The 55,194-nt window shown below is 35.4% G+C and overlaps 1 protein-coding gene across 1 annotated transcript; it reads right to left on the bottom strand.

Moving 5' to 3' along the window:
* Positions 1 to 21,221: 21,221 nt before the first annotated feature.
* Positions 21,222 to 48,176, bottom strand: LOC105202175. Its single transcript, XM_039453748.1, has 18 exons — positions 48,082 to 48,176; positions 34,385 to 34,598; positions 32,371 to 32,537; positions 31,841 to 32,104; positions 31,252 to 31,436; positions 28,545 to 30,515; positions 28,204 to 28,482; positions 27,789 to 28,104; positions 27,307 to 27,525; positions 26,737 to 27,002; positions 26,341 to 26,492; positions 24,877 to 25,944; positions 24,650 to 24,793; positions 24,405 to 24,518; positions 24,160 to 24,321; positions 23,841 to 24,053; positions 23,438 to 23,693; positions 21,222 to 22,783 (listed from the first exon to the last, which is right to left on the bottom strand). The coding sequence occupies exons 1-18, from the start codon at positions 48,174 to 48,176 to the stop codon at positions 21,222 to 21,224; spliced, it is 7,647 nt and encodes a 2,548-aa protein (XP_039309682.1).
* Positions 48,177 to 55,194: the final 7,018 nt, after the last annotated feature.

Raw genomic sequence — 55,194 nt, 5'->3', positions numbered from 1 at the left:
TAATATGCAATATGAATTAAAATTTTATTATGTTTATATAATTATTATATAAATTTATATTTATATATTAATTATATAATAAAATTTTTATTATTTAAAACAATATTTATAAAAAATGTATTAAAAATACCTGGAACTCAAAGAAATGTATGTCCATCTAAATTTTCTAATTCTTAGTTAATGAATGTTCAAGGTAAAGGGTAAGCGAGTAATAACGACCAGCTATACTTTTACGACGGTTGCGTTGCCATCGAAGAAGTTAAAAGGTATAATCAGGGAAGTAACAAAATAAATCTCATAAAATTTAGTACGTTCTTATTCTTTCATTTTTTGCGTTTACGACGATCTTATGAAGTACGTTGTTGAAGAGAACGGTAAAAATAAGTACTTTTGGAGGCGCTTCAAGTATTCTTACAAATATAGTTTGTTCAGTCGAGAATTCTTTGAGCCCCTTTATCCGGTGGATCTTTTTTAAGGGACTGTCTTACCGAGTAGTAGTAAGAGATCAGGTTGACGCGACGTTTCGTTGTTTGCAGCTGATAATTAAAAAAAAATTTACACATTATTTTTGTCAAAAGAAAAATTTGATATTAACAAAAAATGGATTTAAATTAAAGATATGGATTTTATTGATCAATATAAATAAAAAAAAATGTATACTTACATAAAATGTTTCCAATGGCTCAATATGGAGTACAAGAGCAATACATTTCTTCTATTTTTTAAAAAAATTTAAAGATTTACATACATATAGAGTGAAAACTATTACAAAATCCTTGAAGATAAAGTTTAATGCATTGTAATGTTACGCACGAATGTATGTAATCAATAAAATTTAACCTGTAGAAACACGATGTAGAATAATACAATATATATATATATATATATATATATATATATATATATATTGTGTCTAGCAGGTAATAGAATGTTACACTCTTGACAAGCTTGTTTTACATAAATATTCGACTTTCGAAACAATAGGATGCCATGGGTAGTATTTACCGAAATAACATAGAAGCGTAAGCGTTATGGATTCATCCATATAAACAGCCATTGAATAGGCGTTTCTCAACTAAACGTACAAGACAATGGAGGTATGATTATATACCGAGCTTGATGTCAGAATTGATTCTATAAGCTTTTTGTGTAGACGTATTTTTGATATGTATATACGGACACTATGTCATTTATGTACGTTGCATTGCATCTTTATATTAAACATATGATTTTGATCATATTAAATCAGTCCATAGTCTCGAGTTAATATTAATTATCAATCACAAAATATTGCATCGCGTGTATATAGTTGTTAATTTTATTTTATATATTAAGTTAGATTTAAAAAATAAAGATTTTAAAAATTGTAACTGTATGTCGTAAAACAATTAAGAATTATACACTATAAAACAGAACAGAAAAGTGTTAGCCACTAAAAGTCAACTAATTTATTTATAAAATATATTATATTTTAAACATATGTTACAGTTGATTTTCCTAGAAACATAAATTAAATTTGACCAAATACGAAACAATTAAGTGAAACTTTTAATATCAATATCAACTCGGACTGCATTTTTCAAATAAAATTTTTAAATAAATTTGTTGTTATGTAATTTATATTTTGATTAAGAAATTTTAATGTGATATAAGAAAAAGTTCGTGCAAAAGGCGCGCGTTATAAATGCAGATTGCAGGACACTTTTTTTTCAGTAGAGCGCATTTGTGTTTCCATTGCATCTGGGAAAAAGAAAGGACTCTACGAGCACAATGGTCTACGTAATTAAGGGTCAAAAGTTTTTAGCTTCGTTAATTACGCGAACACTTTAAATGATGCTATTATCATTCCAGGAATGCTGCTAGCAAAACGCTGTGCGTAATATAATTTCATTTCTTCTTCGTCTTCTTCTTTTCTTCTTCACTTTTTTTCTTTTTTTTCACTGACGTCTAGATCAATGATAAGAACAAAGAAGCATCAATTTAATTGTATTTATAATTATTTTTTTAATAACAGTTATATTTTATTTACAAAAAAATGAAAAGTAGATGAATAATAATTATCTTTTAAAGTAACATTAATCATCGCATGTTTTTACAAAAGTTAACATTCCTCGATAGATAAACCGGCCGTTCGATACTTCAAAGCGTGAATCCGACGCTTCGCTGCAATGGCGACAGATGGCACCGCTTGTATATATAGTTGTTAATTTTGTTTTACAAATAATATTAAAGTAAATTTGAAAAATAAAGACTAAAAAAAATATGTATTGTATTCTCTGAAGCACAATCATAAATTATACATAAAACGGAGCAAAAAAGTGTTAACCATTGAAAGTCAACTAATTTATTTGTACAATATACTACATTTTCAACATGAACTACAATTAATTTTCCTGGAAGCGTAAATAAAATTTAATTGTGAAGATACTTGATGCCTACGATGGAAAAGAGGAAATTGTAATAGAAGATAGTCCAATTTGTGCCGTGACAAATCTATTCGCGAAAGAATCTACGGTTCACAATCCCCCTTAACAATCACAAAAAAAAATTCGACTTTAGACGCAAAATCAGCTCACGCTCAAACGGAAACGGTTTCGCGGTAGAATTGCCATCCCGTGCGAGAGTACCGGCTAGAGATCTCCGGAATGATCCTGCCGTCGAGAGTCCTGTGGCGAAACGGAAATCAACGCGAATGCGGTCGCGTGCGGGGGTATCGAGCACGTTGACCTCCAACGTTGAGCTATGCCGACTAACCGAGCATAAGTTCGGCCGTTTCCTTTCCGATCCTGCCTGCGTTCCTCTGCGGTCCGGCCTTTCCTCCTCCTTCTCCTCCACCGGTTCTTCCTCCTTCGACGGGGGTGAGTTATGAGTTATAGCGGGTTATAGTTTTACGAGACCGGGCCGCGCGAGAGACGACGATTGTCGGGACGGAAGGGGGTTGCTGCCTTCGCATTCGGACCATTAGTCCGGCACGGCAATTCGTCAAATCGGGAGAAATGTAGTATCAATAACGCACCGCAGCTGCTGCCACCGAAGCATGCATTTCCCTGACGCGCAAATTGCCGGCGTCGATGCCTTTTCGAACGGACGCGAGCGACAATCGTTTCCGATTTCGCCCACTCTCGCTGCCGGCACCCCCGTGCCGCTGACCCTCCGTACCAAAACTCTTCGTTTTCTCCCTTTAACCAACGGCACCTGCTGTTTTTACCCGGCGTCGATCGCTTTCCCGAAAGCGCGCCTTTTTTTCGTCAACCAATCCGTCGATTCATTGTCGGCACGGATAGCGCAGCCGTGCTAATGGCTAGATTATCTTCGGCAAGTGAATTTAATCTGCGCTACCTCGGTAACCCGATAAATTCTCTCAGATGGGGAGATGTGAAAATAGAAATTTTTCGACGCGTTTACAATCTGTATTAATCGCGCATTGTCTGGAGTGAAAATTATACGAGAAAGTGAGAGAGAAACATTATTAATTATGACGGCCCGAGAAAAAATTTTTTATTTATAATTATGTATAAAGTATGTAAAATGATATATATTTTAACATACATAAACATATTTTATATATTATTATATATAATTATATATATTTTAATATGTATGGATATGTTTGATATACATAAAAATTTTCTTCTCAGGGGCGATTTGTTTTTCTTCCGCATTAAGTATCTCGGCAATCGCGAATTGCAGATCCCCGTTAATATTTATCTGAGATTTAAAGATTAAGGCTCGAGAGAGTTGCAGCACCGCGTGTCCTGACCCAGGATTCTCCCGGTTCTCTCTCGCAACTGACCCCGTCGTGTCGGCGTTGATTTTCCGCGTTGCGCTTTCATCCTCTAAACCGTATTCGACGGAATTCCGTGCTCCGCGATGTTTGCGGATAAATCGTCGTCTCGACCCCCTGCCTGCCTCCGCCACGTTTTTCCATCCCCTCCTTCTTCTGCCGATTCTTCTCCTTTTCCTCTCGCTTCCTCCGGGCATCCCGCGCTAAATAATAAATAGGAGAGGGTTCTTCGGGAATACCCCGAGGGTGCCATTAGCGGGGTACAGGCCCGCGCCATCGGACTTACCCTCTCGCAGTGCGAAACCCATCCCTGCGTTTCCCTCTTGCCCCCCGTAGTCTTCGGCTTCTTCCATGACTCGAAACGCGAATCTAATACACTTAGAGGCGAGACGCGCGGCGCGCTATGGAAAAAGGGCGAGGGTCCCAGCGATCGCTTTATGGAGACAGCCACCTTTCTTTCTTCTCTATGTTTCTTCTTTTTTCTCCTTTTTTGAACTCGTCGGGTGGGCGTCGAACCAATGACTGGCTTGAAATTTATGAAAAGGATCGGAAGATCATCCCGAGGACAGTAAAGCGGAAAGAGTCGGCAGAGGCGCCTCTAATGTTTGGGATATTAATGGGAGGTACCTCTCATATCTTGCCCGTTGTAAATTTCAAATCACAAAACCAACTTTCACACTTCAACTGAATTTAATTACAGACGTTTATAATTTCTCACCATGAAACATCTATAAACACAAGTTCGTTAAAAATAGCTTTACTAAAATATCTAAAAATGTAGCAAGATACTCTTTAAATCTTATAAAGTAAAATATCACGGTAAAAAAGTGAAAATTAAGCTTATGCAATGTTTGAGTAAATTGACACGCTAATTGGAAAAAATTCCCAAGTTTCTTATTCAGTTAGCACGGAATTGAATTTTGATTTTTATTAAAATAACAAATCAAATATTGATCAAGTTTAATTTTTATTTTTCAAGATAACATTTTTCTTTCTCTCTCTTTCTCTTTATTTAGAGAGATGTAAAAATATTTTTTTGTTAGACTATTAAAATAGTTATGTAGGATGTTCATGATAAAGTGAATATTTTTTGCAGTGTTACTCATCATGCTTAAGCATCCTACATAATTATGTACATGGTCCGAGAAAATCATTTTCAGATTTGCATCCAGCTAAATTTTAGATGCTTCAGCAAATTTTTTCTGTGTATATATAATCAAAATTATTACATATACAATGTAAACAAATAACAGTGCTATATCTGTAGTCGTGTTGAGATAAATGTAATAGTTAAAAGTTAAGTACTTTAAATTATTCGTACTTTAAATTATACAAATAAATTTAATCAGGAACTTAAATAGCAAAGGAATAATTTTGATTTTAAATGGAACATATTATATTGGAAGATAGTCATAATATTTTTTTAAAGCACATTACCTAGAAAAAAAGTTTAATTAAAATTATCCGAAAAATATCGTAAAAAATAAATACTGTATTACCTTAAATACTCCTCCCCTATGTGTTCGAAGACCCAATTTTATATCGCCGAGCTATTTTGTTTACAATATAATCGTTATATAGAGCAATCCCTTCCGCTAGCCGATATTTTTCGCTCGTATGAAAATATCGTTTTGAAAGAACCGTAATCTCGATATTCGTTATATCGTATAGCCGGTTAAATTCCAAAATTCAGAATCTCGATTAAGCCCGCGACCATCGATCTCACGATATCTCGATAAAGAGGAAAAGAACCGTGCTACCGAATAGAAAACTTCCAATCAGAGTGGAGACCTATTTTTTGGATCTTTTTCCTCGACCCAGATCAGTTTCCCGAATTCGATGCAAAGAAACATTGTGGAACTGCTTGCCCGCCTCCGGAAATCTATACAGGACTTCCGGCAGATCTAATAGAGCCCGCTTGGAAAACGTCCACCGTTCGCTCTAGCCGGTGAAACGGTTAATCGAGACCATTGCGGACAACAGAGGTTCTCAAATACTCCTGATACAGTTTGTACCGCGATGCTGGACTCCGGAATGATTAAACTTTCTTGATCTACCAATCATTCCCTATATAAGACATGTTATTGAGTTCGCTTATAACTGCAAACGTTATATTAAAAAAACAAAACGACTCTTACAACAGAAAAAGCAATTACGTGAACCGGTCCTCCAAATATATAACAAATAGAGTTTCCAATTAATATCTATGTTCTATGTCTATACCTATTAGAAAAAAATTGTATTATACGACGCGTAAAATGATTTTTTTTTCTTTTGTGACACAGAATTTAATTGTTTGACAACGTGCACAAATTGTTAGTCGGTATTGCAAAACCGAAAGTAATTGCGTCTCTTTACTGTCCCAAATACATTTAATTACACGTTAAAAAACTTCACGTTAAAAAACTTCGAAAAGTATCTAAACGTTGAATTAATTATTTGTTATTTCGTAGATAAGGAAAGTGTAATAAATTTTACTTTTTAAGATTGTTTCTCGCTTTATCGAGTGTATTTTCTTGACTGTTCCAAAGTCGAAGCTTGCTGCACCAGGAGACGCATCAAGGTGCTCGCAGCAGCCCTGGAAACGCGTGGCGGCGCGAGGGGTAAGTATCAATAATTGAGCACCATGGGGGTGGCTTCGCTTGGCCATTTAGCGGTCGAACGTGGGGGATGGTCCGCGGCGGGTGCCCATGGTACGGGGATATCGGTGGATGTATCGCACGGCGAGGCCTGCTATCGACATGTCGACGATGCCAGACCGGAGCTGTATATTCTACGATATAGGAAACTATCCTAGCCGCGATCATGATACGCGAAAATACCATCTGTCATTCGGGGATGCGTGCCGGGTTCCTCCCCTGCCGCCCTGTCGAGGTTTTCGGTCCTCTCGCCACCCGCCAGATTCGTGGTCCTCGAATTTTTTTCGCATTCATCGGCGATCTCCTCGTGATGAAAACGGGGAAAAACGTGGTCATCGAAAGTTGGATTTGCATTTTTTGCAATTATGACAGTACAATAAACAGTTGGAAAGACTATCAAGAAGTATTGGCTTCTATTATTTGCCTTAAATTGTACACTGACTTCAGTATCTTCTCGTTTAAAAGATTTTAATCATTTAAAATCATCCTGTATCTGTACGTTATATACGTCGCGTATCCAGTTAATGCAGCTTATAGAATTTTTCATTGACTACATTTATTAGTTAAGCCGCGCACATGTATCGCAAATTAGCGATCCACTTCGGCGAGGCGACACGTAATGGATAATTGCGTTTAAAATATGCATCGGCACTTTCGCGGTCGAGCTAAGTGAGCGAAATTACGCCAACGCCACTAAGCTCCAAAAATGTTTTCTTAAATAGCGTGACCGTAAGACCCAGTTAATCCGGATTCCGGAACAATGCGGGATTTGAAACAATTGGCTGCGAACGAACGAGTATCGGGGACCGGGTTGCTGCCCGGCAGCCGTGAATAATCGTGACCCATAGTCGGATTCACTTTCCAATTAAAGGTCCCGATTTGCATTCGACTCCAATGCCGTTGATCGGAACGCGCGACCGAATGGGGGTCGACGACCGAGGCGCGCCATCGAAAGTAGCGAATAACGAGAATGGCGATAAATCGATCGAACGTGTCAAACAATATGTCCTTATCGTAGCTTGAATATCTCGAATATTGCGCGGTATTGCGCGTGCGAATCGCTGTTACATCTCAGTTAACAAAACGGCGGAGTGACGTAGATTACATCACTATTATTAATTCAGTTACCTTTTATTGAAAATGTCAAAAGTGTACAGATGAGAAAAATGCGGGAGAAAATAAAAATTGTTTGTAATAAACAACGTGTAAGCATACACAATTTAAAACAAGAATATTTTTTTTCTTTTTTATTTATACCTTATTTTTTAAGTGCTGGTTAACACGTGTTGCGTGATGAAAAAGACAAAAATAACTTTGTATATTTAAGACTGGTAACCATAAACGTAATCATTATTTAAGGATCAATTATAATTTAGTAAATCCATAATTATTCGATAATTAACTTAAATTTTCAAAAAAATTTTCATGGCTTAAAAAATTTCATATACTTGAAATAACTATACACGAAACATCAATTCAAAAAAGTTATTTAATTATTTAAATTAAAAAATTTTTTAATATAAAATTATTAATTATTCCATATCTAGTTATTTATAATTATTTAATATATCATATATAGTTTTTTATAATAAATCTATATTATTGTATTTAGTAAAAATTTATAGAAAAACAAAATACAAAATGTAATAAAATATTTTAAAGTTTTAAGTTAAATGTCTTAGTGACCGAATGTGACTAGATCCGAATACTTACATACCAAATTAATAAGTTTCCTATATTTGGAAACTTACTAATTTTAAGTATAATATAAAAAAATTTTTTATAACATCAAAATTTAATTATAATTATTAATTATTTTAAAATATTTATAAAGTGTGCAATTTTTAAGTATTATAAATATTAACGTTAAAAAAATTAATTTGTTGTTAGAACAACTATGTTAGAATTTATATTTTTGTGTTTCTTAAAAAAAAACATTGTGTATTTGTCAAGAAAATATTTTTTGTATTTACTTTATAAACAACACATTAACGATTTAAGTACAAGCAAAATGAAAGATGTAGAAAATGAATTTATTGATTTACAATTTGATGGAATAAGGACCATGAAATAATTAAAACAAAGTGGACATTTTGAATTTTACTAGTCTTCTTCAGCATAATTGTAGAAGCCATTAAAATATAATTAACTTGCCAGTCATACACTAACTTTTACTTACGAATCTACTTAACTACGTATTTTTGTCAAGAGAGCAATGGTTTTTTTCTTGCTTATAACTGAAAAAATTAATTCAAATTCTAGATAATAGTAAAGTAAAAACTATAAGTCTATACATTCGTACGTAAATCTATGACATTATAATGCACAGTCGTTATCCAATAATACTTTTTTGTACAGCCTCAATTTTTTTATAAAACTTTAGTCCCATTCTTCTACCATTTTATCCCGAGAATCAATCTTATCTATTCTTATCTCCTTATTTGAGGCACCACAATTAATTAATAATTAATATACTTAAACAATCGATCCTAGTTTTCAATCACTTTCAATCTCGTATTCTCAGATTTTATGTGAAGTAAAAATAATGAAATCCGTGACATCCACTATATTTTAATTATTTAATGGTCATTGTTCATCAAATTGTGAAACCAAATTAATAAATTTATTCCTTTTATCTTTTATTTTTCTCGTACTTGGATCATTTACTTACCATTTACTTTCAAATTTGCAATGCAATGAAGTTCTTTCTTGCTCCGACAGAGAATAATTACGACGAAACGCTCGTTCGGCACAGTAACAAAATTTTTAATTAAATAATCGTGCTCGATAATTGTATTTACAACGAACCTATATCTCCTGTATTACTAATTTGCATTTAGTTACGAATGTATCTAGAAAAAGGACAAATAGTGTATTTAATTTAATCCGATCCATCCCGTTCGATTTTCGCGCGGCGCCGCGTTGTTCGCGGCGTAGCGAGGGGAGAGGGGGACATCTGCCGTCACTTGCGCAAATCATTCCGACTCGGTCAAGCGTGGGGTTTGGACGCTGTTGGATGCCGCTCCGGCCGATGAGGAATGTACGTCGTACTGTCCGGTCAAAGTCGCGCAGATGTCGAAGGCAACGCACATAAATACCGATTGCCGAGCGAACAACAACAAGTATAACAATAATACGAATACAATAACAACCGTATCGCGATGATATTCGACGCACTGATGAGCTGCGCGTCGAGCTGCGTAGAACGATTTTTCGACGCGGGACGCAACATCGCGATTTCATTCAATTTCATTGCGATTATTCTTTCTTACCGAAACATCTGTTTCCAGTACGGAAAACTAGCTTTAAAAATTCTCTCGGAAGCGAGGTTAGTCAAGAATGTTTCCCTCCATTCAGTCTCGATATTACGAAATTTTCATTCTTGTAAGGCTTTCCCTTTTGAGAGAGACAGAGAAAGAGAGAGAGGGAAAGTGAAAGAGGTTAACTTTCGTTCGTCGAGGTAATCGTAAGGAAAGTTGGGATCGTAGGAATCTCCTTATAGCTAAGAAAAATAACGCTAAGGGCTTCTTTCACCAACTCCGATTAATCTAATCGTCTGATTAATTCAGCCATCACGATTGCCAACGTGAGAACACAGTTTGTTACAGAATAAGAAGAGAAAGGAGAAGTTCCGATACATTGAACTGCTGTCGACGCTTTTACGAGTTAATCGTCAATTAATTTAATCAGAGGATGACGAAAGAGGCTTTAAGTGAGAATCTTGAACGCGATAAGTCTTGCTCGCGATCAATTTTACTCCCGCATTCTTGTAATAATTCTATTAAATTATCGTATTACGTTGTAATGTAATACATTATAATCATAATGATCCATTGATATTTCGAAATAGGAGACCTCGATGTATGTAATACTATTACATACATTTTCGATAGGGAACTGGTATTTAATGTGCAGCGATTGAATATGCAGCAAAATGTAAAGAATTAACATTAATATATTATAATTATGATTAATGTTAATAATAATAATTTTGAGTTCAATACGGTGTTTCTTCTAATCCACTTCACAAAAAAAAAATATTTTTATAATTTCTATAAATTCAGTATTCTGCAATTGTGTTTTATTTCTCTGTAATTGTCTATAGTGTAATATTTAGTAATCTTTATAAATGCAGTAAGTCAGAATTTTTTATGTTTATACATTTTTAATAATTTTGCAAACACATTACACAAAATATTAAAATAACAATACATGGTAATTAGTTCTTTTCCCGTTAATATTATTATTGATATTAACAAATTAATTGCAATATATGTATATTAGTATTAATTTTTTATATATTTTGCTGATAATTGGCTGTGATTTTTTGTAAAATAAAAATAAATTACGATTGCCATAAAACTACGTTATGGTTATACAATAATGTTAATTTAAAATTTTTTAATGCAGAAATGTATGTTTATATATTAATTTAATTACATTAAATGTTATGAAATATTACAATTAATTAAATAAAGATATTAATACACAGATATATATTTTTAAATAAAATATTTTTTCTTAATAATTTGAGAATAATTTATAGTTAATATCTCTTTTCTCTCTTTTTCTTCTCTCTCTCTCTTTCTTTCTCTCTTTTCTCATTCTTCTCTTTCTCTCTGTGAAAATATTATTAAAATCTTTCAAACATGCATATGCAATTAAATTGAAATAAGAAATAAATTTATAAATTTTACGTATATGTATGCAACTTGTTCAGTCGGAATTAAGACAAATAGAAGTGATGGTACCGGAGGATTTGGTTCAATTTTTATTAAATGTGTTGAAAAAAAAATTTCCTGCTACATTTTTATTTAATTATTCACAATTATTTTGGCAATGTATTAAAGTTGCATAGCCATAATCAAAAGTTTCTTTTTCAATTGTCTAGCTTTTTTACAAAAAATTATGTTTTAGAATATTCGTACGATATAATGAGCTGTTAAAATAAAGTTTAGAGTTTTATTTTGCAATATAAAAATTTTTCTTATTATTCTAGAATAGAAATATTATTTAACAAGTTTGTCAACTAATTTGTGTTAAGTTATAATACTGAATCAATACTATATTTTATTAGGTTAATAATTTTAATTAATACAATTACTTGTTTTACAGATACGTTTCTTACGAATTTGGCGGCTGCAGCACTAAACTTCAATTCAAGCCAAGTAGAATCACCTTGCAGGTAGATATTTTTATTTTAATATTTCAAACTTGATTTCCCAATTTAATAATACTGAAATGTAGGCCTTTTTTAAAATTATTTTAAATGATTATGTAAATTTAATATTTACAGTATACTAAACATTAAAAGTAAATACACAAAGTCTACATAATATACATGTCTTTCTAATTAATATTTTTCTGTTATACTTATTACCTTATTCTGTTATACTTTACAATTTAACATAGGATTAGATATATAAAACTGCAAATAAAACTAATATTTTTTATAAATTTTTCATTGATAAAAAATTACTAATTTTCTATTTATGACTTATAATTAATTAATTCTTAATATGTTACAATAATTCTAAAACTTTTGTCAATATATTTTAATTATTATAAAAGAAAACGTGTATTAAAATAAACTTTAAATTCTATTCACATGTATTTTTCTGTCTAATTAATAATATGTTTTTGTGTACTTATTTATTTTATTTAAATCTAATTGGCAGCATTATGATTTTATTAAAGATCCTGATGCGAGATGTGACCGAGTTCGAGGAGGCGGTATCGGTGAGTAGAATTTAGGGTAAAGGTGATGGTTTTCTTTTGTAAATGTGTCATTTCTAAAATCAGTGTGATTCATTTCGTGGTAATTTTTTGTTTGCATACTTTAGCATGAGAAAATTCATATGAGGAAGGAATATAAGTAATACAAAAGCTAAAAATTTGTAAAAGGTTTGCAAAAAATATCGCTTAATCATTTTGTTGAATAGATTATACTTATTTTTTAATTTACGTTTTTTTATTTACTTCTTTACAATTAAATTTATCAGATGTGGATTTTTGTCAAATTAACTTTTGAATTTTAAAAATATTGCAGCAATGTTACAAAATTTTGGTTTTTGTTACGATTTATAGATTAGTATTCATAGTCGACTCTTATTTAAGACCGCCTTAAGTACCATCTTAAGATGTCATCAGAAGGCCATATTAGCATCTTAAGACATTACTTAAGACAGTCTTAAAATAAAAATCGACTATGAATACCGTTAGATTTCGATATTTTATATTTTGTGATACTACGGTTTTTGTCAAATAATATTTGCAAAACAATTGCAAAATTGAATCTTACAATACTGTGAACAGTAAAGCGACTTTATCAAAATACTATGAAAAAAAAATCTTCGCAGATATTACGAAGCAATATGATATTCGTAAAAGTATTGTGAAGCGAGAAACGTTACAAGTAAAAAGAGAATTAGGAATTCTTTTTTTCCGTTATTAAATATGCTTTAAGTGCAGTTTATAAATATTTAATGGTAGATAATACATTAGAAACATTTGTTAACTTTATGTCGTCGATAAATTCTCAAGTTAGATTAATTAAATCGCGAATTTTTAAATGTCTATTGTTCATAAAGTTAAATTATATAATATATAATAAAAATACAAAATTCTTTGTTTTTTAAAACTATAATTTATAAATTCAATTTTACTGATAAATACTAGTTAATTAAATTCATAAATTATTGAGTTATTAAATTTGTTAATATTGTAATTCCGTGTTGAATTACGTGTCGCGAATATATTACATGAAGTAAAGTGAAGTAAAGTGCAAGCGACGAGGGATACTCCTGACGCTGAGATACTCCTGACGCAGAGATACTCCTGAACTACTTCCGAAATTCAGTAATTGCCGCGGAAGATACACGATGGACGACGAGGGACGTCATTGATAAGTACTAAGTTTCAATTAATTGTATAATTAATCTGGTTTCTGTTAGCTACACTTTTTTGCAATTTATATATTATTATTTCTAAAAACAAATATTATCACGAAATTAATGTTAATTACTCTGGGACTCGATATGTGCGTATGTATATATACAATATCTAAGTTTTGAAGTAAATTCATAAAACTGCACGCCAAATAAACACGCATGTCTAGCAATGGTTTTTATTATATTATATATACATTATTGCGAAGAATGTCACCATATGTTCAGTGATCGAGTCGGCTAAGATGGCCTATATAAAGTTGGAATGTCTTAGGTTCGATCTCTGGCTGAGCTGTTATTTTTCGCAACAAAATCAATTACAAATATACTTTTAAACCTAAAAATTATCTTTCTGACGTATCGGATTATTTGAAAATATATTACACAAGTACCAAAGGAAGTGTATCGTGCTCATAATGCATATAATTTTATTATAATAATCTATATTTTAATAATATTAAAAATATATTTTAATAACGTTAATTATTAATACATTGTTTTAAAAAGTGAAGGTTAGAATCATACCAACCTATACAGTACTGAAAGATTGCAGAAATATATTGCATAAACTTTATATTAAAATACTGTAAGATTACATGGAAGCTGCAAAAGATTTCTATAATGTTACAAATTTGTGGCAACATTGAAATGTCCGCAATTTTTAACCTGAAAATAATTTTTCTGATGTTTTGGACCATTTAAGATCATATCGATCATCTATTTTACTGTTGGAAGAAATGAAACACCAATAATTTTTACTTCTGCCAATTGCATTACTTTTACTGGCAGCAGTAATCAAATTTATTTTCGAACAGAGGGACAATCGAATAATAGCAAAATGCTCTATTTAAACAAATTGCTCAATTAATTCACTTAGTCAGTTGTTACTTAGTCAGTTGTTACTGTTGTTGCTACTGTTGCTGCTGCTACTGTATTTCCTTTCCTGTTTGATTCTAAAAATATAATAAAAATGAATTATTCATAAATATAAAGAATTTTTGTAATAATTATTTATAAAATAACACATATAAATATTGCATATTATATTTTATAAATTTTACAAAATATAGATATAGAAATGCTTTTTATTATTTCTACTCAACTGTGAAAATACGGAAGCATAAAGAGATATGTTAATAAAATAATACACTCATGCCCTCAAATTGCTCCACGCTTGTCGTCTTTTCGCTGAAAATCTGTTGACGTTTTGTTTTGCTGCTGTCCTCGAACCGCTCATTAATCAGACCGTCCGATACTATTGAATCTTTTTTAATATTAATTTAGAATCCTGAGGATCATCCTAGGAACGCCCAGGGGACATCCCGAGATTTTTTGGTTTTCTAAGCTAAGGTCAAAGTGTAGCCGTAATGTCCATAATAGCTATAATATCCTCTTCTCCTACATTATAAATTACTTTTGAACATAAATTATTTATAGAATTAACAATTCAGAAACAGAGAGACTGTAAAAGAGAGATTAAAAAACTTTTTTAATTCCAGAGAACTCTTAACTTTTGCAAAAATAATAGTAAGCTTGTTTCCTGTTGAGACAAATAAAGATATAACATTTGAGGAACAATTATATGAATAAAGTTTAGGGCAAAAAAAAGAAAATGTTTTATTAAGTAAATCAAATACTATTTCGGAATTTTAAAAAATGAATATTTATTATATAATGTTTAATTAAATAAAACTTTATTTTGATGTCAGAATATCGCAATATCACGAAATATCCAATAATTATTACAAAATTCTTTCAACCTGCTGCTCATGCTCGTACTATTCTTTGTCTTTTCCATTTTTTATTTTGAACTATTCTCCCTCCTTTTCCTTTCTTTTCTTTTTCTTCATCTTTTCTCCGTATTTTAAAACTCCTTTCTTCTTCTCCTTTTTTTTCATTATTTTAATTCTTTTTTTATATCCTACGTTGTATATCTATTCGTTTATTATATATGATTTTTACTAAAAGACAGAAAAAAAATGTTTTATTAAATAAATTTTTATTTCTCTATTAAAATTTCAAAATATTACAACAGTTATTAAAAATTTATATCATTCTTTGTATGTATTCGCTCTCCGTTTTTTTTCATTCTTTAAACTCGTTCTTTCTTCTTCTTTCTTTCCAAATTCTTTCTTTTATAATTTTGTTTATATAAACCAATTTTTATATAACACTTAGGTACAAAGTTAATAAATTATAGTTCATGTGTTTCGAAAATAACTAGCTAGAGTTAAAAATTAAATCATTTAAAATTAACTAAGTTAAGTTTAAAGTTATTAACTTTACTATGTCATTTTTAATTTTTTAATTACTCAATCCTGCAAACGAGTTACGGGTGTTCGTATTGGGGCGTGATGCAAGTAGGTTTCCCTATAAGCGATCAAGAGACGCAGTAGTCCCGCGTCAACTAACGCGCAGCTACAGTGCTCCGCACCAGACGCACGTTCAACGCCGTCGCGTCGCCGCGTCGGGTCGGTTAATGCCCTTAGGTTATTGACCACGCAAGGTCGACGTAGGTAGACGCCGCGTCGTCTGGGCCGCTTCCCCACTCTCCTCGTGAAACAGGTGTCGCGTCTGCCAAGACGACCGGCCGCTCGACTGTCTCCGTCACCGCTCGGCAACGGTCGCCAAGCGCAGGCGCAGCCGCTACCGCTACACTGCTGGTGCTGCGGCTGCCATGTTTACTTCGCCGGTAGTCGAACCTGTCGAACATACGACGTATCGGTTCCGTGCTTCTCGTATGTTACAAGTTTTGATTGTGCGCGAATAGTGCCGATGACGGACGGTTACTCTGATACACAGGGTCGTGCGTAGAAGCGATCGTATTTGTTTGCGAAGCGCAGGCATCGTGTGATTGTCGCGTGGCTTCGTCAAGATTTCGCGCGCGCGCGCGTGCGTGTCGCCCGGATACGTGCAGTGGAATTTCGCGAATGTCGCGTGAAACGTGTCTAGTCGTCGTGTTGGATGATCGGGAGTAAGTATGTTTCGTTTCTACGCATCATATCTACGTGTGCATTCGAACGACTCTCGTCGCTGTATCGGTTGATGTGACGCCTCGACCTCTCATTTCTCCTCCTTGTCCCGCTATATTTGTTACTGTTTCGTCGGGCGTGACGTAATTTCTGCGTTTTTCAAGCGCATGTATACGATGTCGAAAGTGATCACTTGCGAATGTAGCAGCGGACGATTGTGATAACACACGAGACGTGATGCGTAGAAACAATCGCGTTCTAAGTTTTGTTAGCACCTATTGCATCGCGGCAAGCCAAATTCTGGCTAATTCTCGCGTGTGTTTTGTATCTTATGTATGTTATGTGTGATGTTTTAGGCCGGTATTACATTTATCGTACGGTTCAAGGAGAGCTGCAAAACGAGACGTCAACAGAATTTCAGTGAAAAATGATATCCGTGGAGCGATTCGAAGGAGTGAGTGTATTATATTATTAATGTATCTCTTTATATGTTTCCTGCAATCGTATTTTGACAATTCAGTAAAAATAATAAAAAGCACATTTGTATACATTTGGTAAAATTTATATAATATAACATACAATATTTATATGTGAAAAGAGTTATGAGATTATAGTATTGTTTGTTTTGTCTCTGTTGGGTCTACTAGGCTCACCTACTTTTCTTCCTGTTCTACGATTTACTTTCAGAGTTCCTGTATCTTAACTTAAAGATAACCAGGTGCTTGAGTCTGCTCCGAGTAGACCCAGAACAGACAAAACGAACAATACTATAACATCACAAATTGAAATAATTGTTAATTGAATAACGATGCTACAAACACCTTAAAAAATTGCAAATAATTATTACGAAAATTCTATTAAACTGTAAATAATTTTTACAGAAATTTTTTATATTTATGTAATAATTTATTTTTATTATATTTTTAGAATCAACGGGAAAGGACGTTCAGTAGTAGCAGCAACAGCTGCAGCAACAGTAACAATTGAGTGAGTAAATTAAATGAGCAATTTAAATACAGCAGTTTGATATAATTATTCAATTATCCCTCTATTTGATATTAAATTTGGTTATTGCCATTAAAAGTAGTGCAGTTGGCAAAAATGAAAATTGCTAGAGTTTTGGGTTTAATTTCTTCTATCAGTAAAATTGATAAAATCTCAAATAGTCTAAAATTATTTTTAGGTTAAAAATTGTGAACGTTTCAATGTTACCACAAGCTTGTAACATTGCTGAAATCTTTTGCAGCTTCTATGCAATCTTACAATAATGTTTTACTATAAAGTTTATGCAATGTGTTTCTGCAATGTTTCACTACTGTATGGGTTGTTATGATTCTAACCTCCGCTCTTTAAAACAAATATATTGATGATTAATATAATAAAGATTATATTAATCAAAGAATCATAATTTATAACTCACTACTGAAAGATTGAAGAAGCATTGCATAAATCTTACATTAAAACATTATAATATTATATAGAAGTACAACAGATTTTTGCAATATTACTACAAGCTTGCGATAATTTTGAAATGTTTGTAATTTGAAACTTGAAAATCTTTATGACGTTTTGGACCATTTGAGATCGTCTACTGGTGGAAGAAACGAAACGCAACGCCAGTAATTTTCACTTCTGCCAACTGCATTATTCTTACTAGTAATAACCAAACTCATTTTTGAACAGAGTATACGTAAACTTCTACTCCGTAGAAAACTGTAAAGAGTTGTTTGCGAAAGGTAACACCTGAGCCAGAGATCGAATCTGGGATATCCTGACTTTATAGGGCATCGTAGCTACTTGATCGTAGCTCACTGAGGTTATCCAGTGATATTCTTGGCAATAATAATAAGAACGCTTGCTAAACGTGCGTGTTTATTTAGCGCGTAATTTCAAAGCTTACTCCAAAATGAAGTAAGCCTTAGAACACATAATTATGACTATAAAATATAGTATAAAATCTATAATTTTACAAAGATATGATTAAAATTTTATTTCTGTAATAATATTCATATATGTATATTAATTTATACATATATAAAATTGATGGAAACTAATGTAGCTAAAAGGAACAGGTTATTCTACATGTGTAATCGTAACGTTCGAAGTAATCACACTGATTTTTAACAGAAATAGTAAAGATATGCATAATCTCTGTAGATCTTTATGATCTTCATGAATAGACGAATTATTTAATATATTATATAGAATTTTAACTTAGCGACGTTTCGCATTTTGCGTTTTAACCCCCATTAGTGACCCAAACTGCAGTACGAAGCTTTCGGGCGCACGAACAACCTAATGTTATGTAAAAATGTCGGTGTCGGCCCTCCGGTGTGTATATTAATGTACGCCGAAGAAGAGCGAAACGGGTGAGCGTAGGCGCGGGAGAGGAGACATCGAACCACGAGCAGATGCTCCTGCCGGAATATCTAAATAAATCCAGCCCGCCCTTAAAATCCCAGAGTCGAATAAGTAATAACATCCACCGACTACACGGCTGTGTCCCATCCTTCCTCTGTCTCTCTCTCTCTCTCTCTCTCTCCCTTCTCTTGGTTTCTATTTCCTCGTTCTCTTTTTCTCTCATCTCTGCCTTGCCTGTTTTGCCTGCATAAGCGAGCACGTCCGATTTCGAGACTTTAATTGGCCGGAGGGAATTCCGCCGCGTGGCCTTACTTTACGAGGAAACTTTCGAGATATTTTGAGCCGAGCCGGGTCGGGGCAAAAGGGAACGCGCTGCATACACTCTTTTTCCGGTTAGATGGGAGAGTAAGTCGGTGAGATTGAGTCGGCGTGGCGGCCGCGGGTTTGAAAGATTTGGCTTTTATCGCGTGGATACATATGAAACGTTTTATGAAAATCTTTGAGACAACATATACACCTGGCGTACTATTCCTTTCCTTTTTTTTTTATTTTTCTGTACTTTGAAATTGCGTTATAAATATATATGTCCAATGCAAGAACTATGAAAAATTATATTATTTTATTGCACTTCCATTGATTTTGTAAAGTAGATGCAAATAAATTGAATGTTACCTTGTATGTAAGTAGACAGAAACGAAGAACTGTCGAATAGAATTCGCCAAACATGGTTTCTTTGTTTATTTTTTCAACAATCTTATTTTAATGATGTATAGGACATTTCTAAAAACATAAAGAAAATTATAAAAAAAACTAGATTGTATTATATTGCATTTGAAAATTGTAGAAAAAATTTGGTGGCGATTTTCTAGTTGGATAAAAAATTATTTTAATAAAAAGTAAACATGTGCTCTAATGAAAATATAATAATGAAATAAGAAATAATGAAAAAAATTTGAATTTATTATTTAAATACTTTAAATATTTAAAATTATTATGTAAAGTTTCATTACGTTGGAGAAGTCAGTTCTGTAAAATAAACAAAATTTATTTATTTACAAAATAACTAAACAGACAATCACAATACAATTTTATATAAATCTCTGAATATACTTAAAGTACTTATTAAAAAAAAAATAGAGATTTTTTCTATAATGTAAAAAATAATTTTTGTAACAAATAGAATAAATTAACTATAAGAATAAGTTATTAAATCAAAATATGATCTTACTCACAGAACTTTCATGTGTATATAGTTTATTTGAAGTGTTAATATTATACATTTTTAAATTTTACATATTTATTTTACAGGGACTGTCTAATACATCCTTGAGAAATTGTTTGACAAATTTATATTATGTTATATGTAATATTTAATGGCTATAATTTAATACTGGATTAAGATGCAACATTCGCACGTCAAAATCTCTTAACTTTTGACGCGCGATCTGCTAATCTAATTATTGAAAGGCAACGCACAGCACCATTAACTGCACTGCAGCCATGGTGTTCGTGCAGATGGATTAGCGCGGACGATAGTACGTGTGCGCAAACACGCGACGACGCTGGGTTCATCCCGACGAGCTAGGACGATTTACGAGGTTTCATAGGCTTGTCTGGCGCGTAGATAGGGCGAATGTGTCAATTACGATAATTGCGCATCGATGATTTATCCGATTTATCTGATGAAATTATTTAGAGACCCGTTGACAATTATCGCGTCGCGATTTGATCCGAAAATGCATCGCGGTGCACAATACAACATACTTTCTTCGCGTGTTACATCAATTCACGGTATTTCTTGAGCTTTTCAATCTATTTTTAATATCTCGCCATATGTTACATTTTAAGCTGTAAAAATAATAATAATTATTATTATTACTTACGCTGAAGCAATTAAATTCTTTTTGCCCAGAAATCTCGTTTATTCTGACATTGTTTTCGTTTTATTAATTTCTTTCTTGTTCTTTCGTGTGTATTTCGGCTCACCGGACGCGAGATAATCTTTGCCACTCGCGAGAACCGACTTGTCCGCTTCTACGCGCGACTCTCCCCGCGCAAATCTAGATTTCGCGCTCTTGTTTGCTAAATTATCCTTCGGAAAATCGACGGCATCTTCTCCTTCCGAGGTTCTCAAACGGAATCTATTTCGTCTCGCCAATCGCCGGTTTGCATCGTGATTGCGGTGCTTTTTAAAGGGGCCATACTCGAGATACGTTTCCGCGGGGTATCGATATACGTCGTCGCTTTTACCGTGAAACCCCGAGGCAAAATGAAAGGTCGATGAGTCCGCAAAATCATCGTAGTACTGATACGGCCAAACCGGCAATTGCAGACCAACTCTATCATAGATTACTCGGTTGCCGAGCTCTGGATGATTGCGAGATCGAAGTATCTCGCGAAACTTGCGATTGGAATTTTTTAATATGAAAGGCATTTCGAATTCCGCGACGCCGTTCGAGCTCTTGTTGTTCCTTGGACGAGATTTTCGAACTTTAAGAATAATTTTGGAATCTACCTGTCAACCCTTGAACGTCTCAGATGCTCGTTTCGCTTTTCGATGAATTCTGTGCGGAAAATTATCATTGTTGGCTATTCTTACGGGCGAGATATTAAAAACGTTGCTTCTTCTGCGATGCTTTAGTCGCCAAAATTTTGGATTGCTTAAATAAGCGTCGGATTGAGGTTCCATGTATTTAATGTTACTTAAGATAGGTGTTTCTTTTTCTATTAAATGAATTCTTGATAAAGCAAGGTCGTCATAATACGGCGATCGTTTTATTATCGGGAGCAGCTTCCATTCGACGACGTCATTCGACCATTTATTATTTCTTAATCTCAGAAGCACGAAATTATTCTCGGGATCCGTATCCAGGTCACCCAGTTCGTCTAACTTAGCCACATATTTTTCCTTTAACGTATTTCTAGAAAGATTATCATTATCGTAAAGATAGTCGGTCATCTTCCAGTTTGCGACGCCATAAATTTGGCTTTTCTCTCGCCCCTGTCTTAGATTTTTCAACTCGATTTCAGGATCTATTTTCTCGCGTCGATAGTTTGTCACTCGATTTAATTTTACAGTGTTACCATCCGTTTCTTTTTCCGTTACCGAAACTTTCTGTCGCTCCTCCGAGACCTGAGGCTTCGCGTCGCTCGTTAAGTTTACAAAGCTCATACTTCCGTCCGCTGTGTCAATTTTTGTCTCACGATTTATAGTGCGAAGTTTTTCCTTAACCTGGTTATTGGCTCCCGCATTTGTCGCTAACTTTTCTTCCGTGCTGACTTCCGCAGCCGCGGAATCAATTGCCGCACCGGGTTTGTTATCCGCGAAAACATTGATTCTCCGCTCGGCCAATTCTAGTTTATTCTCGCTCTTTACGCCGTCACTTATTTTCGAATTATTCAATGATTCATCACGACGAATTTCGAGCGCTGCTTGAGATTTATTAGAATAATTTGTACTCTTGCCGATTGATGTCTCGCGAATTATGTTCTCTCGCTTCATTCGGGAACTTGTCTCGCTGATCGGTTTGCGTTTATCCCCTTTCGTCAATTTCTCGAATCGTTCTTTCTCTCTCTTTGTGCTATTCCTCATGTCTTTGCCAAAGGCGACCTCCTCCAGCTGTTCCTCGTTCTCTCTTTTCCAGGCTTCCCTCTTGTTGAGCAGTATCACTTCATCCTCCACGCGATTTTTCCCCTTTATGGGTAACAAATCGAGCAGCCTGTCATTCTCGGTTATCGCGTTTTTCTTATCGATTAATTCCCGCTTCCTCTTCCCACTCAACTTCGCATCGAGAATATCGAGCGAATCGTAAATTCTTGGCTTCTCAAAGCCTAAATAATAAAGCGAAGACTGATCGCTTTCTTCGGAATTTGCGCGCTTTTGTCGCGACTTTCTATACTTCGGCGATAATCTTGTTCGATGTGAGTAATCTTGTCCGTGATGTTTATTTTGTCGTCGCTTGGTCTTTCTATGATTTTCGTTCTTCTGATTGTGGAACTTCCGACGTTTCGTTTTACGCCGTCGTTTCGATGGGATTTTATCGAGGCTGCGCGGTTTTCTATGACCAAACGCGGCGTGACCTAGAAATTTTACAGTATAGTAGAGTAAAAATTTGTTACGCCATCTCATATAAACTTCTGAGAATATTTAAGTAGAAATATCATAAATATAACAAATTGCTCGCGCGTATCACAAAATATGCGAAATGATGATCGTGCGGGTATTTTGTCGTGCAATTTTCGGACCTGATATTACGCGAACGTAATTACTCGAAGTTTGAAAGTTCGGCCAAAACGTAGTTTTTTTTTTATCGATTCGATGCGGAAATAGTTTATCATGTCGCGGTATTTAAACCGAAAACATTTCCGATAACCAATTTTCCGATATCGGTAGTTTAAGGAACATCGTCCATAACATTTGTTTACCGCATTTTTCTCCGGAAAATTTGGCTATCCTTTAATTGTGAATTAAGAACAAAGCAAGTATAGATTATTATATTATATAGGATATATTATTTATAAAGTCTGTCCTCGCTACCCCTTTAAGATTATTAAATTCTTTCAAGAAGATTTTATAGTCTTGCTTATATGGGAATACCATTGTTAATATTATATTGATTTTTTCTGTATATTTTACAAGACGTGAGGAAAAATTTTATAGATACCTGTATATATGTATATTTTAAAAAGACATTGTAAAAGTTTTAAATACTAATCACCGGAAATATTACGTACTATTATGAAGCTGTTTATCTGCCGTTTCAAATGAGACGTTGTTGAACCGATAAAGATTATAAGTATTGATTGGCAAAGAGTATGCTTCTTTTGTCATCGAATAACTTGCGTTAGTGACATTAGGCACTGCGCTTTGATACTGTAAGATATTTCCGGTTCTAGCTCTAGTCGCTCCGAACATCGACGTAGGCTTTCTTTGTGTCTCTGCAGTTTCTCGCGCTTCGATGTATTGCAAAAGTAGGTTTAACTGTCGAATCTAAATAATCATAAAAGTCTTTTTTTGATATAAATTTACAATTATTTTTCTAATATTTATCTATTATTTGACATAAATTTGTGTCATTTTTAAGATATAAAATATTAATTAACAAAAAAATCATATAACTTATAAATGAAATCTTACTAAATAATCGTGAACTGTTTGGACTCTCGTTTTTTCTTTAGCAGTCAGAGCGTTATATTCCTTCACAAGAGTTTCTAATATTCTCACTTTTTTCTGTACATCACGAATATTTTCTCTTTCTTCCTGCTCTGAAATGCTGTTAAACAAGAATTTGCCTCCCGAGTATTGTTCTGGAGTAATAATTTTCTCACGAACCAATGGCAGCGGTGGTGTCTGAGGTTAAAAATCAATATTTATTCATTAATTTAAAAGCATGAATATTATATAACGCTTGAATATTATCTAATTAATATGTAATCGAAGATTATATGGAATATACTTCTTCGAATGATTCCACTTCTTGATCCACCTCCAGCATCCATCCTAAAAATTCTCGCATATCCGGTGATAAAGAAACGCAAGTTTTTCTTTGCACTTCGTTCAAAATTAGCGTGTCAAGGAGCCCCATGATTTTTTTTATCATCGCTTCCGTGTGATTTGTCTAAATCAAGAAAAAAATTCCAAATTGTTAAAATTTATTTTATGTATAAATAATTCTCTCGAATAAAATAATATCATGATTACTCCATCTTCGTCGAGCCCTTGTCGATAAATATTACCCGTTATCACGTCTTCCGTTTTGTGATCGCGGTGAAGTCCAGGACCAAAGACACTCTTCAGTCGATCATTTTTTTGGATCTATGATACCGGAACACTAATTATCATCAATCATCCTCGTATCAGAAAAACTCGTACACTCTATGCGTTAAATAATTTTTCATTTTCGATAAAAGGGACGTCAAAAATAGCTTTGATATCCCTTTACTTGCCTGTTCGAATATTTGCTCGACGATTTTTCCAGCCAGTTCGCCGTGAAGAGCCACGTCCATCTGCGACTCGTCGTCGACGTTGTCGGCTGCGAGGAGCAGCGTAATTTCCTTTCTCCGTGCATCGTCCTCCTCCGGCTTCACTGTCTGAAAAATCGTTCTTAATTCTTTTCTCTTTTTAATCCAGTCGCGCGATCTACGATGCGATCGGCGATCGCTCTTTCACTCACACTCTGATCCTCCACGTTCTCCACGTAAAGCACTTTTTCGCCCGGTGCCTCGTCCATCCCTGCACGAAGCAGCCCTTGCACGGCCGTTTTACTTTTCTGAATTCTGGTGCGTCCAATCAAAGGAGATGCTTTGTTCTTCTGCTTCGGGTTTAAATCCCGGTTAACGTTCTTCGACATGTCAGACCGATGTGCGTGATGTCTTCTGTTTCTACTTGAAGAGGAATCTGATTTACTTTTCTTAGCAGGTTTCTTCGAAGTATGCTTATTCTTCTTACTCCCTTTTCCGGATTTCGTCTTCTTTCTCTTATTGGTTGGAGGAATTTTCGAGTATCGATCAACATTTGGAATGTCGCTGTCCCAATTTCCAGTCTCATATCGGTGGTGCACTTCATTGGATCTATCTTCGAGGATATTCGAAGAATGAAACTGGTTATCCAGACTTCTGTCAATTTCATCGGAATCGCGTTGACTCATGTCGTCATAAAACGAAATAGCGGCTCTTCTGATTCTCGGTGTTTGATTATGTACGTATTTTTGTTCGGCAGCTTCGAGGTCACCATTTATATTAACCGTATTCATTAAAATTGATTCTTGAACATTTTTAGCCTTTCGATCAGATACACCATGATGATTGTTAAAAATAGGGTTTAATTCCCCTATTGTATTGTTGTACCAATTTTGTGAGTTCGACGAATTATCGTGAAAAGTTTGCGAGGAGACTCGAGATTTGAAACTTGTGTTAGCTGCACTTTCTACGTCTAATTTATTGTCTTGATCATAAGTTTTATTCAAGCCAAAAATTACTTTATCGTTTATAGCCTTCAGTCCTCTGCCCAATCTAATTTTCTCGTTATCATCGAAATCATCATGCCACTCTGGAGATTCCACGAAAGACTCGTCTTGCAAGTCTTGCGAACTAATCACCGCTTGTTTCTCCAAATTTAAATTTCGCTTTAATACTTCATGTGCCTTGGACTCAATGTATTTGCTATTTTCGTATGGAGAGCCGGAATCTATATCGATTATTGATTGTTCTTCGGCAAACCGGATATTTTTATCTCCTGAAATCTATACTAATTAATTACTTTATTTTGTTGTGTTGTTACTTTGTTAACTACTTCATACTGTTATGAAAAAAGGATTAAAACAATTACAGAAGCAAAGCAATAGGCTCCTTTTTGATACTATCAATAATTAAGATTTAGACAATCTCTGCACATGTTCTTCAGGTTTACTCTTAAAAAGAGTTTTTTTTCTACATAGTTCTATAGACTATGTATAATAGACTCAGGCGGAAAGAAATTGTAGACTTTTTACTGTTTTTGCGTTGTAAATATTACACTTGTTTATTAAATTATTTTTTTCTGGCATTACCAACCGGCCTGGCTCACTTAGCCCTGCTAAATGTTAATTATTAATAGTAAAAAAGACAAACATTGCAATAAATAATAATCATAAGCATACTGTAGATAATTTTGACTCGGTGGTTGTTCCAGCGGAAAATATATTTGGTGAATTTTTTTCCGTCAAACTCTGATCGAAACTGCCTTTAAACATGTCATCCATGACTTTAAGCGCAAAATAATTGCTCGCCAAAGTCCTATTCGAGTCCGCGTCTATTGATCAAATATTTCGAAACGTTATTGCCATTACATGTTATAAAAATAACAGCGGAATAAAACTACAGCAAAGAAATAAAAAAGGAAGAGTTAAAAAAGAAATGGGAATAAATTCGCGATTAAAATCAGAATTAATATAAAATGCTTGAAGATTATATGGATTATATGGGTAGATTTTATTAAAATGAAAAAAAAAAGTAAAATCTCTCTTTCATTCTTGATGATTGCACTGAATATTTACTCCTCCAAGATCCATCAATAGACTGGAATCTTCTTTGTGCGTTGTCGTTTTGACCCGAGCCGAGGAATCTATCGTTCAATGGCTGTAATTGAGAGGGATTTGTATCAAGCGTATCATCTGATTCATAGCGTAGTCTTTGATCGCCTCTGAACCGGGGTCTACTCTTTAATTCGCCATCAGGCCAATCGTATACGTTTTTCAATTCCTCGTACAGTGGCTTGATATTGTTTGAATCGTTCTCTTGATAATAATAATAATCTTCTAATCTGAAAAATAAGCTATATAAATTTGAACAATTCTTTGAATCACAAGTATATATAGCTATTACACGAATAATTTTGACAGTATCTATTTAGGAATTTTCTTTGATTAATATTTAAAGTTGATTTTTTATAAAAAAATAATATGAAATATTGTAATGATTATATAATTATGAGAGATTTAAATAAACTGTTTCTACAATTTAGCGTTAAATTAATTAATTACAATTGAGCAAAACTCAATGTATGAATATTTGAACTTTTTCGCGAATTTTTGAATAATACGTTATGTAATTTAAAGTATTTGTACTGGTCGTCTCCAAAATCTTCATGAAAATCTTTTGATCCCAACGGTCTGCTTTGCTCCATAATCTCGACAGGCTGAATATTCAACAAAATATTTTTTATTGCATCGGGATATTCTATGTTGGACATGTATTCTAAAGGTTCATTTGAGATAGTTTTCCTCTTATAGCTGTCTTCTGAATTTTTCGATGATGCTGTTCTGTCTTCAAACGGTTGGTTTAACCTATCAGACATCTATTTTTTGGTCATTTGCATCCACAATGAGCAGACAATATTTTTTAAATAAAATTTAATTAAAAAGCATTAAAAAATAACATTAAAAAAATATTGTCTGCTCATTGAGTCAATTTCATTAAATTGCATGTACTCATGTGCATAAAAAAAAATAGAAGATATTTTAAAATGTACATATTTATGGTGATTATTGGCAACAATTAATAATAAGATACATAGACTGTCATTAACTTTCAAAATAATTCAATTTACCGTTTTGACTTTATGGCAGCTAATTCTTCGTGATGAACATTCTCAAAATCTTTGTTTTGGTCAATCTCTTCCGAGTTTTCTTTACTTGATACTTGTCTTTCCTCATTGAATATATTTTCGAAGCTAGATCCTAACGAACTTGGCTTTTTATCATTTCGATCGCTAGTTTTATTCTTACGTTTGCCAAGATCGACTATGATTTCTTCTTTCGGCTCCTTGTTTTTTGCTTGTGTTTTTCTGAACCGTTCCTTCATCATCGCCTCAGCGTTTTCGTTCTTCTTTTTCCCTAAGCCTGACTTGTTAGATGGTTTGTCATCTATGGTCAATTAAAATATCAATGCTCAATTAATTATAAATTTATAATATTTTCGGATACATGATTTTAATGTAAATTTTATTGTGCTTACGTTCTTACCCCGCTTTATTTTTGCATTAATTAAAAGTTTATTATCATTGTTTTGAGGTTCTTGCTCGCTTATTGGCGCATCGCGCTCTTGCTCTTCATCATCATCATAATCATAATACTGGACCATGTCTAACATACTATGTCTCTTTCCTCTGTAAATATTACTATTTTTGTGCTTCTTGTCAATCTTTTGCTTAATCAACATATCAACTTTAGCTCTTACAGGATCAATTTGCTGTCTAAGATAAGATTGTCCCTGTCTTCTGCTTTCCATTGCCTTATCATTATCTGTAAATGTAATATACGTTATTTTTGTTATGAACGGCAAAATTGTCAAATTAGCTTTATACCTTTGAATACGTCTTCTTCTCTGTCATTATAAATCCCCTTAAGGTCTTCGACATTTTGATTCTGATATTCTTCATTATCTTCTTGTTTCTCATCGTAATTTATCGGCGCTTCTTTCTCGACCGCTATATTCCCTGCTTCATTATTGTATTCAAAGTTTTCATAAGGATACACAGATCGCTTATAACGAAGGTCATAATTGATTTCGGAAATCGGAGAATTTAAAGTATCTTGTAACAGGTGACTTTCTTCAGCTTTATCTTCGCGTTTCATTCTAGTCAATACTTTTTTTAAATTTGCAGAATCATTTATTTTACTTTGCTGTTGATTCTCATTAATGACACTTTCAGTCGTGGCATTAAAACCCGATCTCATGCTTTCTACCGATGAATCTATAGTTTCGCCATCGACTGAAATCGTGGAAATCCATAATAATTTCCTCTGTAAATTATTATCGGATTTATGGTACTCGTGAGCTTCCATTACAGCTCGAGTATCTTCCTTTACATTCATAGTCTCATTTCCGTTTGACCCGAGAACACGAATATCGATTCTATCGGTGTCCAAATTTCCATTCGATTTATTTGCGTTCCTATTCTCCTCGCTTAAAGGTGAAACCATCTGTTGCTGCTTTTGCAAATCGTTGACTGTCACCGAAGTGAGATCCCTCGGTATTACCAATTCACCAATTTCAGATGTGTTTATATATGAGATTTTCGGTTTCTTTGTCGCATCGGCGGCAGACTCAATCGGCGAAGTTGAATAGTCTTCCCTTGCATTTGTACTTCTTGACTCGTCGGCATCATCTTTGTTCATCTTCATCTTCGCCACGGACGTTCCGTCTTTTCCCATTCGCCGAGACAATCTTGTCGTCGTCTCTGCCTCCTGCTTTTGATACGGATGCCCTCGAGGCTCAAAGACCTTGATCACACTGGGTATCGGTTCGCGGTTTTGCTTTCGCATTCCGTCTACCTCGATTTCTCTTCCTCCTGCGGCTACCGTTGTTTCAACAACATAGCTACATGATTCATTTGTCGCCATGCCGAAGCCACGCGACATATTTCCCCGGGGAAACTCTTTTTCCGCGCCCTTCGATTGTCCGTCATCCATGCTGAATCGCGATATTTTTTGTGCCGCAATTCCTAATTTCTCTTCGTTGTTTCGATTTTTCAGGGACTTCCCCGAATCATCGTCATTTATATATATCGAAAGACGTATTGAATCGGTGTTTTTTCCAAAATTGGGTAAATTGATGCGATTTTCCTCTCTTTCTACATGATCGATACTTTTTAATATCATCTCGATTGTAGAATGGTTAATTTCCTCAGAATCCTTCGAAACTTTAGTTTGGTAATCACGTTCTGGTGTGTTATATGTTTGAAGACCCGTTTTTATGACAAACAATGATTTGTTATTAATGAAATAATCATTTGAATATGGCTCTGTATTTGAAGAATATTTTAATCCAAAAATATTTGTTTGGTTAGCTGTCGATGGGGTAATTGTCAAATTATTGAAATAATTATTTAAGAACAATTGTTTGTCTAGAAAATATTGCGAATTGGTAATGTTCATTTTGTTTGAAGCGTTCACTGAATTGTTTCCGTCGTGGCTGAGATAACTAGAATGTAATTTCGTGAAAGCTTCTTCAGTATTCCTTACATTTTCGAGAACGTCTTTAATCACTTGAGCTTTCAGATAGTTATTTTCAGGAAAATGAATTTGATCCTTTGTATAATTTGAAACAGCGACAAAACTCCTTCTACTGCGTTTACTGCGATCGTGTGATACTTTCGAATTTTGTTCTCCAAAATATGATCCTTGAAAAATCCGTGAGTCACTTTCATCTTCGTTATGTACGTTTTTTGCTCGTTTCAGCCTTCGCATTGTTTCTTTATCCAATGGGCCATCAAGATCTCCCCCAAGATCATATATTTCAACTGTCGACCTCGGTTCATTCCAGTTAGAGTCCCCTGAAAAAATTGATTATAGCAATGACGATAATAATGATGATGCCATTAATAAATATTACTTCTTGATATTGTATTTTTCCTTTTATAGTCTAAACTGTTTCTTAATCCTAGTACAGTTTTCTTCAATGATTTTAATGATAATAGTGTATTTTGAGTTTTGTCATTTTTTAATGCAACCGGAGATCTCCGTAAAATAGTGAAATCATTTGTATACATTGGATTGTTTAATGATAGTCTATCTTGCGTGTCAGGATGTAACTTTTCATCTTTGTTCAAATCTGAAAGTTTTTTTTTTAATATCTTCCTCTGATAAACAATTTTTTTAGAATTTTTTATATAATTTTTTTGCAGAATTTTTTAAGAATATTTATATAATTTTATAACATTTTTTCAAATTTTGTACTTATTGGAACATTTTTTATAAACATTTAGAAAAAACTCAGAAAATTTACATCTTTTCTAAGATTTTTTGTTCTATAATTTCTGATAAAATGTTATATAAAAAGTGTTCATTTTTTTTTTTTTTTTTTTTAGAAATTATGGAATGAGAAATCTCAGAATATTTTAGAATTTACGTGTGCCAAAAATTCTGAGAATAGATGCAGACTTTCTGAGTATGTCTGAGTATTTTTAAACAATGTTCCAATTCGTATATATGTTATGAGAAAAATTTTCATCAGGGATGTTATTTAAAATTAGATCAACGTTCTGAACATTTTAATTATTTCGACAATACCAGAATTAACGAGACCTCCACGAACAGGTTTGTAATTACGAAGCCATGTACTTCTACCGTTAGTCACTTTGGGATTCTCATTAGAATTCGACCAGTCGTCTGAGGAATGGAGATTCTTCTTTCCAGTCCAATCTTTCAGCGGCTGATCGGCTATCATTCCTCCTTCGTAGACAGCTCTATCCAACCTACGCTCAAGGGCGAAATGAATTTCTATCTATCTGAAATAAAAACCTCTAGCACTAGTTTTTAAAAGATTTGTTATTAAAAAATTAGTTATAAAAAATTAATACAGCTATGAAAAATTTAATTGCTTAATATAAATTAAATAATCCTATGAAGCATGTATAAATCTTTGTTTTTATTTTTATGTTTATTTTTACTTATTTTAATTTATTTTTAATAACGAAAAGAATTTAGAAAGATTTTTAGAAACGTGTGATGTGAGAAAAAAAGATGATTATTCTGACGCCAAAAATATTTTATTAATTTTTATAAATATTTGTTTATAATGTAACAATTCTCTTGGGTTACAAATCCAACAAGAATAAATTTTAATTATGTAATACATTAACATAGTTCTATCGCTTACGTGCCACGAAATTGATAAAGAGCGTCGTAGTCATCATTATCAGCGTCTCTCTTAAATGTCATGTCGTTATCCAGATAGACTCTCTGAGGTATATCGCGAATACCCTTCCGTCCGTATTTCTTCTTTTGCAGCATCCACATCGTTTCATAATTCCGATCGAAGCCCCTTTTGCCGCGTAACCTACTTCCATAACCGATATCAGCCCGTTCTAGGACATCCCCCATGTTGGATACCGTAGAATACTGGTTTGTATGCGCCAACGGACTGTATCGGAAACAGTCCTATTAAATCACTCGATAAAAATTGGCGCGTTTCTAAATTACTATAGAATGCAAATACGGATCGAGGTAACTTTTTCCAATTGAAGTAGACACTTCTACCGATTGAAATTTATGGAAATCGAATTAAGCCTACTAACAATTGATTGTATTGAATTTATTTTATTTTTTATTTGTTTTTATTCCTCTCTTTCTGCTTGTCAAAGTAACAAGCAACATAACAGGCCTCTTACAAAATAACAAGGCTCTTACTTATTTGGGTGAATTCTATGATTAATATGATGTGTAACATGATCTATCCACTTCAAATCGTTCTGCGCATTTAGAACGTCATCTAGAAATCTATTTAGGGCCGCGCTATTTTTCTGATTGCTGGTTATTACTGATTCATTCGCGGGATAATTTCGTCTGCCATCAACCTGTTCGTTTAAAAGATAATATTTCAGTTTAAGAAAATAATATCATATAGCTTCATAATACGTTAATTTTCTGATATTTTTACATTGTAAAAAATAATGCGTTAAAACAACATGCTTTAAACTACGTTAAGATGTCTCTACTTTTAACACACAAATTGGCAGGTTAAATTAACAAAGTGCATTTTTCTAATACACTTATGTGTGTTGAAAGAACACACGTGTTTCATGTTAAAAAAAATGCACTTGCTAATTTAAACCTACCAGTTTTGCGTGTCAAAAGTGGAGACACTTTAACATGACTTTCTAAAACGCGTTGTTTTAACAAATTTTAATACATCATTTTTTACAGTATACCGAACATCACACATTGTCTATGAGAGAGAAAAAGAAAGGGTGGAAAAGGGAACGAGAAAATTAACACTTGCATAACGACTCGTACTCTCGAATGTACGGTCGCAGGCTTAGAACGTTCTACAGCGGCATTCCTGCCGCGAAGACGACGGAATATCCTGCCGCTGACAATCCCTTCCTGCCACCCTCACCGGCACGTTAGCGCGTTATAATAATGCCGGATGGGTGTCCCGTAACGCATCGCGTACATACTATTTCGCTTCGTTCTTTTTCTGACGCGCTCGCGCGGCCAAAACAATGGGATTCTACATCCGGGAGCCGCGGACACGGGGGGGGGGAGTGCGGCATTATTAAAAATTCACTCCCTCCCCCTTTCTCCCCAGCCTGGCTGAAGTGGCCTCTGGCAATCTGCATCTCATTCCCGGTGGGCCCTTGTGCCATCAGGTGGCTGGCAGCCACCACCGGCAGCTAGCGCGCTGCGGAAAAGGGGTGGAAAACTTGAGCCCCGCGACGCAGCGGTTTCGCGGCAGGACACGACGTCGCGGTCGGTTTGCCGAACAAAAAAAAAGATCTTACACCCAATTACACGCGGCATTTAACTAAATAAAGACTCGCCTTCCGCCTCACCCTCGGTCTGCCTTTCGACCCAACGTAGCTCTGTACAGAGAGAGAATGCTTTTTATTAAACTGCCTGCGATGATAAAATGTCTTTGTTGGCAGAGACGTCTAATTTCATTAGAACGCATAAGTGTACATTATAAACCGCGTATATTAACCGATATGCCACGTAGTTGTCTAAAGTAATTTTTCAAATTTTTTGGAACGAAAGTACAAGGAAAATATCTTTCACTAATTTGTTTGTATAATTTGAATTATTTAAAATAATTCAAGGGAGTCGCATCTATTGCTGAGGGACGCATTAACAATTATTTTGAGTCGTATTGATTCCATTTGCGAGCGTGACGGTCCTTTTCGTAGATTCTCCATCAATCGGCCATTGCGGGAGTCGAGTACCGAAAGTGCGGCGGGCATAATCAATCACAAGGCATTTTCGGCCGCAATACGCGAGCGAAGAGAGGAACGATAGACGACAGTTCGCATAGTTCCGAAACGGAAACGGTAATATCGCTGGCCCGGGGCGACCAACCCTTTGTCATTTTGTCATTCGGCATAAAGACTGAGAGCTGGCGGGAGAAATGCTCTGCGGCAAGCAGCGTCGCTCTATGTGTGTCTCTCGCCAAAAGAAATTAACGCTTGATATATTAAAACGCGCTTGAGAACAGGAATCTGTCATCGCGCGTCGCTTTCGACTTGCTCAGCTATTGTTTCTTTTATCAATCATGACAGTGCGCATTCGTTTTGTGAAATTTAGCAGCAGAAAGTTTCTACGTAGAAAAAAAAATTGCGTGCATTATCGAGTAACGAAAAGGAGCGATTCTAAATTTATTGATGCAATATCAAAATAGTTTTGATTATGTAAATGTAATTTGATTAACCTTGTTATTTTTGTGTTGATGCGGCGAAATGGCCGATTTCTCTGAGTTTCGAACGGAGTCGGGTCTTTCCTTCATGTACACCGTTTTGCTCCAATCTTGTCTGTTCATTTCCGCTAAGCTGGATGTAGAAATGATGGCAAGCATGACGTAGATTAGAAGGTGTACTCGAAGGTAAAATGGTGAGAAGAAGGATGATCTGGCGATTTGTTTCATGCTGTAAAACATTTATAAGCTAATACTTCGAGATTATTTTTGACAATAATACCTAAGAAAAATAATAAATTGATAAAATTGTTTTAACTTGCTTTTTTTAAGCCGAAGTAATAATGGAAAAATAAGAAAAATAAAAATTGGTTTGATTTCAAAAAATGACATTATTTTTTTTTTAGAGTAAATAAATTATTTGTTCAAATTATTAATTTAAACGAATAATTTTTTAATCTAAAAAAGTACTGAGAGAGACAAATGTGAGAAATAATTCAGTTGTTCTGGTTTTAGAAATATATTTTATTTAAAAAACGATTTGCGTCACATATCCAAACTATTTCTTTAACTCTAATAAAAGGAACAACCAAAAATTTTCTTTAATTCAAAGAAACTTTTCTTTAACCTTTAGCAGTGCACAAATTTCATTAATTCAAGCAAACTTTTTGACTCAAAGAAACTTTTCTCTAGGTAAAATGTATTATCCTTGATCATACTTATTATCATATTTGTGTGCGAATATGTAATTCTACTTAATTGTAATTCTACTTTAGGAACTTCTTCAACTTAGAAAGGTGGAAAGGAACTATACAATTTTTTGTATTTTATTTTTTAACATACTTAGGATCTTGTGGCCATTGTCATTTTCTAAATAATAAATAACAAGCGACATTGCAATGTTTTCATTGGTATGGTATTATTTTTAAAAAGAATTTTATAATTTATGAATATTTTTTTTTATGTTTGTATACGAAAATGATACTTTTTATTGAGACTTTAATTTCAAAATATTCTTTAAATTTTACATATTTTCTCGTATAATTTTTCAAAAGTTTTGTATTTTATTTAGGATTAAATTATTTCTAAATTCTTTTTCCCTTCAAATTCAATGCTATTTTAAAAAGTTATTTTAAAAAATATACGTTTAAAAAAATTTGAAAATATTTGAGTACGCTTACATATTAATTATAAATTAATTTGAATTGAGACAATGACTATATTGATCGAAAGCAGATCTTAATGTTCAATAATTTTCTAGATGAATTTAAAAAATAAATTTATTTTTCAAAATTTCATCAAATTCTTATATTAAAGTGGAAAAACTGAAGAGCCTCTCTTTAATCATACCATGCAGTAGATGCATGCAATAAAATTTAAGAAAATAGTACGCATTGGTAACTTAAACGAGAATATCGGCGATCGATTCTCTGATGATTTATACGAGCCAAAGAAATGGGGCAAGTCGAATTCAATTTAGCAAGCGAGCGCGCGCAAGAGACTTCGTCACTTCATAAATTCGCCCGCGGAATTGCACACGCGTATATATATATGTGGCGCGCGAAGTATATAACGGACTATTAAGTCCCGATCTCGGGGAGACATTAATTTCACGGTCGCGCATAACTTTCCTGTCACAATTTGCATTCGGCCTGGGCCTCTCGCCGGAGCGCGTGGCGGGAAATTAAAAACGTCCGATCGTAAAGCCTCGAAAAAGAAGTGAAATATCATCGCCCTCGCATTCTGAATCGTAATCAGCCATATTACTCGCCGCGAGAGCTCTGCGTCTCGTTCGACTTCTTCGCGGAGCGTGGAAAACAAATCCCTTGTAACTCGAAAATTCAGCGGGAAGAACCGCCATCGATATGATCGCTCAATATTTATCAAGACAATAAATTATCTGAATCGAAGAAAATTGCCCATATAAAAGCATATTCGTTATGGACATTGGCGCGTTTTACGCACAATGATCAACCAAGGAACGAAACTAATCGCGCGATTGACGACTCGAGTGTCTATATTCTTATGCCCAATATCTTTGACATTTGCGAGCTTGTCCTTCTCTCGATTATTCATTGAAATAAAAACCGTCGAGAATTTGCTATTCAACAAAAGCGCAAGGAATAAAAGCTTAAGCGATCGTGCCGTTCTCCAGCGATCGCACAAGCGTGAAGGGGGAAGCCAGGGAAGGGTTTCCAGAAGGGTTGCTCGCTCGCCGTAATCTCTCCCGATGGAATGCGAGTCCGAGAGAGTCACCACCGCCCGCGAGTATCGTCATAAGCGTCATGAGCGAGCTAACGGCAGGAGAGATGGATATTTCGTCGTTTCGTCGAGAATTGCGAATAAAAGAGCAAGCTAACGAAAAATCAACGAAGGGTGACGGAGGCCGGAGCAGAAGGGGAAAGGGGAGAGGTGAATATAATGTACCGCGTAAGAGCCATTAGGTTATTAAAAACAGTGGTCGCTAGATGCGAATAATGAACCGGCTGGTAGCCACCGAGGGGCGCGATAAAGGCGGAAAATTAGTCCTGATAACTTCACGTTTGAATGCGGCGGGAGGGTGGCGTACGCGAAAAGGAGAACGAAAGGAAGGAAAACGAAGCGCGCTGGTAATCTTGACTCGGCCTCTTCCTGTGATGACGGGCTTGTTCCCATTCGTTCGATCGTTCGCCACGATGTTTTCTGTCGGCTGTGTGTTTACGAAGACATCGCGACGAAGATGTCTCGATTTCCTCAAGCGTGATTTCCTCACGCAATTTTCCTCGAAAAGGAGCGATACCCTTTTGGAATTAGTCTCGATGATCTTTGATTTCCTTTCGGGGATGATGGGAGATGGGAAGAAAGGAAGTTCAAACGAAGAATAAAACTGCACGGAAAGAGCAATTTTGCTGAAATACAGATTTGAAAATAATTACGTTGAACCATTAAAAAATTTATATTGGACGTTTAAGCTATTATAGTTATACTACAGTAAAATTGCTCTTTCCGTGTGAATGCCTATATTTATAACCCGTATATATAACTGTAAAAACAATATATTTTTATATACTTTAAAAAATAGTAAGCAACATTTCATAAATAATATGTGTAAAAATTACATAACTTATAGGAGATATATAAAAATATGCATTTTTACAGAAAATACTTTACCATTAATTGTTATAAATGTAATTTAATGTTTTATGTGGAAAATTGTTGTAACAAAAATATCTATATTTATAGGTTTTATGCAAGTGTTCAAATTTTTGCAACATTATGTAGCACAACGGTAACATCACATGTTATATTTGAAAAACAAGAAGATGAATATCATTCTTCGAAGCGGATTGTGGTGCTTAACAATATTCAATTGTTAAATATATTTTTCAGTTCTGTAAACTACGCGTCGACAAATTGTCGGGCTTAAAACGCAATCTTTAAACAAAAGCTAGAAATATTATTATTAAATCTTATCTCAAATTAATTTTAGATAACATTTTTATAACATTTCTATGACAATCTCGAAGCTTGAAAAATATATTTAATAATTGATGATTGAGAAATGTTATTATACTAAGCAAGATCAACTTTGATCGAAAAATGACATTTTTCTTTTTATTTCTTGTGTTATTTACATGTCAGTCTAATATCCAACTTATATTTGCATTTATACATTTGTACTCAAGACAAATTGTACATCATTCACTGATGCAAATTGTTATATAAATATTTGTATAAACTTAACTTTATTTGTAAATTTACTTTTATAAATTGTTTATAATATTACTAAACAGAAGAATAATTTTATTTGCAAATTGTAACTTTACGTGTGTAAATATGCATCTTTAATAGTTCCCGAAATCCACTTTAATAATCATAATTTTATATGTAATTTTTTAATAGTGTACTGTCAAATAAGAAGAAGATAAATAAATTGATTTTAAATCAGTTTATTTATTTGAAAACTTTTTGATACGATTATCTTTAATCTGACAATCACTTGCATATATACGTTTCTCAAAGATACAAGATAAATATTATATTTATTTTTCTTTACTTTTATGATAATTTTTGATACTATCAATACGTAATACTAAATTTGTGACTTGAGCATTTGAATTATCGTGATTTTTTGGCGTACAATTCAGAACGGAGATTACATGAACGAGAGAATACAATGCGAGCAGAAATTGACATGTCACTTATCGATTACAATTGCGGCTCTTTTTTCCCGAAATTTACCTGATATTTTGCGGCCACGAGCGCTGAATTAGCAACTCGTTTTCGCACGGACACTCATGCACGCGCCATCGACGATAACGTTCGCGAAAACGATCTGTGTCACGCTGTGCCGATTGAATTGTGCCCGTTGACGTCTCGCATAACAAATTTCGATCGAGCGCCGATTGTTTCGTATCGATTATTGATTTCAATAAATGCGCATACCTTCCCGCGGCTTGCGTTTCCATCATGTTTTTTTTATCATACATACCCAACGAAGAGAGCAAAGAGAGTGACGTTTGTTAAAGCTAGTCATTATATGTATTCGGTGATACTCACGGGCATTCAATTAATCATTGAAACGATAAAATCGTCATATGAATATCGAAGGATTTCTTTCGAATAGCTTATATCCAAAGCAAATCGGCGTAAAAATTTGCATTGTGCCAGACATTTCTAAATTACTGCGTGCAGCAGTAAACCCATAGCCATTTCGAAAATGTTGGGGGTTAAAACGCACCTGTGAAATACAACACGCGCGCGCGTCCCTCTTATGACTAGACGAGTTTATTTTCGCGCGCGGCGCGTACGAATGAAAACTTCTTGCATAGAGGGAATTTCGTTACGAGGCTTGCAGCCCTCGCAGGAAATATCCAAAGTCTATGGAGGCAGACTCCCGTAAGCGCGTTGAATAGGCTTCGCGCGTTTAATTTTCGCACGTACGTTTCGCGCGTGAACGAACGGGTAAATAAGGAACGTCGTATCTAGGTGAATAGTCGATTTATACGGTCGCCATATATAGCACCTTGTTAGTATTCGTACAGACGAATTTGGGCTAATCGCGCTCACTCGGAGGCGTAGATTTATTTCCGTTCGATAAGGGTATATACCTAACTTTGGATATTGGAGAAAATAATTTCTCGAATAAAGTCAAGTTGAAAAACATGGTAATCTTAATTGCATTGGTAGATAAAATTGAACGAAGCAGCAATGTTTTAATTATTTTATTAACGGTTTGTTATTGATAGTTTAATCATTCTCAATATAAACTAACAGTTATTGGCAGTTGAGAATCAAACAAAACGCTGATTTCTCTTGTTTGAAACTTGTAATCCTTAATTCTTCCCATAATCAGCATATATTCGTAGGTTTCGGTCCTCTTCAAACCTTCTTCGACGAAAATATAAAAATCTCTGCTTACAACATTTTGCTCGTTTCAAATGACTTTCGTTATGCATACTGTAAAATCAACTTTCAATTCCCAAATTGTAAGAAAATCTATAAATTTCAGTTGAAGATTACAAGTTTTACGCAAAAAATTGGCATTTTATTTGATTCTTAATTGTCAATTGCTGTTAGTTTATATTTGAAATGTTAGAGAATCGATCAATGAATTATTGTTATCAATAATTTTATGAAAAGCAATCCACATTGCTGCTATTGAGTTGTCAATAATTATTAGTATAATACAAATGTATCATATATTATGAATAACATTATACTGAATGAAAGTCTGATAATAACTGCCAAATGTATTTTGTTCAGTATATTAGTACAGTATTAGTATAATACTTATATAACCGTTTGGTAATAATTTCTGATCTTATATTAGTTAAAGATTGAATAACTATTATCTAGGTTTGATCAATATTAACTTGTAACTTGATTGTTATCTTTTAATTTGTAATAATGATTTCGTCAGCGTTCAACTGAATATTATTATATTAAGAATTATTAACTCATTATTACAAGTTAAAACTTGCGAATTGTTACCGCATTATCACGTTAATAATGCAAAACCGTCAATACAGCGTAATACAAATCGCATAATCACGAAGTTTTCCCCAGTGGCCAATTAGAATGCCCATTAGCTCAACGTACCCGCGTCACGGTATTCTTTTAACGACGACAGAGGCAGACGTCGGAAGATCTCGAGCGACGTGATCAATACCCGTTTATTCGACGCGTGTAAACGCACATCGGCTCGTGTACTGCAATGGGCCAACGGGCGTTTTGTTAAACTCGAGGCCGAACTTTTGTCGTAAACTATACGCTTTATACGCGGATAGAGAGAAAACGCGGCACGCATCTGTGCGGGACGATTAGGCGGTGCGGGGATGGAAAGGGATGAGGAAGAATCGGAGGGACAGGGTGGAAGGGTGATACGGGAAAGAGAGGATGGAAAGGACGGAGAGTGAGGAAGGCGGAAAGAGGAAAGAGGAAGCGCAAGGGAGCGAGGCGGTACGCGGGGGAGTTGGTTTCAATTAGGAGGCAGTAACTCTCCCGGGCATTGTTCATTTCACTCTAGATTTGTATTCCCCGTTTGTTTGTTCCCGTCGCATTTGCGTTAACCTGAGCAAAAGCGAGCCACCATGCGTGTATACGCGATCAGCCCGAGCGGAAAAGACGAGGCGGGAAAGGAGGCGCGCGATGACGGTTTCGGCTCTGATTTCCCAGAGCGGGCTCAGACGCGGGAAAATCAGGATGCGGAAGTAAATGCGGATAAAGATAAAATATTGTTATCTTAACTAAATATTCTCTTGTGTTCGCGTTTCACAAACGCATTTTTATCTTCAGTGTATGGTGCACCTTGTTATCATTTCTTTCGCGACAAAATTTTAGGCAAGCTCTTAATGACAGTTTTTCTCGTTCGCGAATTCAATTCATGATCGATAATGCAATCGGGGAATCGCGGGGACGCCGAAGAGCAGACACGCTGGATTTCGTTTATGTCGCCAGGAACTAACGATCCATTAAACGGCCCCCTCCTCCTCCGTCCATGACGATACGCGACGTTATTCACTTCATTAATAACCGATAAGCTCTTCCGACCATTATGCGGTCCGTACGCGAGCGAGAATTGATAGAATTCACTCGTGGATTTAAGTAGCGTGCAAAGGGAATTCGCATATCGCGCGGGCATGACGTTGACCGCGTTAATGGAGGATGTCGATCACGCGATATTGCCGCCAATTTTTCATAATGTCGCATTGGCCGACGGAATAATTCAGGCGGTCTTCATTAACGGAGCTGCGACAAAAATCGCATTTGTCGCATTATAAGATACGCAGTATCGCAAAGGGTTCCTAATTTTGCAAGTACCCACGCGCGAACGTCGTCGTGGCAGGGATGGCGGTGGCAGGGATGGCGCGGGTGGCAGCCTTACAGCCGATATTACGAGACGGTGCGGGTGCAAGCGCGGGGCCGGGTGGTAAACAATTCGAGGCATTTTAATGGGGCCCCCAGTGGGCCGTAAGCAGAACGTGAAACTAACGCGCGCGTAAAGACGCGACTCTCTTTCTCGGAACGAAGGTGAAGAAGCCTTATCCCTTAAGACCACCATACGACCATCGAAGGGGTATACGTGCCATAACGTGTCTTCGATCTTGGATGAGCCTTACTCTCGACTCTTGATCTTGAGCCCGGACTTGTCTCGTTTTATTTTTCTTCCTTTGTACGTCGTAGCGCCAAATCCAAAATAAATTTGTAGACAACGCAGGCTCGTATTTAACGAGTTTCTACGTGGCCTTCGATTTCTGCCGTTTCTCTCTCTCTCTTTCTCTCTCTCTCGGTGTCTTGTTCTCTTCATCTTCGATCACTGTGTCGGCAGTTACTTCTCGAAACAGATTATTGTACGATTTGTCAGATGCGTAGAAAATTAATAAATCACTAATAATAATGAGTTTAGTGAAAATTTAAAATGGTGGAAAAAAATGATTATTAGCGAGTCTATATGAGGATTTTTAGAAAAATTTAAATAAATTCAATGCTGTAAATATATAGCAGTTTATTTATAAATTTGAGTGTTGCTAAGAAAATAATGCAAATTCATCGCTATTCGCGGGGAAAAAAGCATTAGCGCCGTTCTTATTTGCCACTGTTAGCAGGTAGAACGTTTTCTGCTCTAGGTCGCTTAACATTTTGCATTCGTGGGAATTGCGCCGTGGCGCGAATTTTTATTTCCGTTCGCTCGAAATTTTAGATGGAAGAAGCCGAGTCGGGCGAGCTTTAAGCGCACGATGCTCTTAAGGGTTCGTTCACAAGAATGATCGTTGTAGCTCCGAGTGTGGCGGCGTCTAAACGAAATACGATAAGCACTTAGCCGGGCCGTATCTATCAAGCATAACCCTTATGCCGCTGCTTTGAGGGTGTGGTGTACCCTAGGGAGAGAGCCCGGGCGCAGGACAACCTCCTGGAATTTATACTACGGACCTCGCCCTCATCCTACTGCGGCTTTATCACTTATTCATATAGCGTTGCGCGAGGAAAAGTTGCCCTAAGTGCCTATAAACGTTTAGTCACCGAATGTTTCTGCGTTTCCTGCATCCGCGCGATTCGATATCATTCGATTCCTGTCACCGTGGAACCGGTTGACTCAAAGTGTAACGCGATGATGAGATAGTCCGTAATAATGACGCGAAAAATTCTATTCCCACTAATACAGAAGCAGAATTATTAAAGTTATATTTTTATAAGAAGGGCAGAGTTAATTTTTGGATGTAATAGGAAATTTCTGAATCATACCTTTAATTTATGATAACACAGTTAACATTATATGTATTTACGAGGATTCTAAATAACACACGTACAAAAATTTATAAAAATCGAGAAGCAGGTTATTGCAGTGTATTCATAGGCATTTTTTACGCTTTAAATTATTTGTTTAAAGAATTTCTGTGTTTTTAATTATTTTTAATGTGTAAATAAAAAAGATGCTTTCTTAGGAAATTTAATCGGGGTATTGCACGTATTGACAACTCTGTGTGCAACTGTATATCTATACATATACGTATTCGGTGATGGAAAGTTAGATACACAGTAATCGATACATACTGGCTTGATTATTGTGTAATGGAATGTAAATGCTAACACCTCTCTGGCTCAGTCTCGCGGTTAAGTCGGTATGTAATTAATTTTATTGTGACGGCAACTGGAATACCCAGGCGCTGCCTGCTTTTAATAAGAGGGATCTTCCGTGTAATTGGAAACAATCGCGGATTAAAATATCGATGTTCTCACTAATGATCCGTTTTCGTTAGCGGTTTGCGTGATACTCGCGTAATTAGTCGGGTCTGAATAAACCTAGGATCTAATGATGCTTATCGCCAGCTCGCTACAGTGTACAGACGGCAATACAGACGTCGCGGTTGAAATGATATACGATTTCGAGACGACAAAATCCCGTTTGATTCTCCTTCGGGATATTCCTTGGAATCCTTGTTCTTCGTATCACGCACTATCTCGAATCCTTTCTGCCCGAACTCGGAATTACTTGGGCGCCTTTTACGGATCGACATTTCCAAATTGCATAAATATGATTGAAACTTCACGTATCGTTCACTGCAACAGAAATAATCGTGCACATAAAATCAAATAATTAGAATTCAGTTAACGTAATTAATTTCTAAAATATGAAATTTGAATAATTGCACGATATTTTGCAACAAGAAAGTTTTGTATTTAATGCTACACTGTTAAATTCGTGATGTCGAATTACAAAGTTGAGTCATTCTTGATCATTTCTATAGCCGACTAAGTAAATTGCTTCTCTTTAATATATATCGTTAACTTAACTGAAATAATGCGGTTAAAAGATTCAACTCAACAAATGTATTAAATTTGATTCAAATTTAGTTTATTATTTGCTAGATGTATACATTAATATGAACGCTATACGTTAATATTTACTTCTAAGCAAATGAATTAGAGAAATGGGTTGATCAAAACGAGAATATTTTTTTAACCACGTATTTTGTGTTGAGCTAATAAATTTCATTATATTATACGTGGAAGTTAAAAATGTTATTTAACTGGTTTAAATTTGATTCTTTAATATTGACAATGTAAAAGTAGATCTTGAAGTAAAGGATAAGTAAAGAAAAAAGATTAAGTAAAGAATTAAGAATAGAAGAAACAAATCTTGTTCTTGTTACAAGTAGTTCCAATTATTTTATTTGTAAATATGATTCATGTGATGATTCGTAGTAAAATGTACAACGTGTTTATAAATATAATTTTTAATGCATTTGACAAAAGTAGGAATTAAAAACGCGGGATTATATCCATTCGAGAATGCAAAGGAAAGGGGGGAAAACCAAAGGATGGTTACAGAAGAACAAAGTGGAATTAAGCATCTCGCCTGAAGAGACTTCAAGTCAATTCAGCATCGTTCCTTCCCCTTCTTTGATACAAGGATTAAAATTTGTCCTTTATAGCGGCTTCTAGCCATCCCTGCTCTTCCAATATTAAACAGATGTTTCGATGCCAATCGTCTCGTATGAGTTTCTTGCTTTTTATCGCAAATTGCTTTATTACGCAGACTTACATGAGCAAGACATGCATATATTTCCGTTATTTTATTTGTTGATACGTTGTTAAATTGATGTGCTAATCACGAACTTTTTTAAATTGAATCAGTGATATTATATTTCACTGATCTTCAGATTTATAAACCCCATGTATTTTGCATTTTTATTTTATATTTATTATTTTATTTATTGTTTTTCTCGCATCGCTCACTTCTGCATTCGACGATGTGTGACGGAACAAGTAATCTACGCGCAACATTTAATTTTAATTTCACCATTTATAATATACAGTTTATTTCATTAAATATAATTCATGATACTGAAAGTGGTCCAAAACGAAGGTCTGAAATATTTACCTGCAATTTTCATTTAGATACATACATTTTTGACAATTGTCCTATATATTTTTCATTTAATTTTTCTGAGTCTATATAAATAATTTTTAATCTATTTATTTTATATCTTACTGATATTATTTTTTTTAATGAAATTTTCCTAATTTACAGTGCTTATTTATAACTCGATCTATTTATTAACTATTTACTGTCTTTCAGTGATAATATACTGATTTTGTTTTTAAAAGTATAAATAATTGTTCTATGTCATTAACACATTGAGAAAAGGATTAACATTTTGTCATCAATAAGACCTTACAATTAAAAATATGTTTTGAAGAACTAAGAATTTTTAGTTATCACAATAGAATTCGGGATTTTATAATCAGAACGTTTGAGAGACTTTTTATATAAAATTTCTGATTTGTCCCATTTTTGAACAGACATGCTGGTTAAATCTATCAGATTTCTAAATAATGCAATAAAACTTTGTAATTACTAATTACTTACAAAAATAAGCTTCTTTAGTTTTATATCATCTATCTCTGAATTTACATATGTGTGTGTGGAGAGTAGAGTCGAAATAGGTTTACAATAAAATTAGATTATATTGTTACGACTATTGCAATTATGCAAACGGCAGTTTTGACAGCGATGTTTTTCCATTACGCGGTATTACATGTTCAGTTATCTACACGTTGCGCGCCAGTAACAGTATCAAACTGTCATCGCGTTTGACAATTCAGGAAATTACCGTATCACGACAGGGGCTAATACTGCTGATTACATACAACTCGCGCTTCGGTATCGCGGCGACAAGATATCATTCGCGCGTGTTATACAAGACCCTTCAAGCATCTGGTTTTGATTATTCCTAGTTACGATAATAGATAGTTGAATCTCAGAAGACGCTCCCTTCTACATAGGAACACTAAGGTTGCGTAATTAGAAATTATGTAATAAAATGTGAAATTAAATGCAGGCTTTTACGCGATATTAAGTAACAATATAAACGGCGCCGCGCGTTCGTTTTCGAAAACGGAAATAATTCTAGATGCAAAGAGACTAATTTGTTGCTCAGTGCTCACTTTTGCGTCTTGCCACAGGACTTTCATTTTTGTAAAACTCGCGCATGTTCGGTAGCGATGGAAATAACAAACGGAGGGAATTACAGGAATCATCGGGAAAGCGAAAAGGGCAGCTCGCGCGAACGTATATTCTCGCGTCTCTGGTCATTTTCCCCACGAGAGAGCGCGGGGAAACTGCAAATTATTTTCCAGTCGTTCGCCCGATAACCCCCCCGGATATATAACGGGTGATCCGCCGAAATTCCCAGCGGGCGAAACGAGCGTCCCATACAGTCGCATCGGCGACGTCAGCCACGTAGACGGCCTCACGAAATATCCCGCCTTATGGTGATCCCATGGCACATCCGACGCCCTACGAGTACATCCCCATAATTCGCCCGTCGCACTTTGGCCGCGTGCGTTCACCGCGCGTGGATATGTTGCGCACGAGGTCTAATGGTATTGGATTCGCGATCTTTACGCGTTTCGGCGCGGTGACCGAGGATAAGGATAGTCTGCATCGGCGAAATTGAAACGAGACAACGAATTGTTGGCTCGTTTAAAGACGCAATTGAATTAAAAAAAGAAATGTATAACGCAAACATGCTTAAGGAGAGCCTCACGGAAAAAAGTAGATTGACTGATCGTGCATAGCTATAGCTTTGCTGCGCAAGTTCAACATCTCTAATTATGGAGATTTGGTAGTATAAAGAAATTATGTATGAAAACAATAAATGAATTGTTAGAGCAATTAGTTTGTTTCAATAAAAATTCTTAACGTAACAAGTTTTTTTCATTACAGCAGTACAAGTATTGCTGCGCCATCTTAGCTACAGCAGTTTTGTTAAAAATTCTAATCTACATTTTTTTCAGCTATAAAACTTTGCTACTTTAACATAGAAAACTGTTTGCCCGTATATTACAGCTATGAATCTGCTGAATCAGTGAAGTTCTTGGTTGTTTTAACAAATTTTTTTTCGTGTTTTAATATCAAATTACCAACAACTTTTTTAATGAAGGGATTTAAAGACATCTTATAATAAAATAATGTTAGTAGTTTGCTTTGGGATACTCTTAACTCTTTGTTGCATAGTGTTTTTTGCAAAGGACGCTTTTTTTGCCGTAATTTTATATTTTTACGTTTTTCATAATTGATATATATATATATATATATATATATATATATTTGTTGTATTTTTAAGATTTGTGTATACACATACATAATAAAAATATATAAACAAGAAGCTTTAACAGTGACATTTTTTAGAAACACTTTTATTTATCAGGGTATCCAGTCTTAGAATAAATTTCCCGATTTTTCAGTAATTACTATTTAACTGAAAAAAATGGCAAAATTTAAGCAAAAATTAGTGAATATTAGCCTGTTTTAAAGATCTGCTTTATTCTATTCAACAAAATTTCCTGATATTTTTTTACATTTTTTCAGATAAATAACAGTTCTTGAAAAATCAAGAAATTCCAGGACACTCTGTTTATGCTATTATACAGTTCAGGTTTTTAAAGATCGTATGTGAATTGACATTTATTCGTGAAGATACTCTTTGTTTTCTTCAGCGACAGTGTCACTATTTTTCGAGCATCAATTGCGTATTTCTTTGGAAACATCCCTCATTACTCGGTATACTCGAAATCTCATAATTAGTGTCTGATAGCAGTCGAGTAGCGATGATTTTCCAGATCGGTGCATCGGGAAAACGCGGATTTGAGCTACATTTCGTCGTCACACACACACACACACACAGATACAATATCTGTAGATATTTCCCCGATCAGTAAGTCTTTGCCTGCCTTCTATACCCGTCGTCACTTCTTTTTCATTATTTTTCAGCATTCTCGCTGGCAAATGTATCTGTGTCCTCGAGCACACTGCGCCTTTCATCTCTCATCCTCTCATCTCTGCAGGCGGAGCACTTATACACTTCGTACCCTCTCGGCTTCGCCCCTTTCCCGTCGCTCCTGCTTTGGTCCCATTTCTTGTCACCCCACACACCCCCTTCCGCCCCTGCCGGCGTTCCTCCGCGCCTTTATTTCGCGACACACTCGACTTCCTCGTCTTTCGTCTCCTTCCCGCCTGCCTGTCTCATTTGCGACGAACGGGAACATAACGTTGTGAGCTAAAATACATCGTGATTTTAATACTTTTAACTTCTTTATAATCCGCTTTACACGTACATCGAGGGCCGGTAATGCTGGCGACATGCTCCACTTCAGTTCCCTATTTTTCTCTCTTTCTTTCATCGTCAAGCCGCGGTAAGATTGAACTGCAAGCCGGTTGCAGTTGCAGAGCTCGCGACGGCTGCGACAGCCGAAGAACGATTGCACTGATGGCGGTAATTTTGCCATTCATTTCTGCCTATCAGCAACGGAATAGTGTGTAGGTATGCCGGGACACAATTTTCTCCTTTTTTTTTCTCCGGTCTTTTTACGTTGCGATTTAGGTCGCGAATGAATATTTAGTATCTACATATATTATTATGGAAAATTCATTTGTGTTACATTCCGAGCAATTTTCTCTGCTTTCACCTTACATGCTGCGGCTTTACATGCTGCGGCTGTCATTGATCCGAGATCTTTGTGATTCACCAATCACAGACATTAAAAATTTTTGCGGACAATTTTAGCGTATTCTATATAAAAAATGTTTGACCGATTAATCGTGAATTATGTAAAGATATTCGGACAAATATAAAAGGCGTGTGGTTTAAATGTGTCAAAAAGAGGTTGACTTTGTCACATCCCAGTTGCCCGTGTCTGAAATCGTGACCGGAAATTGGCGGAGCGATTCCAACGGATAGTGACTTTTCGCGTTGGCGCAGAGTATAAGGCAGTTTCTAAGTAAAGGTAAGACCGGAGCAAATCCTGCGATTGGATCTCACCGACGGTCTTTAAAGGGATTTTAGCCGGCATGTCGTTACACGCGGCTGGCGGACTGCTAAGTAAAGATTGCAAGGCAAAGGGGTTGCCGCCTTAATCCCTCCCGGATGTCTGTTTGTGGTATTACCGCGTTAAGGGATGAATCTCCAAGACACCAGCTATCCCACACCCTCGCCATCTCGGGCGCCCCGCAGTTCGTATTACGCATCCGCGAACGGTTTCGAATTCACCGCGATCTTGACAGCTGTTCTTGATTTACTTAAATTATTCTCGCTTACCATCCGCCATGACGAATTAATTCTGCGCGCAATAACAAAGCAGTGCGGAGCCTGAGAATTTAATCGACACGTTTTGCGCGTATAAGGGAGTGGGAGCTCTTTGCACCGATATAGATTAACTGTAACTTTGGTTCAACTTGCTTTCTACCTTTTTCTAGCTCTGGCAGAACTAGAAAAAGATGAAAAGTATTTAAATCGAGATTAAAACTAATCTGCATTGGGCCCAAGACACACATACATCGTCGTTTATTACATCTATCTATGAGATATAAAGATAAAAACAATATGATTGCGTATCTCTGAATATTTCAATAGAATCAACCGCTGCAGAGAAAATAGTTCTGATCGGTTGTCTTTGCTAGCCTTTTTTACTAAAATCTTTAGAGGTAGAAGAAAAACATACAAGATTTTTTAAAAATATTATATGATTATATGAATCTTTTCTTTGTTTTGATGAAGTTTTAAAAATATAACATCTATTCTCCGTCAAAGTTTCTAAAAATGACTTGAAATATATATTATCGATTTCATCAAATCTGTTTACTAAATGTGATCTTATTTAATCTGGAGACTTTTTTTCGAAATAAAACAATGAGAAATAGAAAAGAATGAATTAAATTGGTTTAATGGACTAGTTAAACGGAGTTCGGTTTGATAGACGTTGATGAAACTACATCCTTCGTGACCTGCCGGCGAGAAATCGAAGACATTCGCGAAACTTGGGGTGAATGGCGAAGGGTCGGCCTACACGTTTGCGTTTTAAGCAAGGCAACCGGGGCGGCCGCATTTCTATTTGCGACGTATAACAGCAGCTCGATAGCTGCTGCTCTCCGCGCGAATTTGAATGGTTGGCTTTCTGGTAGCACAGGCGCTATGTGCGGCGCGGCGGTGCCGCGGTGGCGGCTGTACGCGTGGCATACATTCCGAACGCGCGGAATCATGCCGGTTGACACGCCGTCTTCTGACGGGACGAGGACGTTCCCGGTTGCGCCGGAAACGCAACGTCCGGCGATAATGTCCGTCAACAGACGACGATGCGACCGTTCTGCCAAACAATGCGCCATTGTTGCCAACTTATTCCATTACAGATAACTCCCCCGTTCATTGTCTCCTCTCTCGCCCTCTCTCTCTCTTCCTCTCTCTGTCTCTCTCGCTCTTTTTCTTCTCCTTCTCGCTCGCTCGCTCGCTTTTCCACTCCGTTTCGCAACCCCGATGCTTTGGTTTCCTCTCTCATTCTTGAGGCCTGGTTACAAACTGTCGCTTCTCTCTCTCTCTCTCTTTCTCTCTATTTTTCCTTGCACTCTCTCATTTCTCTCTCTTTCTCTCGCTCTCTCTCTTTCTCTCTCTCTCTATATGCCCTCCTTCCCTGTTTCCTATCTTTCTTGCCTCCTTTCTCTGTACCTTTTGCGTTATATCCCTCTCGTGCTCCGTTCCTCTTTCGCTTCCATTTTGCGCTGTTACTCTTCCATTGCCCATTCTTCGACGACCTCCTCGCGGAAGGCCCTTCTCCATGGCTAAAGGATGCACCTGGGATCGCAGCGATAAAAGAAATTGTGCCAATAAGTACGCCCCCGCCGATAATTGCGCGATCAATCGTTTGTGGCTGGTTAAAAGGAGCCGCCTTAATGCACTCACGTGCTCGGGATACAGTTAACGTTTTATGAATCTCCTTTCACGAAGCTACAACGGTTTCATTTGATGACACCACCGGGAGAAGCTATGCACTCTCGATACCTTGTTATTATTCTTCCCTATCGTCCTTGTCTTTTTTTTACAACGTTCCAGAATATCGTGAGTACGTGTAATTAAGAATTTAGATATCACATGGAAAAAAAAGTTTAGTTGCAGTAGAGTCTGCGTAAGATAGCTAAATTTCAGTTGTATGCAGCTAAAATTTAGGTACACACAGCTTCTGCTGCAATTAATCTCTTTTTCGTATTTTTGCAGGTATTTAATGTGAAATTAAAACAAAAGTTTAATTCAACGTCAAAAAATCCAACAACAAAAGATTGTTCACATTTATGAAGAGCATCATGATTTTTAAGCGATATGTAGCTTGATAGCTTTGAATTTACATAATAACTTTTACGAAATATTTGCAGCTTGACTTTATTTTATTAGTATGAGCAAATATTGTGGAAAAGAATAACAAAAATAAAAGAATAAAAAGTTTCTCGCAATAAATGTTTATATTTAATAAGAAATTTAGAGTATCCATTTAAAAAATTGATGATACACTGAAAGTGTGAACGATTTTGTTGAAATACATATCTGAAAATGATTATTTAAACCATTAAAACAATACATTGACGTTTGATCTAGTTGCCAGAAAATCAAAACATCTTGCAGCAATATTATCGTGCTTAAGTGTTCTACACATAAATATTTTAATCCAACGTAAAATTATTTTCTGATCTGTATCTAGCTAAATTTCTAGATTTCCGCAGTAAATTTGTTCTTTACGTGTACTTTGACGATTTTTCACAGTTTGCAGAAAAATTAGGATTACGTATCGCTAGACCAAACTTGGGCACAATATTACAGATAGACCTCGCAAAAATATTCTAAACTTTCAAGGATCAAGTAGCAAGCGATGTACTTGGACGAATCTTAGATTGCACACGTGTGAGCCTTGGACATTCTCGAAACGCGCGCGAATAGAGATGTCTGCTTCGCGGACAGACGCTGACGCGTCGCCGCGAGTGTATTCAAATCGCGGGGAGGAAAAAATCTCGCGTGCCGGGCCAGGCCGTTCCCCGACGCGACCGCGAGTGCCGTCTTCTTGTAATGCCGGGTCTGATATGCATCTACGTGCCTGCCAGGGGCAGAGCCGCCCCGGCTTATTAATATTAAACAGCGCCACTTTCGCCGAGACGACGAAAGCGACCGCGTCGCTATTGTCGAACGGCTCGAGGCCCGGTCGCCACGCCGACGCGGGCCTTAACTTACCCCGCTGCTAACCGAGGACACTTTTAAATAGCGGAACAAGCAATCCGCCGCTGGATGGGATTGTTCCCCGATCCCCGATGGATACTTCATTCCCTACGGCGCGCTCGCCCTCCGGCGACGATCGAGATTTTTAAGGGAGCGCCGCCCGTGTCAAAGAGTTGGACATAGACAAATGCGGAAAAGTAATACAGAGTTTATTACTGCTACTTATCGTACCAAAAAAACACACGTTTCTACGCAATACTTATGTAATATTATGCATTACTTGAGCGTTTCTTCCATCTTTAACGTTCTTTGGAACTCTCAAATTTTTTTTCTTTCTTCTTCTAAAGTTATCGAATATTTACGAATAATATTGTTTAGTTTTTATAAAGATAATTTTGATATATTATAAAAACGAAAGAAAGAATATAATGTTTAGGATTAAAAGAAGCAGTCTCTTGGTACTTTAGCTCGAGATCTTCAACTGCGCTAACGGTGACGAGGTAGCAGCCCTTATCAGTCTCTGACAACGTCGTAGTCCGATGTTAAGAGTTTCATCCTCGCCTTTTTCCATCGTGACGCTCGTTCGCGATTGCACACGTAGCGGCGGATTTCATGCAAAACTGAGACCCCCGGCGAAATCCTACGAAAAGAGATGACACTTTTTGGTAGAGTGCACGTGTGCTCAACGCCAGGCGAAGAGCACATGACCAGTTGTTTGCATATTGTTCGTGTACGTGTTGTCATACGAGCTCGCATTTGAAATTATTCTTTCTCGCCATTTGGCAAAGTGTATCTTTGTACGCTAAAGATAAAAGTGTGAAATTGATGTAATGTGGTATCTATTATATTAATTTTGCTGTTAATTTAGAATGGATTGCGATGATCTAGAATTCAAAATTTCAATGTAAAGATTTTACAGATCCATTGACGAAAACACGTCGATGGATCTGTAAAATCTTTACATTGAAGTTTTAAGTTGTAGATCATTGCGATCTATTCTAAATTCTAAATTCTAGTTAGAAAAAAACTGTTGGTTTGACATATTTAATGTTCTTATTATACTACAGTTGGAAAAATTTGTGTTAAATTTAACACAAGATGAATGTAGCCTAGAAAGTAGCACAAATATTATGTAAAACAATGAACACAAAAGATATAACACTTTGATACAATTTGGAAACAAATTGTGGAATTTTTTCAGTAAAATTTTTCTCAGCAAAATTAATATTTATAACTGAATAAAATGTAAATACCAATATTAACATATTGGTACCTACATTTTATTCAGTTATTTTGAAACTAAGATTTTGACTACACTATTTTTGTTATTTGTTCATTTTCCCATAAATTGTTATTGTAACACTAAAAAATGTTGAATATCAATTTATCACAAAATCTCCAAATAACACAATCACATTGTATTAAATTAATTAATACTTGGGTATGTTAAAGATTCAACACGAAAGTTTAGATTGATTTTAATATAATTACGAAATGTTTCATTATACTATATGTAATTTAAAGAAAGTCTGACAAATTTTCTTTAAATATTAATCTTAATAATTATAGTTTAATGAAAATTAATTTTTTACAACACGTTTATATGTGAACTTTTCACAGGTTTAATTATCTAAAGTTAAATATTCTAAACGATAATTGGTTTTTTCTCTACAATATATGTTACTCTCGTAATTTTACTCTCGTGGCCGCAAAAGTCGATTAACAGAAATAATTTATGAATTCACTTAGCACCTAGATTTTCCTGCATTACCTAACATTTGTAATTAGCAATTGGATGCATCCTAATTAATTAGCACGAGTCAAAGAAGCCTGATGAGCATTTTGATGGGGGTGCAGGCAAGACTAGGGGGAAGCTTAAAAACCAATATATCAGAATAATAACTTGTCCATTAAAACGCTTAAGTAGTAATAAGTACGCGAGCCTAAGTGACAGGCACTTGGAGATTCCGGCGGATTAAAGTGTCCAACTCGTGGAATTTATTGAAGAAAATAAATAACGGTGTGCATTCGCGCGCGACTAGCTTTTCCCGCGCCGCTAAGTCCTTATAAGACTATAGACTTTCGTGAACGTGAAGTCCCCATCTCTGTCTCGAGAAAATTACGCCGCAAGTTTTCGAGCGCGACGCAGACGCGCCACGCAAATTTCCAGAAAAATGCCGGCCGATTAAACTCGAACCATTCCACGTAGTGAAGTTTCTAATCAAACAATTTTAAACGTGTCCTTCGTGAAATATTTCGATTAAAACATCATATATGTATTTTCGTTAATTCCTGTTATATTCGTATGTTTAAAATTTAATATCTTTTTATTTCGCCGCATACTTCGACGTTTCCCTTTTATAGTTTTGATTACGAGAAGTGAATTCCATCGCAATACACTCCTGAAGAATTGTCGCATGGAAAGAAAAAATAAAAAAACCGGTACCTATATCTTTCATGCTTGTATTAATAATTGAATTGCTAAGAAATACAACGAGGTCTTTGCCAGTACCGTAAGAATGGTTATGACTTCCATTCGTTCAGATCCTTAGCGCAAGATTCAATTTTCGATAGACGGGAAGACGAGTTTTAATCCCGGAAGAATTGTGTGTACGTGCTTTATTGATTGTTGGCTTATCGCGGATCTTAATTCGGCGGAGGGAAGTAACCACGTTGAACCTATCGTCGCACAAACGTAATTAACTGTAAAAAGTTCGAAGCTCTTATGCAAAAGATAAAAACATTCTTCACGTAAATTTTTATCTTTATCAAACATTCTGAAAAAATGATTATTTTTAAAAAATATGTGAA

This window comes from Solenopsis invicta, chromosome 9 (assembly GCF_016802725.1).
Source record: "Solenopsis invicta isolate M01_SB chromosome 9, UNIL_Sinv_3.0, whole genome shotgun sequence".
NCBI classification, from domain to species: Eukaryota; Metazoa; Arthropoda; class Insecta; order Hymenoptera; family Formicidae; genus Solenopsis; species Solenopsis invicta.
This window is presented reverse-complemented; position numbering and strand designations above follow the sequence as displayed.

Bases quoted from the DNA above. Each gene is read 5' to 3' on its own strand.
- LOC105202175 (XM_039453748.1), bottom strand. From the start codon at position 48,176: ATGAAAGGCGCAGTGTGCTCGAGGACACAGATACATTTGCCAGCGAGA. The intron at 24,054-24,159 runs GTATATTCCATA...TTTTAACCTCAG, and splicing joins AAGTGGAATCATTCGAAGAA to ACACCACCGCTGCCATTGGT. The intron at 23,694-23,840 runs GTAAGATTTCAT...ATGATTATTTAG, and splicing joins AAACAGTTCACGATTATTTA to ATTCGACAGTTAAACCTACT.